This window comes from Xyrauchen texanus, chromosome 11 (assembly GCF_025860055.1).
Source record: "Xyrauchen texanus isolate HMW12.3.18 chromosome 11, RBS_HiC_50CHRs, whole genome shotgun sequence".
Lineage (NCBI taxonomy): Eukaryota > Metazoa > Chordata > Actinopteri > Cypriniformes > Catostomidae > Xyrauchen > Xyrauchen texanus.
Window position 1 is genome coordinate 44,263,209 of NC_068286.1, and position 65,131 is coordinate 44,328,339.

Below are 65,131 nucleotides of genomic sequence, written 5' to 3' on the forward strand. Positions count from 1 at the left end.
TGTGTGTGTGTTTTCCAGGAGAAAGGAGACAGAGGAGAGGTCAATGAAAGGGGATGTGCTGAGATATGAAGTTTTCATCAGTATTGTGTTAGCATCAGATGCTTCTCAGGCTGAATAAATAACATTATGGTGGGGGTACAGCAGAAGACAAGGTGAGAGAGAGAGAAGGTGGTGAATGAAAAGAAAACACATCAAAGTGTGCATTTACCAGACAATACAGACAACAAAGATGGTACAAACCGGTTTGTGTGTGAATAAAGCAACAATGAAAAAAATGAAAATCATCATGGAATTGAAAATAAGCAATAGAAATAGATTCTGCTGTTCACTATTGTCCGTTTTGTTACAATGAATGGAGACCGAAGCTTTCAAATCTAAAAAAAGGACACAAAAGCACCCTAAAAGTGTCATAAAATTAATTGTGGTCTTTACAACTTGTATGCTATATTCCACGTGCTCTTTAGCCTCTTGATAGCATTGTGTGAGAAACAAGCCAAATGTACTATGTTATGTTGTTTGGACGACATGAGAGTGAGTAAATGATAACAGAGTTTTTATATTTTAAATGAAAATTAATACCTTTGAAGTGCAACCAGTGCAATTAGCGAATTACAAAGAAACAGAACAGCTGTAGGAAGAGATAATATATACAACATAAAATATACACTTGTAAAATACATTTGTACAAAAACGTAATCTAGAAAATGATATCCATTAAGGCAAATCATTTCTGAAGGGAGCTGTGCTTTTAGTCTCATACTAGCACACGGAAATCACTACGCTGTGATTTTCCTTAAGTAAAGAGTGCATGTGTGTGTCAGGAACTGGTGTCTCTTTGGGTCTGTGTCTCTGGCCGTGCAAGATATGTTTCCTTTCCAGAGTGGAAGTGCATTATGACCAGCTTTAGGGAGGGAGAGCATCTATGTATGAGTGTAGACATTTCTGAAAGCAATTTGAGATCCTTACCCAATCCTTACCCAAGCATGAACTTTAAACATTAAAAGATAAACTCAGAATTTCTTGGACACAGGCACATATACAGTACATACTCTTGCATACATTGTGTGATATATTTTATGCAACAAACACTCCAAAGGTTAAATCAAGATTGAATTTATACATGTAGTTCACCCAAAAATGACAATTCTCTCATCATTTGCTCACCCTCATGCCATCCCAGATGTGGATGACTTTCTTTCTTCTGTAGAACACAAATTAAGATTTTTAGAAGAATATCTCAGTTCTGTAGGTCCTTATAATGCAAGTGAATGGTGGCCAGAAATCTGAAGTTCCAAATATCACATAAAGACAGCATAAAAATAATCTGTACAACTCCAGTAGTTTAATCAATGTCTTCTGAAGTGATCCAATCAGGGTTTTATTTATTTTTTGGTGAGAACAGACCAACTCCTTTTCCAATATAAATCTTGACAGTAGTCTCCTTGATCGTGATTTCAAGCTTGATTGCACTTCTTATAGCGCCATCTAGTGCTCTGTGCATGCGTCAACCACTAGGAAGTGTAATCAAGCTTAAAATCATGATCGTGCCAAGAGAATGCAATGGCAAGATGTACAGTAAAAAAGAAGTCACATGTTGGTCTGTTCTCACTCAAAACCAATTGGATTGCTTCAGAAGACATTGATTAAAATACTGGAGTTGTATGGATTAACCTTATGCTGACTTTATCTCCTTTTTGGAGCTTCAAAGTTCTGGTGACCATTCACTTGCATTGTATGGACCTACAGAGCTAAGATATTCTTGAAAAACAAAAGAAGAGTGTGAAAGTGAAATAAAAAAATAAAAATAAAAAAAAGAACTTAAATATTGATCTGTTTCTCACCCACACCTATTACATCTTTCTAAAGTCATGGATTTAACCACTGGAGACTTATGGATTACATTTATGCTTCCTTTAAGTGCTTTTTGGAGATTTGAAGTTCTGGTCACCATTCACTTGCATTGTAAGGACCTTCAGAGCTGAGATATTTTACTAAAAAAAATCTTCATTTGCATTCGGCAGAAGAAAGTAAGTCACCCATCTGGGATGGAATGAGCGTGAGTAAATGATGAGAGAATTTTCATTTTTGAGTGAACTATTCCTTTAAATTTATTTTTGCATAAATTGGTCCTGATCTTTCTTGGTCATAAATTTGACCTGAAATTTAACTAAGTCTCAACAATAGACAAACACATTCTGGTTAAACAAATAATAAAAAATATATAAATGTTCAAGTCTTTATTGAACACACCATGTAAACATGTGGAAAAAGAATGTGAAATCTTGGATTTGATAAAAACTGCTTGACATACCTTGTTCTGCAACTGTTTGCATATTTTTACAATACATCATATTTCAGTTCGCATTTCATAAAGTATGTGTGCGTGCAATTCTCGGATTCATGTGCAGCCCCCTTGGAACTTTCTCTGCCTCCATGACCTCTCTATGAAGGTCCAGATGCTCCAAATAAGATAAGGGCAATGCGGACCAAACCACTTTGAGGACAGAAAGATTGGACAGCTTAGGTGGCAACGCCAACAGGAAATGGCCCCCATTGAAACAGGAAGAGGACGTGAAGAGTGTTTGTCAAAGGATACGGAGAGGACTGTTACATCAACTGAAGGAGCTTCTGTGTGTTTGGATTTGTGAGTGTGTGTGTTTCATTATATTGTTTCATAATTGTGAAGGCCAGATTTCTTAAGATGTCTTCACAAATGCAGTTGAAACTCTTGTGAGGACAGCCTAAATAAAGAAACTAAATAATGTGTTATTTCACATCATAAAATGCAAATGTATAGTGGGTTGGGTTAGTATATGCTAACAAACTTGTGTACTGTTTGTATGGGTGCTATCTTCAGCTGCCTTTCAAACATAAAATTACAGTTCATGTCTGTTGAAAAGACCAGACATGAACTGGTCTTATACCAGCATGTATTTCCATACTGATCCAGGCTGGCTTTAGCTCTAGTTTTGATCTAGCTGATTAGCTGGTAAAGCTGGTCGATCAGCACAATCTTTCAGGTAAAGCTTGTTGTCCAAGGTAGTGTTGCATGCTAATCTAATTGACCTTCACTTTCAGAACAAAGCACACGGAAAGGTCTACAGTGTGCATTCGAAGTATGAAAATTCACGAGTTAACATTAATGAGAATGAAATTAACGTCAGGATTTATTAACTAGTGTAAACATTAACTACAGCTACTTTTCTTTGGAACAGACATAAGTGCTCCTTGTAGGTTTCAAAGGGTTTAGCTAGACATGTGGCCTACTACACTGTTTTATCCACATTCTGCAGTTCTCCCCTTTACTTTTGGGTTTGGGAAATGGGTATAACTTCACTCCACCCCACCCTGCAAATGTTTCAGAAGTCTTATATCTGAATACGCAAGTTTCCATTTCCAACATTTCTGCATATTAAAAAATCCCTAGAGCTTATATGAGGTACCCTAGCATAGTAACTGTAGTCAAGCTGTGATTGGTCAATCGACATTTTGGGATGTTTAGCAAATGGTCAATTAAGCAGTATGTTGGGGGAAACCAACAGGGGGGTATTCCAGAAAGCAGGTTTAGTGACCCTATGTAAGTTTACTCAAAGCAAACGGATAACCTCAACTTTCAGTTCCAAAAATGTAGGTAACATTCAGGGTGTTGCCATAGGTAACATTATGTTAGTAGCCATAGCAACTTACTCTCCAGAGCAGGTTATGTAAATGGTCTGCACTTATATAGAGCCTTTTTAACTCTTTTAACTTTTAATTCAAAGCGCTTTACACTCTGACTCATTCACCCATTATACACCAATGGTGGCAGAGCTGCCATGCAAGGCGCTAGCCTGCCATTGGGAGCAACTTGGGGTTCAGTGTCTTGCCCAAGGACACTTCGACATGTGGAGTTATGTGGGCTAGGATTCGAACCACCAATTCTGCGATTAGTGGCCGAACCACTCTACCAACTAAGCCACAGCCGCCCCAATGTTCCATGGTTAGTTTGTTTCAGGTAAATGTCAGTAAGTTTCAGAGGTTGTTGGCACATCCATGCTTTTTTGAAAGCGACACAGTGGCCATGGATTCTCAGATTACACACAATATTATACTTCTAAAGCATTGTAATAATACACAGAAATCTTTACCTCACAAAAATTATTTTCCATGGCTTTTCCAGTCTCGCTCACCACAGATCTGCATTCAAATGTTAACACATTGAGTACATTGAGCTTTTTTATGGGAATTTTTTTAATTCTGTAATAACTTCAATGTCAAACTCATTGGAAAAGATCTATACACACAATAATCTCAATGAAAATATGTATCTCTCTGATGCTCAGCATCCAGTACTTCATTAGGAGCAATGGTCCTTCTCTAATTATATTTTAAACCTGCCTTTCAATATGGAACTTTTACAGCTACCTTTACAACTGGGAAGTGTTACCTTTCCTTAATTTTGAGATCATGAACATCTATAATGTATAATCAGACACATGATTTTCAATTTAAACAATTCAGTAAGTTGCTGGAGACAGATAGACCCTACACTGTGCATGAGAATGGCCAACCATGGCCTTTTAGCAGACAAGACTGCAAGCTAATTTTAATGCCACACCGAATAAGAAAAGGACATTTAACTATGTGGGCCTCCCATCATTTTCAACTTCTGTTAAAGCAGATCTCCATATCATAATGCACAAATGCGCTCATTGGATTTATAAATGTATATATGGTGGTATCTTTACCTGCTGAGAACAAACGAAGAGCTAATAAAATGTGTAAAGTAGTCAAAACAAAGCCAGAAATTCCTCCGCTGCACACACACAAATGAAGATATGCTGCAAGGATGGCTGACGTGTGGCTCTGACACCAGTAACGAACTGTAATGGGCAACATAGCTCCTATAATGAGAAGAACAAGATATGCTTGAGGTCAGTATTAGGCAAATTACTTCCTGTTTTTGGTTCGTTTAGATGTCTTTGGTCCATGTTGCGTTCATGTATCAATCGAACCATACCAGAGTTTGTTTGGAAGCAGACCGAGACCCACTTTTCAGGCGGTCTCGGTCTGCTTGTTTGGTGCACACCAAGGTTTGGATGGCAGCGTTCACACTTGTTCAAATGAACCGCACTAACAGCAATTGCACCAGAGTTCGTTTTAATCGAACCAAACCTGCCAAGTGTGAACACACCCTTAAACTAATGAAAGGTCTGTTAAAGTAATATTCCAGGTTCAATACAAGTTAAGCTGAATTGACAGCATTTGTGTCACAATATTGATTACCACAAAAATACATTTTTACTCATCCATCCTTTTCTTTAAAAGCAAAAATGTAGGCACTTACCCATGGAAGTGAATGGGGCCAATTGTTGAATGATAAAATACTCACTGTTTGACAATTTAAACAACTTTACAGCTCAAATCAGACATGAGTTTTAACAGAAGAATTCATGCAAATGCTTTTATAACATTATCAGATTCACATTTCTGCCTTTTAACCCTCCAAACATTGACCCCATTCATTTCCATTGTAAGTGCTTCGTTGTAACTCGATTTGTGCTTTTTTAAACAAAAGGACGAACGAGTCAAAATACATTTTTGTGGTAATCAACATTATGTCACAAATGCTGTCGACTGAGCTTAACTTGTATTGAACCCAGAATATTCCTTTAATAACCAAATGACACTTTCAAAAGGCCTCGTTATTGAATATTATGTGATACTGGGTTGGCAAAAGAGTTTGTGTGGTTATTCTGAATAACTATTGCGTTTAATAACATCATGGATGATAAAAGACCCAGATGACTCTCATCCAAGTGTTTTCTTTCATTTTGAATAATCATTTTAATAATGTTTCATTTGAAGCTTAAAACCAGCTAAACAAAAAGCCCCAGAGATTTTCTATGGTCAAAATCCAGGCTTATTTACCTGTACTAATGTTGTCCCCAATCGTCGCCATATACTGAAGTGTAATTCGCAATAAAGTCAAGCAAGTCCTGCATACCTTGTTATAGCTCAGTCTAAGTGTGTAAAGAGGTGATATGTAAATTACATATTTTGCTGGATGTTATAGTTCTTTCCCCTTTCCTTTCTTATTCTTTCTCTTCACCCTTCACTCCTGTTCCTCAACTTTCTCTTTTCTCATGAGAGATATTCATCGATCTTTACTAGAGATTGGAGTGGAATAGACGGCTTGACAGAGAACAAGAAGAAAAGGTGGTAGCTTGTCCATCAGCTATGGGCGTGAAGAGCTGGATCGATGAAAAGGAAGAAAACCTGCTGTGCATGTCTTTCCTCGCATATCTTTGCATGCCAGAATATTTTTGTATATTCCTGTGGAATTGCTTGCATACGATCCCTTCTTTGGCACATAGAGAAATGTAATTAATTGTATCTATTTATATATATATATATATATATATATATATATATATATATATATATATATGTTAATAATTTAGTTGATAGTAAGTTTTCTGGGACTTTGTGCTTGCATTCATGCGATAGAGTGTGAAAACAAGAGGAAAAACGTGTTTGTGTGCCTGGGGTAGTGACCGTTTACACATTGTTTCTGATTGGCTGTGGTAGTAGCGGTTCAAGCTTGTTTGGGGGGGGTGCCGCCCTGGGCGACCACGCATGTCGCCCATGCCTAAATCTGCCACTGGGCTGTGGCAGGGTCTGTGGAGGTGACTGCTCATCTCTTTGATTAGCTGATCCCCTGCAACAGCTGTTCCAATACATAAAACTCAAATTCCAACAGTCCGCATGAAAATGCCTTCAGAACATGTTTTTGTCAGAGACCATCGCAGCCAATGGGGAAATGCAGGGTGGGCGTGCACACACACACGTACAGACACGCGCGCACACACACACACACACACAACACACACATACACGGAGAGTTATTGTACTGTATTCGGGATGTGACTTTTGTTACAAAAGACAATGAACAAGAGGTTACATTGTGTTTATGTTTATATAAACAGAGAGCTGCAGAATCACAACAAAGTAGAGAAAATGAAAGAAAAAACAAAAGTGAAAAAGGTAATGAATATGAAAGAGATTGAGTGAGAGAAAATATGAACTACAATGATTAATCTTACAGAAACAATAACCAGTAATCAAGCGACCTCTCACATGCTCTTTCTCTCTCACTCTCTCTTTCTCTCTCTCACTCTCTCTTTCTCTCTTGCTCTCTCTTCTCTCACTTACTGTAATTTTATTCCCTGCTGGATTTCCCTACAGTAGCCCAGCATGTATCATGATTAATAGATATAGTTTAGAGATGTTTCATGGGTTATTGCTGTTTTGCTTGAATCAGTCATATCCAAACACACACACACACACACACACACACACACACACACACACACACACACACACACACACACACACCACGTCTGTTTAACTATATGAGTGAGGACATCTCATTGACTTCCATTGATTTCATATCAGGCTAATTATATTTTCACTTAACCTAATCCTCACACAAACCTTAACACATCAGTAGATTTAAAGCTATGATTTGGCTGATTTACAAGCCATTTTTACTTGTGATGTCCAGGCTCACAAGACACAAGTGGTGTAGAGTTTTCACAACATAAGTACATTTGTTATTGACAAAAGACTAGTGAGGTCCAGGTTGGGCCTCACAGTCCCAATTAGAGGGCAACAGTTTCATTCTGGAAGTAAAAATCCAATTAATTTTCTCCCTCCAGGGGGAATTGATTTTTATTGATAACTTGATGAACCTTTAAAGACAGACACCCAATTAGCTCGGTGTTGTAAGTTGATGTAATATGCTTCTGTTGAAGTCATCAGTCAGTAATTTTATTTTTATTCTTCTGGTGAAGAGCTACACTATCTGTGAATCCTGAAAGGAAACAATTAAACAATCAGAGAATCGTGGTGAACAAAGCATGCCAGCAGAAATGTGCAGCGACTGCCATCCCATAACGCACTGTAAATGATGCAATGAAATCAGTGTCCTTTCACTGACTACATCTGAATATTTTACAATACAATTAAAATATATTGTTTTTATTCTACATTAATCTTTAAGCACTGTTCATCATTAAATCACGTTCCAGTTGTTCTCAGAACAACAATTAATGTTACAACTCTAAATTAAATGATATAAAAGCAACAAGGTTGTGCATTTTCGGTGGGTTTTGGGGTATTGAGACCATATTACCATTGACCATTATATTTTCTTCAATCTTCATAAATGATATACAGTTTGAAAGCTTAAAGTCCCAAGAATAAAACTGTGCTGTCCATTTAAAAAAAATAAAAACTAGATGAAATTACAAGTATTAACACTAGATGGCTGTAGAGAGCTACTTATTCATCAAGATATAAGAGAAGATGATATTCTAAATTTCTGCATTTAGATATATATTTAATATATTTAAACATTATCAAAGGCTACTTTTGAATAACAAGTAATAAACTAATTTATCTCTGATTGTAACAAGATGAGTGTGTGTGTGTGTGTGTGTGTGTGTGTGTGTGTGTGTGTGTGTGTGTGTGTGTGTGTGTGTGTGTGTTCAGCAATGTAGATGTGTTATGGTCTCACCAATTCATTTTAGTATGTGTGTGTCCTGCATTGTGGCTGATTTATAAATTTTTTGACAAATAAAAAAAAAAATTCTGTTTTATAGACTGACCAGTTAAGTTTTTTGTGTGTGAGTGTGTGTGTGTTGTGTGTGTGTGTGTGTGTGTGTGTGTGATGTTTTGTAGTCTGACCCCTTCATGTCTTCTTTGTGTCTGTTTTTTAGTGTTTCCCCATTCATTTCCTATGGCGGTCACTTTTGACCAAGAACATTCTAAGTGTAACTTTTGTTTTCTACCACTTAGACTGATCGAATTAAGTCCAATTTCTTTGTGTGTGTTCAGAAAGTCACCAAGTCTGGAGAAACTGATTGGATTTTTAAAATGAGGGTTAAATCAAGTTTCATATTTTTCATCATTAAAGACATTAAGTACAGTCTTGTAACTTTTTCTTGTACCTTTTTTTTCCTATTTTCAAATACTTTTTGAAAAAGAATATTGCTTCAAATTAAAATTTGTAATGTTGTGTTTCACCTTAGAGCTGGTTGGTTTGATACATGTCTTAGAACTCCTTAATTAAGGATTATATGAAATACCTATGGAAAAATTTTATGGGAATAAAAAACAAAACGGCTGTAAAAGTGGGCGTGATAAGGTGTTTTAAATGTTTGTTTGTTTTTAGCAAGTAACTATGCCATTTCTGGGGTGTTCTTACTGGTCAAAAAGTTAAAAAAAAAAAAGCCCACCCCCAAATATCTTTAATATATTGGTTCCTTTATCTTCTATAGCATCAACTTCCTCCTTTACAGTAATGTAAGTCTATGGGAGTTTTGCACATTTTATCACCCGCCTGGCAAAAATGGCAAATCCGATGTCTCAGGAAAGTACACAAACAGCACAAGATGAGTTATACACTTCATGGTAAAAAATAAAAAAGCTAAGTATGAGAAATATAACTGAAGCGTGCTAGTAGCAAACACTATTCATAAGAGTGACAGAGAGCCAGTAAGTCAGAAATGAAACTAGAGCTGAGCAAGATAATCACATCCCTTGATTACCATTACAATGCACATATCCACTGACCTTTCCAGCATCTCCCCTTTCTTTCTCTCTCTTTCTTTCTCTCTCACTCAATTGCACATGCATACTTATTCATGCACCACAGGCACATTTATACCCACATGTACATAATAAAATACATCAGTTCATAAAGACAGATACTCACTCACAAACATGAACATAAATCTAAAATCTTTTCTTTCAATTTGCACAAACTGGGAGCACACACACACAGATTAGGCTGGTGTTCACAGCCCAGTGATAGAAGGATATTTGGGAAAAGGAGAGAAGGTTAGGCAATCCAGAAGAACAAAAGAGCTAGTAAAAATATAGAAAGGGGGACGAGAACTGAAAGGAGAAGATTTGAAACAGCTCTCAAGTCAAAGAAATGCTGCTTCACACACACACACACACACACACACACACACACACACACACACACACACACACACACACACACACACACACACACACACACACACACACACACACACACACACACACACACACACACACACACACACATGTTGTGTTTCCATGTTTTATGGGGACTTTCCATAGACATAATGGTTTTTATACTGTACAAACTTTATATTCTATCCCCTAAACCTAACACTACCCCTAAACCTAACCCTCACAGAAAACTTTCTGCATTTTTACATTTTCAAAAAACATAATTTAGTATGATTTATAAGCTGTTTTTCTCATGGGGACCGACAAAATGTCCCCACAAGGTCAAAAATTTCGGGTTTTACTATCCTTATGGGGACATTTGGTCCCCACAAAGTGATAAATACACGCTCACACACACACACACACACACACACACACACACACACACACACACACACACACACACACACACACACACACACACACACATGTTTTAATTGTCTCTCACATACAATAACAGTAACATTAAAGTCTCAATGATGTTTGAGTGAATGCTACAAGAGTACAGTTAGGTGCAACGGGGCAAAAATTGAATTGAGCTTTTCTCTGGTCACAAAATTTACATTGACGAATATGAATATTGATGGAGCAACACAATTTGAGTGAAAAGAAATAATAATGGAAGGTTGTTTCGATTAAAATTCAACAACAAAAAAAAAAGGTAGTGAGGGAGCCACATTTAAAAGGCCCCTAGGGGGTTTAAAGTGATATCGTATAGATACCGGGGCAATAGGACCCAATTTGTCAACCGGTTCATGCACGTATTAAATTCAAGGCCCTTATGCTGGCATACAAAACAGTCACTGGGTCTGCTCCAGCATACCTAAAATCATTTATGCAGAACTACACTCCCGCCAGAAGCCTGCGGTCGGCTAAGGAACGTCGCCTGAACGACCCTCCCAACTCCATCCGTGAAGCTGACTCGCTCTCTATCTTCAAAAAACGTCTAAAAACACATCATTTCCAAGAGCACTTAACCAGACACCACTAAAAAATACAAATAAATAATGGGGGGCTTATACTTGTTTGTTTTGATTATTGTAGGGGAATATTCCCCCCTACACCCTGGGCACCACCATATTTTTTCTTCCTCTTTCCTTGTCCATTTATCCATTTGCCAACATTAAACAGAAGATGTTTAAACGGCGCCCTCTGTTGATGTTCACAAGCCCTCTTTATTATAAAGATGTTCATTCATTCATTCATTCATTCATTCATTCTGGCTTACTTCTCTTGGCTTTGTGAGTGAATAAAAGCAAACCTAATTAGAAGGAGCATTTGTTACCATGTTTCTATGTCATGGTAGGAGCTGTAACACAGTGTAACATCTGTCCACATCTGATCACCCTTCCTGATTCTCTCAGTGATAAAATGTATATATGCATTGTAAGTAGACAAAGCAATAATTCCAACAAAGAAAGTTTCATTTCATTGACAATCAGAAAGAGAAAGCAACCAGCATGCCTACAACATACTAAGTGCAAAAGTAATTTCTCGCTTGTGAAAACTTTGTTGTTGTTTAATGCATGTAATTAGAGTTTGGTGTCAGCTCTCATGGGAGACCAGAGCGCATGTGTATTTTTAGCTCTAATTAAACAAATATCAATGCTACTGTCACCCCTCTCGGACTGAAGTAATGAGAGATGCGTACCTTAGAGAAATAGTATTGCTGTTTTAGGCATTCTCAGATCCCACTGTGCAAACAGGAGGACTGCCATATAGTTCCTGTCTCATCTCTTATCAATAGTATTGATCAGGTTTATGCTAATAGGTAAGGAATGAATAATGGGGGAGACCGCTTGAATCTGCCATGCCAGCAACTACGCAGAATAGAACTGAACAATACACAACTTTACATAACTGCAGAACTGTGCTTAAAGCAGTGAAGAACTAAGTTTAAAACTTTACCATTACAGAGGAATGAAAAGGAAAAATGGTGACATCTGTTAGTTGTAGAAATACCCAGCTATGAAACATTAAATTTTAATAAACAAATGAAGTATTCAAATTGCTTGCAAATGTTTTTTTTGCAAGCAAACAAACCCCCCTAATTACATGTTAAATTAGCTTAATGTCTGTAAAGGGATTAATGGAGAGGAGGCGGCGAGAACCGGCTTGAAAATATAAATGATATTTAATTAAAAACTTAAACCAAAAGACACACGACGGACAGCTGCCCGTAAATGCTCTCGCTCTCTCTCTCTCGCACTACCGTCCGCAGTCGGTCTTTATCCCTCTTGGTGGCTTGATTAGCCTGATAAGGGGCGGGGTGTGTAGGAACATGACCTGGCCACGCCCTCCACCCTGTCACATTGTCTTTTTAAATAAACTGGACTTAAAGTTAATTCAAAGGCCCAACAGTGTCATCTTGGTGGTGCTGGGGCTTGAACCCCTGACCTTCTGGTCAGTAACCCTGAGCCTCAACCACTGAGCCACCACATCCCTATTGCAGGGCAGTTATTCTAACTTCTTTGATAACTGAAGGCAACTAATTGAGCTGAAGAATTAAAGGTCAAATTAACAACTTCATCTCCAAAGAGCCATATTGCCAACATTTATCAAAAAGAGGGTTCTTTTCTGAAACTATTAAAGGAATTGTTCACCCAAAAATGAAAATTCTCTCATCATTTACTCACCCTTAAGCCATCCCAGATGTGTATGACTTTCTCACTTCTGCTGAACACAATTGAAGATTTTTCTGAAGTAATTCTCATCTCTGTCCATACAATGTAAATGAATGGGTACCAAAATTTTGAAGCGCCAAAATCCACATATGGGAAAAATAAAAGTACTCCAGATGATTCTAGTTGTTAAATCCATATATTCGGATGCAATTTGATTGTGTCAGATCAATATTTACGTCTTTTTTTAAATATATACTATATAAATTCTCCTCCTTGCTCAGTCAATTTCCACTTCACTCTCACTTTCTGACTCTTCTTCTTCTGTTTTTGGTGATTCACTCATGCTTCATCTATATCGCCCTCTAATGGACAGGGAGGAGATTTTATGAAAAAAATAAATTACTTAAATATTGATGTTTCTCATCCATACCTATCATATCATGTCTGAACTAGAGGTCTGCAACCCAAGTCCAGCCCAACAGGACCCGAGAACTTGACAGGTTTCGGGCCGGGTGCAGGTCAGTTTATCAAGTTGGACTTCGGGTCAGGTTCGGGTTTGTAATTAATGATAAAATAAACAGGCCTAATGAACTTGTTTCACGCACACGCTCTCACTCACAAGACATGCGCGAACAGACGAGTTAGGGGAGCGTTCATACCAAACGTGTCTGTTCTGTATTCCTATGTAAACACTTGCTGGATGAATGTCTTTGACTGTTGCGCCATTAAAAAGATTTGCATGTCGAGACACCTGCGCTCAGTTTCATTCTTTGAAATGTGTCTAGATTGTTTTTAGTGCAGGTGTCACAAAGATTCAAAGTTCTGAACAAGTTCAGGCTGTAAAGAGGGGACTATTGCATTGTTTCATATTATTCCAGATTGTGCAGCACCAAGCAAAATTTCAGCGCATAAACGGTAAATCAATGCTTTTATGCCGTCCTGCTCTAGTGTACTGAGGGGCTGCCATCCCTTGATAAAACTGTACGTTTACTGTGTCCATACTGTTACAAATGATGCCTATATGCTTACATAAATTATATCCTACTGCAACAGTACTTGCTAGGAGAAGAAATTAGTGAGCAATTTCTGGTTGGGGCTTATAATCTGACGGTATCAGTCAGGCCAGGTAGCATCGGGCCACGTGTTCTCAGGTACGGGTCGGGTTTATTTTAAAGCCAACGCAGACCTCTAGTCTGAACACATAGATTTAACCACTTGAGTTGTATGGATTACTTTTATACTCCTTTTATGTGGACTTTGGCGTTTCAAATTTTTGGTGCCAATTCACTTGCATTGTAAGGACCTACAGAGCTGAAATATTCTTCTAAGAATCTTCATTTGTGGTCTGCTGAAGAAGTAAAGTCATGCATATCTGGAATGGCATACGGGTAAATCATGACAGAATTTTCATTTTTTGGGTAACTATCCCTTTAACTTCTACTGCAATAACCTTGCACTTCCATTCATTGTAATATTAATGACTAAAAACATTACAGTAATTTTTGTAGTGATTAAGATAACTTGCAAATAAGCATTATGGACAAAACTGAAAAAGAAAAATTGTCGCTTTGTATCATAGAAAAACATACAGAAAACTGATCGACAACAGAAAGGAAAGTTTATTACGTTTTTGAATTGCGTCATTCATTTAACCATCAACACATTCATAATACAAGACTTACTGTTGAAGTTTCAAAAGAGAAATATATTAGCTGGCTTGAAATGCCATTTTATGACATTAAGCTTTGGGTTTAATTTTGAATTGCCTGAAATATTCCACACATTTTAGGCTAACAGTTGGAGTGGGATTATAGACTTAATTATAGTGTTGAATGATTTAGCATTTGTGTTTAACAAGTGGAATTTCATACAGAAAAAAGACAAAAAGGACAACATATTACAGAATGTTAAATGAAGACTGCAATTTGTACAGTTGTGCATTTGGGAACAGATTTGGTACAAAACCTTCCGATTTCCATCTACATAAAAAAAACATATATTTGTGCCATTAAAATGTGTTATTTTAGCGTCTGAAATGTAACTCTCTGCTTTACAAACATAGATAACACAAGTTTATAGCCATTATATTTCCATAATTATTTAATTTCCAATAAGATAGGAGTTCAGTTGATAACCTCTTCCATTTTCTTTCTGAAAAATGATCTTGATATGAGATTCAAAGTTGTAATAATTCAAGCATTAATAAATGTAACAGGTTTATCAAAACACTCCCGTTCATAACATCAAACATGATATTAATTAAACCAACTGGACAGTGTTTGAACAGAAAGAGACTTGTGATTAGGCGTAAATGAGTGTTGTCTACGTTGGCTTCAGTCATTGTCAGTCACAATCAGAATAAATAGTATAATAATCATTGCTGACACGTACATTCATCACAACACAGTGCTCTCTGATTAGTACGTGTGATTGGTGACCATTGCTACAAAAGAATCTCACAATGTCAATGTACAAACACAACATTACAAAAGAGAAATAGATCAGTCAAACAGCTTCCACAATAAAACGGTCTGTGTTATGCACGTTTATTCCTTTTGTGCGTGTGTGTGTGTGTGTGTTTGTGTGCATGTTTTTGCCTTTGCATGCCTGTAGGAAAGCCAGGCAGATGATACACAATGCCTTAAAATAACAATAATCAGGTTGGTTGAAATTGCAAAACATCCTGCAGAAGGATCAACGTTATAGATGCATTTTTTCCAAGACTACAAAGCATTTTATTAAGTGATATTACATGTATTCATCCATATTTACAAGGGCAACCATTGTTCAGTATATGTAGATACTTTAACAAACAATATCCTTTGGAACACAATATAACCCAGCTCTACCAATGGTTGTGTTTGTCAACATGTGCGAATTGCTTAATGTGCATTATGGCTGTTCTATAAACATGTTATAGAGTCCAGATGCAGTGCCTCTAATGTAAAACCAGAAATATTTTACACCCAGATTTCTTGTGATGTCCACTGCCTCTGCTCAGTTAGAAGTTCAGGGTCTCTGACATCATCTTCCACCAGTCCATGAGCTCCTCTTTCTCTTCCTCCTTCCTTTCTTCCAGCGACTCCAGCTCAAAGTCCAGCTGAGAGAGGGAAGGCATGAGAGAAGGACATGAGATGTTACACACAAAACATTATTTTAGGATTTACACATTTAAATTTTATAACACAATTACATCAAATTGAACTGAGTAATGTTTAACTAAATAACTAAATGAATAAAAAGTTTTATTCATTTAATTTAGTTAAATGTAACAATAATTTCATTAAAATGTATTATCCATCCATCCATCCATCCATCATCAACCGCTTATCCTGTGTACAGGGTCGCGGGGGGCTGGAGCCTATCCCAGCTAACATTGGGCGAAAGGCAGGGGACACCCTGGACAGGTCGCCAGTCCATCGCAGGGCTAAAATGTATTAATTTAGTAAAATATATTATAATAAAATATAATTTAAAAAAATATATATATATTTTTTTATTATTATATTTTATTATAATATATTTTTATATTATATATATATATATATATATATATATATATATATATATATATATATATATTTTTTATTATTATATTTTATTATAATATATTTTGTATATTTTATATATATATATATAATTTTTTAATTATTATTATATTTTATTATAATATATTTTGTATATTTTATATATATATATATATTTTGTATATTTTATATATATATATATATATATATATATATTTTTTTATTATTATTATTATTATATTTCATTATAATATATTTTGTATATATATAAAATCACTTACTAACCTTTTCTGTGTAAAGTTATAGCCAGTTTTACAACTTTGTTGCCATGATGATGTAATGTCAACAAACCCAGACAATTTAAACAACTATACAGCTCATATAATACACAAGTTTTAACAGAAGAATTAATATGAGTGCTTATATAAAACGATAAGCATCAAATTTCTGCCTTTAAACCCTCCAAAAATTGGCCCCATTCAATTCCATTGTAAGTCCCTCACTGTAACCTCGATGTTTGCTTTTTTAAAGAAAAGGAGGGGCGAGTTAATTTTTGTCATCATCAACATTATGCTACAAATGCTGTTGATTGAGCTTAACTTGTATTGAACCTGGAACGTTCTTTTAATACGCTGTATTTTCACAAGTGGTCTCAGACTTTTGGCCCCCATTGTACTCTATCCGGCAAATGTATTTACCCGTGTAGTAGGGCTGTGGGGAACAGCCACTTTCTTCACCACAGTGAGATATCCAGGAGCAGATGCTGATACTTTGTAGTTACCAGGAGCCAACAAGCGCCAATAATCGCCATCATTAGCTGAAGAAAAAGAGAAAGAGATTTACATATGAAATGTATGCTTTTTTTCCCACCACAAGATGCAATAAATGGCCACTAGAGGACAGTCCTACACACTAAGCGTTCACTAGAATGATGAGTTGAGTAGCTCAGTGGTTATTAACCTTTTTGACTCTATCACCATTGGCTCAAACAATGGCATGAACAAGGTCACAGAAATAACACACCTCACCTTTCAATTTATTTTGGCTACTAATCCAGATGTGCACATGTGCTTGTGTGTGTACCTGTTGTGATGTCGTGGTCAATTCCTTCAACAGAGATAGAGGCATTTGAGATGCCGTTGCCTTGGTGATCACGAACAAATCCTGCCACTCCTCTGTGAACCTGTGAAGGTCAGAAGGGATCAAAAGGGATGAATACACCCCCCCTTCTAATCCTCGCTTTGTGAGTTTGAGCTTCAGTGAGATCAAAACAACTGTGTCTCTATGAACATTTTGAAACAAAAACTAGTCATGTGAAAGCACTGGAATCGACTGTACCTGCTCTATGTAGTTGACAAGTGAGTTGCGGTTCTGGTCCCAGTATTGCTTGAGTGTGTCCTCGGAAGGAAACTTATCACAGCTTAGTTCCAGAGTGATCTCAAAACAATTGCTGCTCAAATAATTAAAGTCCTGCATACCTGAAAGCGGAATAGAGAGAGGGAGTGTATAGATTTAACACAGATTCTTATAATATTCTTATGTTGGCTGTCCTTCGTGTGGTAGGCTGAATACACAAAACATTCAGCATAAAAAGTGACTCGCCTCAATCCGGGTGGCGGAGGACGACTCTCTGTTGCCTACGCATCTGAGTCCGTCAATACGTGCATCTTATCACGTGGCTTGTTGAGCGCGTTACCACGGAGACGTAGTGCGTGTGCAGGCCCACGTAATTCTCCGTGGCATCCACGCACAACTCACCAAGTGTCCCATCAAGAGCGAGAACCACACATTATAGCAACCACAAGGAGGTTACCCCATGTGACTCTACCCTCTCTAGCAACCGGGCCAATTTGGTTGCTTAGGAGACCTGGCTGGAGTCACTCAGCACACCCTGGATTCAAACTCGCGACTCCAGGAGTGGTAGTCAGCGTTAATACTCGCTGAGCTATCCAGATCCCTCTATAGTGCATAATCTTAAATATTTCTTCTTAATTTGCATAACAACGTATCATTGTTTACAATTTTTCAAAGTCCTTAAACTAAATCCCAGATTTTGAATGTGGTCTCTAGACTTTTGGACTCCACTATACATGTTTATACCAAACTCATACAGGTACCAGATGATCAAGTTACTGAAGATGTGAACTGTACCTCCAGGTACACTGTACCAGGCTCCTCCATTAGTGATGCCCTCTTTGAAGCTGGAGTCGTCATCGTTCTTGCGGCAAGGTGGTCGGTTTGGGTTGGACATCACTGGGTTATAGCTGGAGTAGGCCTTAGCCAGACTCTTAAACACCAGATCATCTGGACTAGCACTGTATTCATGTGTAGAGCCTTGTAAACAGACAGAAAGAAGAAAGCTTTTAACTAGATGCTGGTTCTATCATTAACAACTCAGTCTTTAGTACTTTAGTACTCATGGAAAACAACACAACTGAATGATTGTGTGCCTTTTGCTGGTTTTAATTTTGTGATGATCACATGGAGCATGGGGTTTCACTATAGTTCTCCATCCATCCATCTTCAACTGCTTATCTGAAGTCGGGTTGTGGGGGCAGCAGCTCCAGCAAGGAGCTCCAAACTTCCCTATCCCAAGCCACATTAACCAGCTCTGACTGGGGGACCCCGAGGCGTTCCCAGGCCAGTGTGGAGATGTAATCTCTCCACCTAGACCTGGGTCTTCCCCGAGGCCTCCTCCCAGATGGATGTGCCTGAAAGACCTCCCTAGGGAGGTGCACAGGCACCACCTCAACTGGCTCCTTTCCATGCAAAGGAGCAGCGGCTCTACTCCGAGCTCCTCACCCTATCTCTAAGGGAGAAGCCCGCCACCCTTCTGAGGAAACCCATTTCGGCCACTTGTACTCGTGACCTAGTTCTTTCGGTCATGACCAAGCCTTCATGACCTTAGGTGAGGATAGGAATGAAAATTGACCGATCGATCGAGAGCTTTGCCTTCCGGCTCAGCTCTCTTTTCGTGACAACTGTGCGATAGAGCGAGTGCAATGCCGCCATTACCTAAACAAAGTATGTAGAATAACAGTATGTTAGCTTTATCAAGCCAGCATAATAAGCTTAATTTAAGAATCAATGATGTCAATGGGAGCTTCTTACAATATAGGATTCTGTGTGTTTATATTCATGCATGTAGTTTCTCACCACTGCGTGTCTCGTCATATGGGTAGTTGGCCACCACATCTCCTCCATGCAGATTGGCTGACAGGACAAATGGAATGTCCATAATCCAGTGAATGACAGCCTTAGTTTCTGGTGCGAGCTGTAACACACACAGGCCAAATTATACCTGCACAAATTCATTTTTACCAGCTCAAAGCAATTACACTGATGTGATGCCCCAAGATGTGTAACGCTGCTAATATGAAACTGCAATATTTGTAAACTCTCTCTCACCTTTGTGTTTTCATCTACTGCTTTCTTCATGTTTTTCAGGAGGTGGTTGTTGGCTCCTCCCTCTCTTTCATTCATATAGACGATGCGATCAAGGTCTGGAAAATTCCGGTTCAGATCAATGCCTTGAGCATTACTGCGGCCCACAAACCAGTCCTTCATCTCACCAGGCTGCGCACACACATTATAAAAATCAACCCATTTGCTGAATTATTATAATCTTTACAAAAAGCATTGAAAATTAAGCTACATTTTTCAAGGAGAAATTCACCCAAAAATGAAAATTCTGTTATTATTTACTGACCCAGTTGTTTCAAACCTGCATGCTGTTGTTTGCTGGGTTGTTTTTTATTCTCATGGACTATTTTAGAATTTTTGAAGAATCTTAAAATAAATAGTTCACCCTAGGGGCCTGGGTAGCTCAGTGGTAAAGACGCTGACTACCACCCCTGGAGTCGCTTGTTCGAATTCAGTGCATGCTGAGTGACTCCAGCCAGGTCTCCTAAGCAACCAAATTGGCCCGGTTGCTAGGGAGGGTAGAGTCACATGGGGTAACCTCCTCGTGGTCGCTATAATGTGTGGTTTTCGCTCTCGGTGGGGCACGTGCTGAGTTGTGCATGGATGAATAGCGTGAAACCTCCACACAGGCTACGTCTCCACGGTAATGCGCTCAACAAGCCCATGATAAGATGCACAGATTGACGGTCTCAGACACGGAGGCGGAGTCACTATGCCACCATGAGGACTTAGAGCGCATTGGGAATTGGGCATTCCAAATTGGGGAGAAAAGGGGAAAAAAAAAAAGAAGAAGAAGAAATAGTTCACCCAAAAATGAAAATGCACTTGTCATTTACTTAGATTTTAAAAGACTCTCAGCTCTGTAGGTCCATACAATGCAATTGAGTGGTGATCAAAACTTTGAAGCTTAAAAAAGCACATAAAGGCAGCATAAAAGTAATCCATAACACTTTCGAATTTTGAGTGAGAAATTGAGATCTGACCAAAATATAACTCCTTTTTCACTGCACATCTTGCCATCGCAGTCTCTAGGCATGATCATGATTTCAAACTTGATAACACTTCCTAGTGCTTGACCAATGTGCAGAGCACTGGGAAGTGTAATAGAGCTTGAAATCATGGTTGCCAAGGAGACTGCTGATATCAATATTTATAGTGAAAAAGTGTTACATTTTGGACTGTTCTTTCCCAAAACCAATTTGATAGCTTCAGAAGATATGGATTTATCCACTGGAGTCACATGGATTACTTTTACGCTGACTTTATGTGCTTTTTGTAGCTTCAAAGTTTTAGTCACCATTCACTTGCATTGTGTGGACCTACAGAGCTAAGATAGTCTTCTAAAAATTATATTTTTTATTTAAATAATCAAGGCAATCCACTTATCCACAGTATTTAGATTAACAGATTGAAATGCTGCATATTGTGAATTGATAATATTGTAGTTGTTACATTCTATTACTGAATATATACATAACACCATTAAAATGCAGCCGTGTAAGTTATGTTTCTGACATTGTCATTGTTGAGTTTGGCACTAGGAAGGAGTAGTTCAGTTGTTTTTACGTCTTCGTAGATCAGACGGTTTCTGTGTTATGATACAACTCTATGCTTTATAAGTCTGAACATCAAAGTCAGGACTAAATGCCTGTCCATGAATCTCTCACTGACATAAAAATCTCTGAAACAGAGAAAATAAAACTGAAATTCCTCACTATTTAAGACAAACACACAGAACAAAATGTTAACCTAAAAACATGCTTCATGTGGAAAAATACAAATAAACTGAAAAAAAAATATATATAATTTAACATTACTGAATCAACCTGACGTTAAACCAACAAAAAAAATAATAATTAAGGGTTAGATTGGGAAGAAACAGCTCCTTAAGGGTGCTGGTGAAAGATAAACAGACTGAGAAGTAAAGGCAAAATTTAAGACAGAGACAGAAATGTAGGTTACTTGTCATTTTGCAGAAGCTTCATGATGCTGCAGGAAATATCAGAGGCCTGTACAAAAAGTTTGTCTAAAGAAGGAAACCTGAAAATCACCGTTACCTTCACCACAGCTGTGACCTCTATCCTTACTGTGATTTCAAAATACTGTACCCACAAAAGATGTAACCTCTGTGCTCAAAGCTCACAAACTTGCGTGGGTACAGACAGCATAAGGATGTGGTGAACCACAGTAAAGTATTACAACATCAGCACATCTGCATTCAGATAAACAAGTGTTATGTTCTCATGTTATCTTGAGAGGATATTAACAATTCAAACATTCATCTATCCTCCACACCAAGAAGATGCATTCAGACACAGTCCAAGATGTCTCTAAAACTTTTAGCTTCTCTTTTGTTGATCCTGATTTAAAGGGGTCATGACATGAGAAACCAAATTTGCCTTGATCTTTTGGTATATAAGAGGTCTTTGTATCATTAAAACGTCCTGCAAGTTTAATATTTTAAGACGTCCTCCCCATTCTAAACGAATCATTTATTTAATCAAGCTCAAAATACAGCTCGTTCTGGATTCATGGTTAGAAGTGACGTGACGGTTAGAAGTGACGTAACAGCGTTTGCATATGACCGCCTCCAGCACAAGATAACTACGCTTTAAGCGCAAGACAACTACGCTCATTTCGTATCGCCGTGCGCCTCACAAGTGTTCAGTCGATGGACAGCGAGCTCTGACAGAGACTACTTGTGCACAGGAAAATTACGATGCCACACAGATGTGCTGTTCCTGGCTGTGGTCAAACAAAACCTCTGAATAAGCTGCCGAAAGATCCAGACGTCAGTGAAAAATGGATGCAGTTTATTTTTTGCGGACGTCCCAGTCACGGCAGTGTTAACTTAAGCGTTTGTTCTGTACATTTTAAGGATGACTGTTTTGAGAACAAATCTCAATATGATGCTGGCTTTGCCAGAAAACTGTTGCTCAAAGATAAGTCCGTGCCGACTATTCTGGGAACAACGACGACGCAAACTGTAAGTAATCTATTTTAAACTTTAAACTACTTTTTAAAGCGCAATTTCATTCATTATGAATAATCACAGTGTTTTAAATTAGTTTACTTGCATATTGTTCTGGCTGGGGCGTCAATAATTGATACATAGGCACTGACGTTAGCCAATCATAACAGTGGGCGTTAACACTGAAGTCTTAAATGGAAAACGCCCCCAAAACAGACTGTTTGAATCAGAGGATGAGAAACAGGGTGGGAAAAGGTCATAAATCACTAGATTTTAAAAGTTTTTCTTAAAAAAAAAATATATTAATACTATAATTGCACCTAAGGGAACATAATAATACAATAAAAAAAAACATGTCATGACCCCTTTAAGGGATCTCTCTCTCCAGCTCTGGGATTCTCATAAAGGACAGCGTGAATACAAATGTGTTACCTGTGAAGCTGCTTTCTCGAAGCCATCAGGATTCATGGAGGGCATGATGTGAATGCGTGTGGAGTGGATCAGGTTGATGATGGTGTCGTTGCCCTCCTGGTACTCGTTACACAGATACTCAGCCAGATAGATGAGCAGCTCTCTGCCCACGGCCTCATTGCCATGCATGTTCCCAATGTACTTAAACTCTGGCTCACCTGTCACACACACACACAAAACAGTCAACAGGGTGGTTCTCCAAATCTGAGGTGGACAATTATAATAGGATTATAATAGCAATATAATATGTGTGGGTGAAAGAAAGTCCTTTTTTTATTTTAAATCTCCACTTTCACTTTTACATCTAAAAGTGACAGTTAAAGTGGAGATTTAGAGTAAAAAGGACATCAATATTGCTCTTTTTCTCACCCACACCTATTATATCGCTTCTGAAGATATGGATTTAAACACTGGCGTCATATGGATTACTTTTATGTTTCCTTTAAGTGATTTTTGGAGCTACAAAAGGTCTGATCACCATTCACTTGCATTGTATGAACCTACAGTGCTGAGATTTCAAAATATCTTCATTTGTGCTCTGCTGAAGATAGAAAGTCATACACATCTGGGATGGCATGCGGAGGGTGAGTAAATGATGAGAGAATTTTAATTTTTAGGTGAACCATCCCTTTATATAAAACAAAATTACAAAAACACCATGAAACCACAGTAAAAGTAATCAATATGACTCACTGAAACTCATGGGTCCTCATTGTGTCCAAATTTCTTGACGTCAAATGGCACGTTTTGTCACGAGATGCCATGAGAACCAATGACATTTGATGTTATCGACATAGCTGCCATATTTGATCGAAGCACTATATTAAGGATTTGATAGTGAACAAATGTAATGTATCATTCAATGCAAGTGATCATATACCTGAAGACTTGGAGTATAGTGCGTGATTCGTAACGATTCATTTTACTGTGTTTTATGGTGTTTTCTGTTCTTTTTCAATCTTGATAGACCAGAGTCACAGTTTGCTTGCATTAAAGCAAATAAACCCTGTGAAGCCTTTTTAAAAATTAACATTTTGTGTTCCACGGAAGAAAGTACGTCAGTTTGGAGCAACATTAGGGTGAGAAAATAATGACTGAATAATTTCCATTTTTGGATGAACTATTCCTTTCACTACATTTCCTAAGTACCATGTCCATGCTGTTGATTTTAATTGAAAGCACAGTGCTGGAATTGTTAGTTTTATTTGGTTACTTTAATAGCCTAGGTCTCCCCTTGTTAATGGAGTGTCCTGGTTGAATCTGGTCAATAGGTTGTGGATTTATTAAGAATTACTCCTCTGAGAACACCTTGCCAGATGTCAAGTTCAACACACAGAGAAAGACAGAGTGATGGGGGCTTTAATCTACATAACATCCATAAAAACTGGCTTGACTGGACAGATGGAGTAGTAATCAGAATAGGTATACAGTACATGACTTTTCAAATGTTTTCAGATAAGCATGTCCGTAAATGTTTGCAATGATAAAAGTAGCCAGTCCGCATTCACACCATTCCCTGACCCACTTTCGCCCTCCCTAACAATTTCATGCTCAAAATACAGGCATTAGGCAAACATAAGCACACACAAACACACTTCATTCTTTATGTAACAAAAGCACAAATCATCAGAGGTCAGGAAAGGACATTTGCCGTTTTCTTTGTGAGCTTCTAAGAATAAGTTTGATAGTTAAAATACACAATACAGACTGTTTGCTCAGAGCTTACTAATACACAATGTGTTAACAAATATTGCCTGTCACTTTGCTCTAAGGAGAGTTTAAGCACTGTATGTGAGAAATGGGAATTTTAATAGATGAGTGAATCTGAAAAGCATGTTTACATTGGGGAGAGCTGTTTATAAAGCCAGTAAATAAACCAGCTTAGCAGGAAAACAAAGGCATACAGAATTGCTTGCATGCACCCATGGACATTTATTTGCAATGAACATCGCACACACACACACACACACACACACACACACACACACACACACACACAGATTGGAAGCAGATGGAAGCACTGTTTTATTCAGCATGGGTCCTCACAGGCTCTGGCCTTTTCATAGCTTTTTAATTGCCTCCCCTGAACATCTGAATATTCTACATCTCGCAATTAAAGAGCAGCATGCTCTTAAATAAGAATGTATGCCTCTGTCACATTTACAACCAGCCTTTGAAGCTCCAATTACTTCAAAATGCAATTATAGACAAACTCTTTTGCAGATGTTAAAGTCAAAGCAAAGTATTCCCAAGCTGGTCTGCAGGAAATGTGCGTCTGAATGAATGTGTGTATGTGTGTGTGTGTGTGGATATAAAGGTGAGAAAGAGAGAAAGTAAAAGTAAAGGTGTTTCCTATTTTTATTAGTTTTTAACACATTTACCAAAGTTAAGTCATGATATTTTGCTTAACATTAATTCAATGCCACAAACTTGCAATCAAGACAAGTTACAGCTTTCTAAACAACTTCTTAAATGCAGTAAATGTCTCATAATAATGTCTAATGCAAGTCACCGAAAGGGACAAAAATGCCCCAGACATCAAAAGTGTGAAACAGTGAATTCCTCCATTTTTAGAAGTTATCCAACCTTTAAGAAACGTAATAATAGTCTATCTACAGTTGATATGAGTGTCTCTACTGACACCCAAGTGACCTGTAGTTGTCAGATATCTGAAAAGCATTTTCAGAGGCAAATATTCCCCCTTAAAGCAAAGCATTTTTAAACTCCTAGTCACATACCTAAAGATTAAAATGTTCAGTAGGTAACACTTTACAACAAGGAACCTAATAAGGTATTATGGGGCTTTTCCACTGCACTGTTCAACTCGACTCTGCTCGTTTTTTGGGGGTTTCCACTGTGGATAGTACCTGGTACCTGATACTTTTTTTAGTACCACCTCAGTCGAGGTTCCAAGCGAGCCGAGCCAATACTAAATGTGACGTCAAAATCCTGCAGATCACTGATTGGTCAGGGAGAATCGATTGGTGCATCAGGTGTGCGAGCGGTTTTTAAAAGATGTACAACAAGCGTGAAATCCCACACATATTTTGAAGAAAAACTCCCCGATTAACATATAAAAAGCCTGATCTCATGAACGTTATGTGGCCGTGGAAACATTTTTTCAAAGTTATGTGCTTCTTGACAACTTTGGCTACAGTTTCCCAATGACATGTCCACAGGGGGGCGCCAAAAGCGAGTGAAATTGTGAAATTTTGAGATGAATATTAAATGGAGGTTTTAATGAGTAAAACACGCCTCCCTTACCTAAAACTTTAACCTGAACCTAACCAATAATGATCTAAAATCAAATGAGAGGTGAACAAATCAAACATCCTTACCCTAAACCAACAACTAAACCTGACCGAAAGTGTGCTAAAACAAAATGTGAAATGAAAAGCACGTTTTATAGAGCAACCACTGCATTTCGTAACACTTCTAAGAAAGAATCATTTCATTAAATTACTTCAAATATAGTGCAAGAAATGGAAAAGGCAAGCATTAGAAAATAGCTGGGAAAGAACGCACTTATCTTAGTTTGTTAGTATTATGCAGATGACCTACAGGGCATTTCCTGTTACACTAGTTACAATGTAAACATGTCAACTTTTTTGTATTAAATGATTCCTTTACTGGAAAATGGTGTTCATATACAGTAATTGTGGTCAATGAAAGATACTAAAATGAAAATGTGTCAATGATGAAGTTAATACACTGAATATACCCTTACAGTTCGTGTCATTGGTGTAATCCAATTCAATGACGTTAAATTATATTTTGGGCTTGACCAGTTAATTTAGATGTTACCAAATGAAGCACATTTTTTTTAAGCTTAACATTTTTTCATTGTCAAGTGCATGCAGGTTATTCATGTTTATTATTTCCACATCTTCCCTAGGACATAACTGACCTTATGTAAGCAAACCTCTCTCACTGTGTGTGGGCTGTGGAGGAAATGGTCTCTTACAGTGAGCGAAAGTACATTAATAATACAACCTCTGTGTGTGTGTGTGTGTGTGATGCCACAAGCTCTGTGCTAATGAACACAAAAGCACTAAGCCAATCCGCCCCACTTAACAAACTGAGCCTGAGATAAATAAGATGCACTTTTTAATTGCATACTCATTAATAAGATATTTTGTGCATGAATTTAGTTAAATTGATTTGCTTATACAAAAAATATGCATATATACTGTACATGCTTATACATAAAATATAACAACTTTTCTCTGCAGCGCTAGTGAAATATGCTTTTGTTTCCACTGGGAAAGTGTCCTGAATCAATTACCTTGAATTAATGCTCTCATTTGGTCAACAAAGCTATGGACCCCTCTGCGTTTATGACATTACTGGGAGTGTTTCTGAATGTCTTTAATAGGTTAGAGCACATTTTCTGTGACTGATTTAATGGATTGATGGGTTTAGTAGTAAGGTGTAGAAAGAAGGATGTAAGAAAGAAGAGAACATTTCATGTATAAAAACCTGCTTCAGTGGCCTTATCATCCAGAAATGAAAATCAAATCAAAACTATGTCTATTCCTGATAATTAAACCATCATTTTTAGATTTGAGGTTGGAGTTTTGATGCTTGAGATTAGAGAGGGGAAGAGAGTTTTTCATGTTATGTAATATGACAATGTGAGTTTTTGATTAGAGATTATAATAAAATCTCTTTTCCATCATTTTTCTTCCACTCTATCTCTCTTGATAAGATGAGACAGCATTTGCCGCGCTCTGATCTCTCAGTGTGACAGAAAGAGAAAGAGAATGTGAAAGGGCAACTGTAAAAAATGCACTTTTATGTGGGAATGTGATCTGTTTTTCATCAGAAAGCCCTCGAGAGTAAAAGCTGCACAAACCAGGAGAACTCATTTGGTGAATTGTATTGAAAGAAAAAGAAAAATCATAAACCTCACTAAAATGAATGTTGTTAGCTCCTACTAAAGAGCCTGGCGGCTCATTTATAAAGAGGTTTGAATTGTCATATTGTGAACAAACAATCATTTACTAAATGTCACTACTAAAAATGTATAGAACTTTCACTTAAAAAATCAATAAATAAGATTTACGCATTTTAGTTTCATAACTAAATTCCATCCAATTTAATAATCTTTAATAAAATAAAATATAAAGCCTTTTATTTTTAACAATGTGATAAAAATGACACAATTCAATTTGTTAGAATGCTGTTATGAAATTGAAATGCGTAAAGCTTAAAAATAGGCAAAAATATTCTTTTTTTTTTAAGCGCACATGCATACAAAATAACTGAAGATCGTATCCTTTTATGATGACATATATTCAGATTTCTGCCACACTGGCATTGCTACCTCAAGAAGCAATTTTGCACGTAACTTTCGTGAGATCGGGCTGCAATTTCTACTTGATCTGACCCTTAAAATGAGTTTAGTTGAAATAAATTAATATAGTTAGGTTGATTTAGTAATATTAAATAATTATATGACTTGAATCAAACCAGTTATATATGACACATTACAATAAATATATTTATAAGTTAAAATTTTTTCAGTGTAATGTATACCTATTATTTAGAGGTAGACCGATAGTGGATTTTGCCGATATCAATAATTAAAATGGTGGGAGAGGATGATAACAATTAATCGGCTTAAGATTTGGTCCATAACACAGGACTTTTAAGTATAAACAAGCCTGAAATACACAGGGGACTTTTATTTTGAAATGAAGAAATTATGAAAAAACTATCGGCAACTACCAGCACAAATTTTTGCCGATAACAATAGTTCCAAACAGCTACTATCGGGACCGATTAATCGGTAAAACCGATATATCGGTCTACCTCTACTCCTATTATCCTGTTTTTATTGTATTATATGTTGAAATTTCTTTATACTGTACGGTGTTATTATCATTTTTCCAAAGAGGAACAATAAAGTCTACCTACCTACCTAACTTTAGCCAGAACTTATTTATCTTGTGTATTCAGCAAGCTAATGGGTAAATGTGTTGACTATCTGATATGGTTGCTCTCACATTCTCACTCAGTAGAGCAACAGATGGCCTGTTTCTGAGAATATCCCAGCCCCCGTGGCAGACGGCATGTCACGCTAATTCTTCCACTCATCCTCTTCCTCATCTGACTGAGCAAAGGGAAGTGCATGGCTTACGGTGCTAAGCTGATCTGTCTCCAGGGCAACATCTATTTCTGCCGTAACACTCGACATTAGCTGCACCCATTACAGAGCCGCCTGACGACGGGGCTCTCTCTCTCCCATTCTCTCTCTCTCCCTCGCATCTGTACGCTGCTGCTGAGGTGCCGCTGGTTGCCCGTAGCTACAGGGTGTGGGTGGTGCTGGAAACTCATCTGGTAGCAATAAAAGATTAAATGCAATGAGTCATATCTACGCAAACATGCACAAAGCCAACCGTACTATTTTAGGAACAGGGGCACTACCTTTAGGACGAAGTTTACTCCTTTCACACTACTCTCTCTAATACACACAAAAACACATAAGATCATGTGTACAGCATTTAAGTGTCAAATGGAGATACATCTGCGCTTAGTGGAGGGTGAAATACCAATTGCAATGTTGCCAGATCTCACAAGAGAAACAAGCAACCTGGTCTGCAAAAACAAGACCCCAAAAAAAGCCACCTGCCTAAAATAAAACCGAAAAAAGCTAATTATTTCCGGTGTGGTGGATTTATCAGCATATAATTCATAACAAGCAAACAGTTCATTAAAAGTTAAGTATAATTTTTATTACAGATCTGTATTATTTAATCATATCTGACAATAATTCAGTGAAGACTTGAGAAACAACTGAGAAATACAGTTTTATCTCTAATAATGTTTTCTTGTATCTGGATTAGCCATGTATGTAGATGTGGTATTTATACATAGTTGTTAAAAAGGTCTTTAGGGGCCTTTGTAGCTCAGTGAGTATTGACGCTAACTACCACCCCTGGAGTTGCGAGTTCGAATCCAGGGTGTGCTGAGTGACTCCAGCCAGGTCTCCTAGGCAACCAAATTTGCCCGGTTGCTAGGGAGGGTAGAGCCACATGGGGTAACCTCCTCGTGGTCATGATTAGTGGTTCTAGCTCTCAATGCGGCACTTGGTAAGTTGTGTATGGATCGTGGAGAATAGCATGAGTCTCCACATGCTGTGAGTCTATAAAATGAGCCACGCGATAAGATGCGCGGATTGACGGTCTCAGAAGCGGAGGCAACTTAGACTTGTCCTCCCCAGAGTGAGGTGAGTAACCACAAGGACCTAGTAAGTAGTGGGAATTGGGCATGCCAAATTGGGGAGAAAAGGGGAGAAATAATTCACAGAATGCAACATCCACAATGGGCAATTATGCAAAGAAATAAGTGATGTAGCAGTTTCCTTCAGGATCAAAGCACATGTATATTTTTTTTCAGGCAACATGAAGTAGCATTTATAACCTGTTATAACCTGTTACCAGCATTTAAAAATAATGATTTCACTCTGGAAATCTGGTTTTCATTTTAGTTCTGCTACAAATTTCATTCTCGTTTTCAGTTTTCGTTTTTGTTCCTTTAACTGTTTTTAGTCCCTACGAGACACAATGTAAAAGCTACTGAAACGAAGGATTCAGACGGAGATCTAACCATTTAAGTGTTATTTGGAGTACAAATGAATTTCAGGGTCAACTTCTGCAGTTGTTGGCTGTCATAACAGCATAACAAGTAGTTATAACTACTTACATAAACATCTGGACTTGTGTATACGAAACATCTCCTTATGGTTCAACACCTGTTAAGGGGAATCAGGCTTTTTGGAACTCAGAATTAAGTGACCCAATAGATCCAGAAAATAAGTCATTGGCTGTGTCTCATTTCAAAGGATGCATCCACCGGAGCTCTGATCATTATACTCTATCAAGAAAAGCAATGACTCAAAAAGGCTAGTAGTCACTTCTATTCAGTCAATTCCCATGCCATTTAATGCGTGTGTCAGAAGTGCGCGGTTTTTTCATAAGTTCGGTTGATGTGTAGGGAAGAGCGGGGCACAAACTAACACTTTTTGGTTTTCTTAAGTTTGTGTAAATGTACTTAGGGTTCAATATATTTAAATTTTTTCCCATTCATTTCACACGTGTCTATTACACTTATTACACTTATTATACATAGTCTTGTTTCATGAATACAGCCTATACTTTTTTCGCAATCTACTTCGACCTCGACGGGGCACGTTGTAACAGGTGAGGGGCACATTGTAACAAAACCATATAACAACTTCAAATTCCCTTCTAACAACTGTATATGATCTAATTAAAAAGCCTAGAATATAAACGGCATTTTAATGACAATAAAAGCCATTTATTAACTTTGTCATATAATACAGCAATAATAGTGACACTTGATAATAAATACACAACAAAGCCACAGCATTGACCAAAATAATGCATGGATTGATGACAAAACACACACACACTCCCACACACACACGCACACACGCACACACACACACACACATTAAGGGGAATTATGTAAATTGCATATATTTTTTGTAATTGGGGCACATTGTAATGCGGCGCAACTGGGATTTAAACCTGGCTGGTCACTTCTGCTGGCTATCTGAGAATTCAAAGGCTATGTAAGATGCTAGCTAAAAGCTTGGAGATTAAAATGATACCAAGTTTGCCTCATTTTAAATAAACAGTAAAAACAGAGATGAAAATTTACTTTCATGAGATTTTTGACTTTTGCTACTTTAAAATGAACTTTTGCCGACATCCAAAGTTTTTTTTTATTTTCTGCTATTTTTATGTCTACACAGTGTTGATATGGCAACAAGTAAACAAATTAAATTTCGTCTTACCAGCATGTGTGGAAACGTTTAAACCACTTGTGTTGAAACTAGCCCCAGGTTAGTTTGTGCCCCCCTCTCCCCTCGAGGCCCTCCGGTTCCAGCGCCCCTGTCCTCTTTGAATAATTGCATTATCCTTTACATTAACAATGTCTAGCTATTACTCTGTAAAACTTGTGTACAGTAATAACATTATAAAGTTAATACCGTAACGTAAAGTTTTCTTTTAACTGAGCAGGCCTAGTATCAGGCGTGATGCGCAATTACAGATACTGCAACGCTCGCGAAATGGCGTCCACGCGCACAGTGTGAGCTGTGATCACATCTCGAGACACATTGAAACGCACCTGCGCGTCACAGTGACCCGGGAGAAGCATCCATGCAATGATTAATGATACAAATCCAAAATTAATGAATTAATTAAAACGCAATGTGGAAATTCCAAAGCGTGTCTAAAGCAATCACCGAACATTTTAATAGTAGTTTAGAGGCGATTTTACATGGTCACAGTTTTGACATTTGTGAAATGTACATTTTACATTTAAAAAAACGGAATGTCTCAAAATAATCATTTAGTGGATGCATCCCTTCACCGTGAAATCAGATGTTATGAGATGTGCTCATTTTAAGACCCAATTGCATCGACTGGAGGAGAACAGAAGATGAAAGTCTAAAAGTGATATACCTACCTAAATCCAATATAAAACACACAATTGTGACAGATTATTTCAGTGGAAGGGTCGCTGTCATATGAAAGCACTCTTTAGCCTATTGATCATTGCCTTTAATTTATGGCCTTATCAAATTCCATTCTGGTAAACTTGACACTTAATTGAAAATGCGTGACGCGTTTATTATATGGCTTTATAGAGCTTAATTGGTTTTTGATGATATTGTCTTCCTTTATAATAATATGTCATGGTTGATCTTCTCTTACCAGGCTCATGGACCCCGGGGTTGTCGCTCATCTCCAGCACCAGCAGCTCTCGGCCCTCAGAACTCTTTCCAACCGTGTAGATGCGGGTGATGGAGGGGCACTGCAGCCACACGGACACCAGCGCTTTCCGCATCTCCTCATGTCGGTGGTACTCAAACGAGAGGCCTCCTTCCCCCGCAGCATCCCCGCCCGAGGCCAGGACCAGCATCACCAAAGCCCCGCAAAACACCGTCACCGCCGCCGCACGCAGCTTCATCGCTTTGGTCTCGCTAAACACTTAACACTGCTCTCTCTCTCTTCGTGTATCCGTCCCCTTTGGCACTGCTGTATTTCCTTTCAGTCTTCTCCCCTCTCGTTTTCTGCGTCGTGCCTCGTATGCAACCGCAGAACTAATTCGTGAGCGCAAGTCCCGACTACCTGTTTAAACACGGGAGCGCGCGTGTGATAGGGGACGTGGAGCGTGAAGCTGCTGAGCGCAATATTACACACACACACACACACACTCAAAAGGTGAACGCGCACGGTGCTGCCCCTGCAGTGGCGTGGCTTACAATATGACGCAAGAAAAAGACAAATAATATTTTAATCGAGAAATACGAGAAGGCTGTGAACCCACCCATTAGGCAAATGCATTGGGTAACAGTAAAAAACAAAAAAGACTTTATTTCTATCTCAGCTCTGTTGGTCCATACAATGCAAGTGAAAGGTGACCAGAATTTTGAAACTTCGAAAAGCACAGAGGCTGCATAAAAGTAATCCATAAGACTCCAGTGGTTAAATCCATGTCTTCAGAAGCGATATGATAGGTGTGGGTGAGAAACATATAAATATTTACATCCTTTTTTACTATAAATCTCCATCTTTGACCAGCCCTGACCAATAGGTGGCGATATGGATGAAGAATGTGAATCGCCAAACACTGAAAGAAGAAGAATGTATAGTGAAAGTGAAAGTCCACACTTATAGTAAAAAAAACACTTAGTTATTGATCTGTTTCTCACCTACAACTATCATATCACTTCTGAAGACATGGATTTAACCACTGGAATCATATGGATAAATTTCATGCTGCCTTTAAATGCTTTTTGGAGTTTCAAAGTTCTGGCAACCATTCAATTTTAATGTATGGACCTACAGAGCTGACATAATCTTCTAAAAATCTTAATTTGTGTTCTGCTGAAGAAAGAAAGTCATACACATCTGGGATGGTATGATGGTGAGTAAATGATGAGAGAATTTGTATATTTGGTTGAACTATTCAAGTAACACTTTACAATAAGGTTCCATTTCTTAAATGAGTTAACATAAGTTGACATGAACTAACAACGATCAATACTTTTAAAGTATGTATTCATCTCGTGTAATGTTAATTTAAACATACATTGACAGTCAAAAGTTTGGAATAATTTGCAGATTTTGATGTTTTGGAAGGAAATTGGTACTTTAATTCACCAAAGTGGCATTCATTCAACTGATCACAATGTATAGTCAGGACATTACTGATGTAAAACACAGCACCATCACTATTTGAAAAAAGTCATTTTTGATCAAATCTAGACAGCAGCATCACTCCAACACCTTATCCTTGAGTAATCATGCTACATTGCTAATTTGTTACTAGAAAATCACTTGCCATTATATCAAACACAGTTGAAAGCTGTTTGGTTCATTAAATGAAGCTTAACATTGTGTTTGTGATAATGCATTATTATTATTATGTTCTTGATTTCAGGTAATTTTTCAAATGTGTTACCCCTGACCTGAGGCAACTCAGCCACTAGATCACTTCATTCCCTGTACAGCAGACTTTTAAATAATTTTACAGTATATTCTGGGACTGTTTGCCCACCCCATATGCCACTTGGCATATGCTACTGTAATATGTAAAGCACATCTTGTTCTGGGGCTACAAACCCCATGTGAAACATTTCTACTGTGATAGTATCATACTGTCTAACAAACTGCACAAGTGCATTTAATTCACTTGAAATACAGCAAAAGGCCTGTTAGAGGATGCATCCCCATGCATGCACATGGTTGTGCAACACTTGGCTTGAATGATGATGTAGAATGTGAAAACGTGATGGAAAGACACATGTTGAATGTTTGATTGAGCTCTCGCTACCACAGAGCCACGTTTTTGGTCATACTTTAATCCATCAACTTTCCTTAAAAATAACAAGCTAACATTTTGAATTAGTGTTCTCCACTAGGAACCAGAAAACACAGTTTATTTTCTTTCATCCCATGGGTAGCGGGTGCTTTGGGTGGTTACAAATGATTGCTTTAAACTCTTTACAGGAACGTTACTCGATTAATCTCAGTAAAATCAGCAAAGGTAACAAATAACTTTTTTTTTAAGACAGTGCATCTTTGTTCAGGTCATAGTAAAGTGCTTTTGAGGAATGAAGTCTTAATTACTTAAAAGAGGTGAATGTTTACAGTAAACGTTAAGAGCACAGACCACATGCTGCAAGTGTTGCTTTAATTCACAACAGTCCTCTGGATCTCTGACCAATGGGCTAATGATGTATATGGTGTTTGCTTTTAAAAGGCACAATGATTGAAGAAGCTGGCATTGATTGATCTGATTCCATTCAGTCCAATTTAAATACTTAACCCTACAGTAAGTGTATGTTTGGGTTTACATGTGGGAAGAGCTAATGCAAAAGCATCAGAACAACCAGAGTCAACACAGGAGTCCATGAGAGATAGATCATGATGAAGCATCAGTGCATGTTATTGAGCGTATCTCTGTCAATTAATCGCTCTTCACTGTTTTTTGACTGTAATGTTTGTAAAACTGGGAATCAGTGTTGAAGAGTCTGTCCCACCATGTGAATGTAGATCCATAGTTGCCCACAAAATTCATGTGGTGGAAGTCGTGGAAACGAGCTCCAGCGTAGAACGGAATCAAATGTAGCGGGTTCAGAGGAATGTCATAACCACTAAACAGAGGGAAAATAGTCATGTGTCAAAGAATGAAACAATAAACTGTAGATATACACCGATCAGACACAACATTAAAACCACCTGCCTAATATTGTGTAGGTCCCCCCTAGTGCCGCCAAAACAGCGCCAAACCCGCATCTCAGAACAGCATTCAGAGATGATATCTCACCACAATTGTACAGAGTGGTTATCTGAGTTACCGTTGACTTTGTCAGTTCTAACCAGTCTGGCCAATGCGTTTCCATCCACAGAACTGCCGCTCACTGGATGTTTTTATGTTTTTGGCACCATTCGGAGTAAATTCTAGAGACTGTTGCGTGTGAAGATCCCAGGAGATCAGCAGTTACTGAAATACTCAAACCAGCCCATCTGGCACCACAAATGCTCCAAATCATTGCGCTAAAATTTTTTTTCCCATTCTGATGGTTGATGTGAACATTAACTGAAGCTCCTGACCCGTATCTGCATGATTTGATGCACTGCACTTCATGCCACACAATTGGCTGATTAGATAATCACATGATGATTGTTGGTGCCAGATGGGCTGGAAAGACGTCGGAGAAGCATGCCTGTTTTCAGCGCAAATTCTAAACTAATTTCCTGCATTTGCAGTTTGGCGATTCCACCAGCAGGTGGTACTATAATTCCTGTCCAAAGTCTGAAAATAGAGCGGAGCATCAAATTAAGTCCCTGACAATCACTGTTGTAGCCGTTTTATAAAACAACATTTTATGAGATTTGTGTAAAACCTAATCGAGGTCATGGTTTATATTTCAATTATTATTATTATATTATATTTATATATATATATATATATATATATATATATATATATATATATATATATATATATATATTTATTTAATTTTTTTTCTCTCCCTATTCTCCCCAATTTGGAATGCCCAATTCCCAATGTGCTCCTTGTGGTGGCGTAGTGATATGCCTCAATCCGGGTGCCTCCGCATCTGAGACAGTCAATCCGCGCATCTTATCATGTGGCTTGTTGAGCGCGTTATCGGAGACCTAGCGTGTGTGGAGGCTCACGCTATACTCCGCAGCATCCACGCACAACCCACCATACACCCCACAGAGAGCGAGAACCACATATAGTGACCACGAGGAGGTTAAACCAATGTGACTACCCACCCTAGCAACCAGGCCACTTGGTTGCTTAGGAAGCCTGACTGGATTCACTAAGCATGACCTGGATTCCAACTTGTGGGTGGAGTAGTCAAGAGTCTTTACTTGCTGAGCTACCCAGTCCCGCAGTTATTATTATTATTGTTTATTATTACAATTTGTATTTTTTTTTTACCATTTTTTTACCGTTTTTTAGTAATTTTTAAGTCACTGCAAAAGAGGCCGGTGAAAGAAGTTGGAGGGTAAAATGTTTGGATTTTTCGACTACTGAACATTAATTCATTTAATTCATTGCATACAGCCCATTTACAGTACATTACCAACTTTGTATAAATGTGCCATCTTTGTTTATATCGCTGGTGCTTGACAAGGAATTATTAATGTGAATTATGCATAAGAAGGTTAGTTAATGGCCGTTCGGTCTGAGTCTGAGACTAATATTAGACTGACTTAACATGGTGTGCCAACATTAATGCACCAGACCAGGGCACGGTCACATATTTATTGAAAAAGTCAAGAGTGTGTGTACTGGGTTTACCTGTGAACATCAATGGTTTCAAGCAAGCGGAAAGTGACCCAGGCCCAGAGCAAAATAACATGATTACAGAAGACCATGATGCCAATGAAGAATCCTGCCCCTAAAATCAGAGTCTCAGCAGGGTGGGCATATTCTGCCTGCATGCCAAATGGAGCCTAACATACACACGGAGAGAAAGAGAATGATGACAGATTGTAGTGGTGTGCTTGTGTAAAACTGACAACAAAAGTGTGGATTTTGTGGCCTGTGGGCACAAATAAAGAAAGACTGTTTGCCAAAGTGGCGAGAAAAAAAAAAATGTAATATGTCACACACACATGACATTTGAACCCTATATTCATTCTTTCTTCCATGAGACACAAAAGCAGATGTTAGGAAGAATGACCAAGCTGATTTTTGTTATTTGTAGGCTAACGCCAAGCTCCTAAAAGGACAAAAAAGCACCATAAAAGTATAATACAAATAGTCTGTGAACTATTCCTTTAAAAGCCCTTTAATAAAGGCTTGCTTAAAGTTTCCATTCATTTGCATGTTCTGAGTGTCTGTAAGCGTGAAAGTAACTTACAGTGAAGTCGTGATGAACTTTATGAATGTATTTGTAGATTCTGCGGTGATGTAGGGCTCGGTGGAGGAAGTAATGCCATGTGTCCTCAATCACTGCACAGCCAAAACATTGAGCCAATAGATAAGGCCTGAGATGGTGAAAGAGATTATAAATATGAAAACAAGGGTCATGAGGACTCGTAAAAATGACCACTTGCAGGCATTAAACTCTTAATGTTGCAAGCTGATATATTCTTTGAACTTGTTATTTGTTAGCCAATAAGCTTGCTCGAATGTGATATATTAAGCCAATAGGCTGACATGGTGCAAGCCAATACACTTGCAAACTCTCTCTTTGCTTAACATTTAAGTTTGCTCAGTCTGCAAGTAAGCTGGGTTCACTGCAGCGCGCTGTGAACGTTTTCTCTGAAACCCTCCACCTCCCCAGCTCCACTTGTCTAGGTTTTCTACACAGGGATTGTATTCATGTTTAATTGTGCAGCAGCATGTCACACATGTTTTATGCAGCATGTCTTGTGTTTTTCTAATTGTGCAGGAGCAGCATGTCCACATGCTTAACTCAGTATGACTGTGTTTTTCTAGCAATAGCAAGTCTCCGTACTTGCTTTGTAACAGTAGTCGCATAGCAGATCAAGTCTGCCAAGACCTGCTAGGTCCGACTGCATAAACATAGCATATAACTTAAGATATTGGGTAACAATTAGTCTGAATAGCTAAAGAGGTCATAGAAAGCCTGTTGCATAAAACAATCTCCCAGTTGTCTTTAGTAAGACAGCCTAATTTGCATTGCATTGTGGGAAATGTAAGACACCGAACAGCTAAAAAAATGTCAGACAGTGGGCACTCAACACAATTTTCCTTTGCTAAAAATATTTAGAAGAATGCAATGCTTCAAAATCCATTGTAATGAACAAATTTAGTGATTTTAACCCAAAAAATAAAAAACTTTTTTGTTACCATCTTAGAAGCCATGAGCTGTGTCCCAAATGACACACTATACTCTATGCAGCTAGGCTTGAGGAGCTGATGGAAGTGATGTGTTGCCACTAGCTTTATCGCGTTAGCCAACCTCATTCCAGCACTTGTATCTTAAACAACGTACATATTCACACAGCTCGGGGTGATGGTAAAGCCTTCAACTCACATTTGTAAGTTGCTGAATCCACTGAAGTTTTGCTAGCTGCTACATTCTTCACAATTTACATCTGTTTTGTCAGACCAGCAGCGCAGCCAAGTAATTGAGTCCAACATTCCACACTACGTTTTGATGGTTGAAAAAGTGCATCCTCCGGGTACTTCAAGCACACTTCTTTTTGCTGCATTTTCAGTGTAAACATAGTCTAGAATAGTGCAGAAGTGTGCGATTCCTCCACTGGCTCAGTTGACAGTTATTTTCATTGGCAACATTGAATGTAAACAAAGGTTAGCCTTGGGGTCTGCTGTCTTACATTTTGGCCTTAAAGTTGCTGTGCGTGGTTTTTTCATGGATAAGTATGCAAAACATGTTCCTACTCCCTTAAAGATATTAATGAAATAAGTGTCCTGAGATATTTCACCAGTCTCTGTGACAGCTGTAGACTTGACAAAAATGTGACGCTTTTCACCTGTCAATCATTTTGCTCGTTCTCATAGTGTTGTATTTGAAGCGGATCATTGAGGCTGTGATTCATAATGTTTGTCTGGTGGGGGCGCTATTGTGCCACTTTTGAATTTGACAGCCACAGGAACAAACAATGCTGCTCTTTTGCTCCATTTTGGTCTAAAATTATCTTTGGAGGGCAGGTTTTTGAATGAGGGGGTGTGGCTAATTCAACGGCTCAGTCACGTGAAAGCTTCAGAACGCTAAAATTGCTTACAGCACCTTTAAATTAGAATGATCTATGTTTTTATGCAACTGACTGAAAAAGTTAAGACCAAAATGTTGTTAAGACCAGTCTTAACAGTTTTATGCAACCGGCCCCCAAATCCTATCAGTATGTCAAACCCACATTAACATGCTACATCAATGAGATATACTGAGAGTTGTAATGACTGAAACAATTCAAAGATTTAGTCATCTTTTGATTACTAAACCCACGGGGTTTGTGACTAATTCATAGGCCCATTATGATAACTAACATGATAACTATTTTTAAAATACTTTTTAAATGTGAGGAGTGTTCTCACCAGCGAGGCATGGAGTCCCAGTCATAAGGGATGTTGAAGAACTCAGTAAAGTGATATGTTCCACAGATGAGTGGTAGCTGGATACAGAAGTGATTAAACAACAGCATCTTAAAGCACTTCCACTGTTTCTCCCATGTCTCTGGTTTATCCTAGAAGCACAAATATAAAAATATATAAGGGAAAGGGCACAGACACCATCATTACAGGTATCAAGAGGCATTTTAGTATATATATATCATCACTGGATACCACATACCGGTTGGATCTTATACTTTTGTATGAAAGGGAGGAACTGAAAAATAAATCCAGGCAGACAGAACAGGAAATAAACGAGTTCATGGACGATGAGGGAGCCCCAGGTAGCGATCTGGAATTTGCTGTAGTTCTGCAGCATGTGATTCCACGCATGCTTCAAAGGTTCCTGCAGTGGATTTTCTGGCAGAACTGAATCGACAAATTCCGCGGCCAGATACGCCGAGGACAGAATGTTGGCTGTGCCGTTCACTTCCATGGCAGCGAGTCAATTGGACTCACCAAGTGAATAACTGTATAAAAAAATTACATGAATAAAGATCGATGCTACTTTGTTAACTGTCTCAGAGCAGGTGAACAGAAGTGTGGCTTGTCTGAACGACCGGTAGGAAAATAAGGAAATGTGTTAAAGGAATAATTCAACCTAAAATGAAAATTCTCTTTACATTCACACACCCTGATGCCATCCCAGATGTGTATGATTTGCTTTCTTCTGCAGAACACAAATGAAGGTTTTAGAAAAATATTTCAGCTCTATAGGTTCATTCAATGCAAGTGAATGGTGACCAGAATTTTGAAGCTCCAAAAGTTGCATAAAGGCAGTATTGAGGTAATCCATACAACTCCAGTGGTTTAATCCTTGTTTTCAGAAATGATCTAATACATTTTGGATGAGAACAGACTAACATTTAACTCCTTTTCATTTTACTATAAATCTTGAAATCAGCAGTCTTCTTGGCAATCATGATTTCAAGTTTGATTACACTTCCAAGCACTCTGCACATGCGTCAAGTACTAAGAAATTATTGAAATCATGATTGTGCCAAGAGTTTACATTTACATTTATGCATTTGGCAGATGCTTTTATCCAAAGCGAATTACAGTGCATTTATTACAGGGACAATCCCCCTGGAGCAACCTGGAGTTAAGTGCCTTGCTCAAGGACACAATGGTGGTGGCTGTGAGGATTGAACCAGCAACCTTCTGATTAACAATTATGTGCTTTAGCCCACTACACCACCACCAGTCTACAATGGCAAGTTGGTCTGTTCTCCCCAAAACAGACTGGGTCACTTCTAAATACATGGATTAAACCACTGGAGTCTTATGGATCACTTTTATGCTGCCTTTATGTGCTTTTTGGAGCTTCAAAGTTTTGTTCACCATTCACTTGCACTGAATGGACCAACAGAGCTGAGATATTCTTCTAAAAATCTTAGTTTGTGTTCTGCAGAAGAATGAAGGTCATTCACATCTGGGATGGCATGAGGGTGAGTAAATGATGAGAGAATTGTCATTCTTGGGTGAACTATCCCTTTAGGGTAATTAGGGCTACATTATAAAATACACTTGGACGTGGCACCTTACTGATCAACATCATGAAAGTTGTATAATATACTATACAGAAATATGTTATGTGTTACAGCTAGATATTTTCCTTCATTTAATATATTACAAGTGTGTGAGTTCTCTGACTTCACACCCATAAATTATGACATTTCCAATTAAATTAATGCACATCATTATCTTTTTTAAAATGCAGTGAATGGAAGCCATGCCCAGCAGCCAAAAAATGATCAATATAACTGTAATTTAGCAATAAATTACAATATAATTTGCGATTGCAACTACACGAGCACTGTAAGCTTCACAAAGTAACAATAGACAGTATTCCTGCAGAAATTGTACAGAATATTTAATGATTTTATGTAAAGAAATAAAACAACTATTAAAGGTTAAAAATAGAAATGTAGATAAATGTCTGGTGAGGTGGAAAAAATAATTAAAACTGTTGAATGATAACATGTACAGTACATTTCACGTAAGCATATGACATTGCATGAATATTTATGATATTATTTTGCTATACAGATGTACACAGCATAAACAAGCTCAAATATAATGGAGACATTTTGTTTTTCATATTACTGCATATTTACATGACCTGGTCAGTCTATTTAATTACAATTCCCCCAAATTAATCTACCTCTGCATTGGTAAGGTACAAATATTGTGTGTGTGTGTGTGTGTGTGTATGTATATATAATATTTACTAAAATCTAAAATAATAATCTCTTCAAACAATAATATTTATCTGGCGATTGTAATTCTGCAGAATTTTATTCATAGTTGATACAGCGCAAATATTTCTTCTAATATTGACATTATTTCAGATTTACCTTCAAACACTTTTTAAAGACATTAAAACAAGTATTATAATACAAGTGCCTACATTTCTGGAAACATGTTGTTGACTCACCTATGGTATGTGAAGGTCTCTCTCTCTCTCTACCTGCACTGCCAGTATGGATGCTTTTAATGTGACAGAACTTCACATTGGACCATTGGCTGAGACAAGAGCAGAGTGACGTTTGTGGGCAGAGGCTGAGGACTGATTGGCTGAGGGAATGAACTGACGATAGTGAGACCTTGAGTTTCTGCAACAGCCAATCAGAAACGCAATTGTCTTTCATAACCTGCACGGACTGGGCTGGTTTGGACTATTCGTTACATAGATAAAATATGGCACATACAGGTCAGAGCATGTGAGCGAAGCGGAGAGGTGTGACACTCCGCCCAATAGCCCGCTCCACTCCACGCGTGTGACACTCCGCTCAATAACCCGCTCCACTCCACGCGTGTGACCCTCAAGTACCGCTCACCGGTAAAAAAAAAAAAGACGTTTGTTCGCTCAAATCACGCTCCGACATTACATTTCTTAGTAATATACTTGATTCCAAGCACATATATGGGGTAGCTATAGTGACCCAAGCAACTGCCCCTCTGGGTGAAATATAGGCCGACATTTATTAAATTATCAAATGATTTGTAATGTAGGCCTACACATCTGAAATTATGTGATTAGCTTATATAGGCTACAAAAACACAACAATACAAAATCTCACTGTTTATTTTGGACTGGTTTACAACTGTTAGGCCTATAAAATCGGGTCTACCAGACCTTCCTTTTCATTTGTAATCAGTCAAATATTTCTCTGTTAGCACATATGTCATCAACATCTTCAAATAACACCGTAATTATATATTTTTTTCAGTTCTAAATTACCTTTATTTACTTTAAACAAGTCATCAAACATGCCTCAACAAGTGATGACACAAATATGCGTTGGCACGGAAACTCGCGCTTTTCAGTTTAAACTGGACACGTGTGACACAAATGACCCAGAAAACCACAATCTTTTCAACTTTAAGTTTGTATGAGTCGTTTACAGCAATAATGAAAACATGGAGTGTTACCAGGAACAATATTGCAGGTAAAAGTGAAATTCATAATTGTTTTTCTGTTGCGTTGTCTCCACGGAATGATTATAGATTGGATACATTAATATGTTTCTGATTTAATGCTATCAGACTTTCAATCTGTAAATTAAAATGAGCAATTTATCATCTTAATTTTGTGTTCAGTTTTAAATGGTTTATTAAGTTACCCAGAAAACAGCAGTGATTGTTTTTCTCTTTTTCCGATTTGTTGCTTTATTAATATTGCCTACAATTGTATATGTATGAATATGCAATCTAAAGGACTGTGGATATTTATATAATAATTATTATATTAGTAGATACCATGTGCCCCTTTTGTTTTTCCATGATATTTTTAAAGCATTATAAAGTGAATCTGGACTTGTTTTCATGTGTTGTGCATGCACTCTTTATATGTACAACAAGGTTTAACCGTGGATTTACATTTATGCATTTGGCAGACGCTTTTATCCAAAGCGACTTACAGTGCATTTATTACAAGGACAATCCCCCAGAGCAACATGGAGTTAAGTGCCTTGCTCAAGGACAAAATGGTGGTGGCTGTGGGGATCGAACCAGCAACCTTCTGATTACCAGATATGTGCTTTAGCCCACTACCACTCTCATATATATATATATATATATATATATATATATATATATATATATATATATATATATATATCATCATTTTCACACACAGGAAGTACTATGTAGGCTGAATAACTTGCATATTTCAGTGTGCTGTACTTGAGCTGCTTGTGAACACACTCTCCCACTTACACAAAGAAAATCACTCTAACGTTAGTGTATTGACAATAAGCATGTTTATTAATAATGATAAAAAAAGTTGACACGGTTAAAAGGACACAACATTCATCTTGACTGACAATTAATAATACACTGTCATATATAATGCATATATATTTATTAAGAGGCCTGGTGACCGCAGTTAGAGATTTGAATAGATAGTTCACCCATAAATGAAAATTCTCTCCTTGCTCATCCTCATGCCATTCTAGATGCGTATGACTTTCTCTCTTCTGCTGTACACAAATGAAGATTTTTAGAAGAATATCTCAGCTCTGTAGGTCCATACAATGCAAGTGAATGGTGACCAGAACTTTAAAGCGCCAAAAAGGGCATAAATGCAGCATAAAAGTAATCCATATGAATCCAGTGGTTTAATCCATGCCCTCTGAGGAGATATGATAGGTGTGGGTGAGAATCAAATCAATATTTTAGTCCTTTTTTACTATAAATTATCCTCCTTTTCCAGTAGGTTGGCAATAAGCACACAGAATGTGAGATGCCAAAAACAAAAGAAGAAAAATGTTAATGTGAAAGTGTAGATTTTTAGACAAAAAGGACTTAAATATTGATCTGTTTCTCACTCACACCTGTCATTTAGCTTCTGAAGACATGGATTAAACATATTCATTTGTATGAATCACTTTTAAGCTGCCTTTATGAGCTTTTTGGAGCTTCAAAGTTCTGGACACTATTCACTTGCATTGTATGGACCTACAGAGCTGATATATTCTTCTAAAAATCTTCACTTGTGTTCTGCAGAAGGAAAAAAGTCACACATCTGGGATGGCACGAGGGTGAGTAAATGATGAGAGCATTTTCATTTTAGGGTGAACTGTCCCTTTAAATCCTCAACAGTAAAGGAGAAGAAAAAGAACACAAAAAAAGAGAGAAAGTAAATATTTAAGAAAGAAAGAGTACCATTATACTTTATTTCTTCAGTGTTCAATACCGCTAGTAAGAGAGCACATCACTTGGTTACTGAATACAGCAGTAGTTTAAGAATGGCACATACTCGTCAGTATTTAGAACCATGCAAAGCGGTTTAATACCCAAGCAACCAGCACCAGTCCATAGTATTGTGCATGCCGAAGCGTTCATGTTAACGGGCATTTTACATGTCAAAGATCACGTTTCTTGAACAACCGGACCACAAGAAAAAATCCAGAGTATATTAAATGAAAAAAAAAAAAAAACCAACATCAACGGACAGTTCAAACTTTAAGACTTCAAATGTAGTTTGGCAAGCAAATTGCACACTGTAAAAGTGAATTTGTCTTCAATAGACCCTTCTAAGTTTCAGTTCAAATCGCAACACAAAATTCACATCTTCGTTATCGTCCACATTCATAAAGAAGATGGTTTTAAGATGGTCTAGTGACATCATAACAAGCTTCCAAAAGGCAACAAAGTGCTGGAAAACTAGCCACATTTTCGCTCAAACTTGATCTGAATGAGCAAAAATCAAGGTTCCTTCCGATCACACGATCAAGCAGCAAAATCGCTGGGCATGCCCTCGGCTCAAACTCACGTTGCAGATGCACTGGCCAAATTTTGCACCAGTCTTTACTCGGAGGTTAACAACATTGATCCTGCTTCGTTAGTGCTCCTCAAAGTGCAATAATCTTCATCGTTGGCTACTCTCAAACAACAGGAACCGAAAGAAAAGAGAGATAAAGAGTGTGTTAGTATATATGCTAGAGACAAAAAGAGAGGTAGTGTGTGAATGCTTGTATTGACGTATCTGAATGAGTGTTAACGTGTGAGAGACGGAGGGACAGAGAGAGAGAGGCAGAGAGAAAGAGAGAGAATGAGAGCAGTATTCTCCTGGTCATGTCCATGGTGAAGCAGTTCCAGGATGAAGCCTCAGCCGTATTCAGAGCTTCAGTGCGAGCGAATCCTCCGCTGTACGTCAGCTTTAGCTCAAAGTGTTCAACAACTCCTCAGCTGCTCAGAGAGGTTTATCAATGATAGTGACACCTACATACACACACACACACACAGCGTTTGTCAGTAGTCATTCTAAACAGTTATTGCTCAAATATAATCATAATGATAATCAAAACACGAAAAACTCAGCATACAATCTTTTTATGAAAAAAAAAAAAAAGAAAGTGCAGTGACTTCTGAACACCAGGTAATATTAATACAAGTAGAACTACACAAAACAACCACCAGATGGAGCTCTGTCCCACTGCTTTCTTTTTGGCCCTGGCCTGTCCTGCTTTAAAGGGATAGTTCACCTCAAAATGAAAATTCTCTCACATTTACTCACCTTCATGCCATCCCAGACATGTATGACTTTCTCTCTTTAGCAGAACACAAATGAAGCTTGTGTAGGTCCATACAATGCAAGTCAACTTGGTCCAAAACTTGAATCTCAAAAAGCACAAAGGCAACATAAAAGTAATCCATACAACTCCAGTGTTTTAATCCATGTCTCCTGAAGAGATATGATAGGTGTGGGTGAGAAATAGATCAATATTTAAGTCCTTTTATTTTTCACTATAAATGTCCACTTTCAAACAACCCTCCCAAGCGCTTTTCTCTACAAAGAGTCCCTCTTTTGTTTTTTGCGATTCACATTTTTGCGTGCATATCGCCACCTACTGGGCAGGGAAAAAAGCACTTTAATATTGATCTGTTTCTCACCCACACCTATCATATTGCTTTTGAAGACATGGATTTAAAGGAATATTCCGGGTTCAATAAAAGGTAAGCTTAAATCGACAGCATGTTTGCATACTATTTATAACCACAAAAATGCATTTTGATTTGCCCCTCCTTTTCTTTAAAATAGGCAAAAATCAAAGTTACAGAGAGGCACTTACAATGGAAGTGAATAGGGGCCAATTTCTAAAAGTATAGCCACAAGACTTAAAATATATGTGTGTAAACATGATTTTAGTGAGATAAAATCACTTCCTAACCTTTTATGAGTAAAGTTAGTCGATTTTATAACGTTACCATGATGATGTAATGTCAATAAACCCTAAAATGACTGTAAAAATGATAATTTAACAACGTTACAGCTCAAATAATACATGAGTTTTAACTGAAGAATTACTTAAAGTGCTTTTATAACATTATAAGCATCACATTTAAACACTCAAAAACTCTGGCCCCATTTACTTCTATTGTAGGTGCCTCACTGTAACCTCTATTTTTGTTTTTTTTTAAAGGAGGGATGAGTCGAAATAATTTTCCATGGTTATCAACATCACGCCACATATTTTGTCGACTGAGCTTAACTTGTATTGAACTCTGAATATTCCTTTAACCACTTGAGTCTTACTACTTACTATGCTGCATTTATGTGCTTTTTGGAGCTTCAAAGTTTTGTTCACCATTCACTTGCATTGAATGGACCAACAGAGCTGAAATATTCTTTTAAAAATCTTCATTTGTGTTCTGCAGAAGAAAGTCATACATATCTGGGATGGCATATGAGTAAGTAAATGATGAGAGAATTGTCATTCTTGGGCAAACTATTCCTTTAATGCATACTGTGAATTATAAAACTAATAGTTCTGGTCCTGGATGCTGAATGGTCAATGCAACATTCCAGTCGAGCAAAAATAATCATTGGAATAAATTTGCTTTATACTTCTTTATAACTAGTATTTTAAATAGTACAATATGCAATACTAGTCACATTCAAACATTCGTATGCTACACTATCACATGACCTGACTATTTTGCATGTTTAATCAGTGAGTGGCATCCAGATCATATTGGACAAAAAAAATGCTGCTAATTTGCATTTGTAGTCCAAGTTTTTAGGGGGAAAAAAAATCAAGATTTGGCAGTCAAATCACAAGTCAAAAAAGAGATGTTAAAAACTGTGGTTCATATTACTTCCAGTTGTATTAATTGAAAACGTAAGGTAAAGCGCATTACATTGCCGGGTGCATTGAGAAAATGTGCATACTGGAAAAAACTAGTATGAATAGTTCTAGCAGGTCAAACATAGCCTCTTTTTCTGACCTGCATAGCTGCGTCCTGTGCTCATACAGGTGGGCAGTAGGGTCCATTTATCAGTGTTTGGGTTGTAGAACTCCACTGAAGCCAGGTTACAGGAGCCATCATCACCACCAATCACATAAAGCAGGTTATTCACAGCACACACACCTGAATAAACATACACATGTTACTGCTGGAACATTTTACAGTAGCTGGAAATTTAAATTTTTTAATAATAGCTGGTGGAAGGAAGATCTCCCGCTGCAAAGTCCAACTCACCTGCGTTCCTGCGGCACATATTCATGTCAGCCACCTGTTTCCATGTGTTAGTGGCTGGATCAAAAACTTCACAGCTCTTTCTAACCAGTGGGCCATCGTGCCCACCCACAGCATACAGCAGACCTTTTAACACACCCACACCTGTGCAACACACACACACATGTGGTTGAGACAAATACACTGTGATGTCAGATACATACATGGTAGGGATGGAAATCACAAGGAATTTAACGATTTTGGTTCCAATTGATCCTTCGCTAAGCGTTTCTGACCAATCCTATCTTAGCAACTGTTGTCATCTGCCATTTCTCTTGTTTTTCTAAAACAAAGTGGAATTTTAATCAAAAACTATTTAAAAACATTCTTGCTGGGTCACTTGTAATAGTGAAATAACCAGAGAGGATATATGCAGAGATTTTGAAATCTTTAAATAAATATTGATAAGAGCATGCTATGGAATAAACTGTGTCAGCCTTCATTCCTAAATGAACATATAACCACACCTACATTTCCTCCAAGGTAATTTAAAGTTAAAAGTGTAACATTAATTCATTTATATATTGATTCAGGTCTTGGTAAAGGTGATGGTAAATAAGGAGTTCACAGCATCAAAATGAGTGTGTTATGAGACGTTATAAGCAGTTTTCACTTACACTAACGTTATGAGGTTTGTAATCACTATCAAGTGATGCTTTTCTCATTTTATGTGACTGTGATGACCATTTGCCTCAATTTTGATTCATAGTCTCCACAGTTTTTAATCAAATTACTATTCGTTATCCATTCTGTTTATGTGAATATTTTGCCAAAAAACACGTTATTAACGGGAATACCCCATTCATTCCTATGGGGAGTTATGCAGAGCTTGTTAGAGCGAGAAACCGTAACCAAGTTGGGCGGAGCTTAGCGAAGGCCAATTCTGGTTCTGTTAAAGGTGCTGCAAGCGATTATAGTGATCTGAAGCTTTCATGTGACTGAGCCGTTGAATTAGCCACACCCTTTCATTCCAAAACCCCACCCTCTAAAATAATTTTGAGACCAAAACGGAGCAAAAGAGAAGCATTGTTTGTTCCTGTGGCTGTCAATTCAACAGAGGCACAATAGCGCCCCCACCTGACAAACATTATGAATCACAGCCTCAATGATCCACTTCAAATACAACACTATGAGAACAAGCAAAATGATTGACAGGTGAAAAGCATCACATTTTTGTTTGCTGTTTACAAAGTCTACAGCTGTCACAGAGACCTGTGAGATATCTCAGGACACTTATTTCATTAATATCTTTAAGGTAGTAGGTATGATTACATTTACTGCCCTCAGCAGCCTGCTGTCAAATAATGGGATCATTTCAGAATTCAATAGAACAGATATAACAAATAAATCTGATAACTATTTAAACAAAATTATCAAATCAAAATGTTCAACCTATTCAATCATTTATTCATTTATAATTTTATTATTATTATTTATAAAAGAATCCCTCCCTTTGCTGCTACAACAATTTCCATTTTTCTGGGAGGGTTTTCCACGAGATGTCCCCAAACTGTTGCCACAAAGTTGGAAACACATAATTCTCTAGAATGTGTATGCTGTACCATTAAGACATTTCCTTAATTAGAAGCGGGTGTTGTCCACATACTTTTGTCTATATCGTGCATGTAAAGTTGTGTGTGTGTGTGTGTGTATTACCTGCACCACTACGGCGGGTTCCCATCTCTGCTGTGTAAGACCATTCATTAGTGTTGGGGTGATAGGCCTCAACAGTACTCAAACATTGACGTGTTGCTCCATCATAACCTCCGACAGCATAAAGCAAACCTAAAAAACAAAAACAATTATTAGAAATCAGTGCGAGCGTGTGTTTAAGTGTTTCATCCTCTTCAAACTTTTTAATATTTAGGCCATTTTTAAGAGAGAAAATATTGCACATTTGAAGTCAGAAATGTACATACACCTTAGCCAAATACATTTAAACTCAGTTTTCCACAATTCCTGACATTTAATCATAGAAAACATTCCCTGTCTTAGTTCAGTTAGGTTCACTACTTTATTTTAAGAATGTGAAATGTCAGAATAATAGAAGAGAGAATTATTTATTTCAGCTTTTATTTCTTTCATCACATTCCCAGTGGATCAGACGTTCACATACACTTTGTTAGTATTTTGTAGCATTGCCAGACAGAACTGGTGTAACTGAGTCAGGTTTGTAGGCCTCCTTGCTCGCACATGCTTTTTCAGTTCTGCCCACAAATTTTCTTTCGGATTGGTCAGGGCTTTGTGATGACCACTCCAATACCTTCAGACATTTTGCCACAACGTTGGAGGTATGCTTGGGGTAATTGTCCATTTGGAAGACCCATTTGTGACGAGCTTTAACTTCTTAGTTGATGTCTTGAGATGTTGCTTCAATATATCCACATAATTTTCCTTCCTCGTGATGCCATCTATTTTGTGAAGTGCACCAGTCCCTCCTGCAGTAAAGCACCCCTACAATATGCTGCTGCCACCCACATGCTTCTGTTGGAATGGTGTTCTTTGGCTTGCAAGCCTCACCCTTTTTCCTCCAAACATAATGATGGACATTATTGCCAAACAGATCAATATTTGTTTCATCAGACCAGAGGATATTTCTCCAAAGAGTGAAATCTTTGTCTCTATGTACGCTTGTAAACTCTAGTCTGGCTATTTTATGGCAGTTTTGGAGCAGTGGCTTCTTCCTTGCTGAGCAACCTTTCAAATGATGTCGATATAAGACCCATTTTACTGTGGATATAGATACTTATCTACCTGTTTCCTCCAGCATCTTCACAAGGTTCTTTGCTGTTGTTCTGAGATTTATTTGCACTTTTCTCACCAAACTACGTTCATCTCTAGGAGACAGAATATGTCTCCTTCCTGAGCGGAATGATGGCTGCGTTGTCCAATGGTGTTTATACTCGTGTACTATTGTTTGTACAGATAAACGTGGTACCTTCAGGTGTTTGGAAACTGCTCAAGGATGAACCAGACTTGTGGTTTTTATTTCTGAGGTCTTGGCTGATTTCTTTTTATTTTCGCATGATGTCTAGTAAAGAGTCACTGAGTTTGAATGTAAGCCTTAAAGTTCATCCACAGGTACACCTTCAATTCAGTACACCTCCTATCAGAAGCTAATTGGCTAAAGGCTTGACATCATTTTCTGGAATTTTCCAAGCTGCTTAAAGGCACAGTTAACTTAGTGTGTGTAAACTTCTGACCCACTGGAATTGTGATATAGTCAATTAAAAGTGAAACAATCTGTAAATAATTGTCGGAAAGACTACTCGTGTCATGCACAAAGTAGATGTCCTAAACAACTTGCCAAAACTATAGTTTGCTAATATTCAATTTGTGGAGAGGTTAAAAAATGTGTTTTAATGACTTCAACCTAAGTGTATGTAAACTTCTGACTTCAACTGTATTATTAAATAGCAAATGCCAAACAACAGCATATTAGCCATGATAATAACAAAGACATCTTTTGGCTGTAGCTGTACATATACCAACTGAGATTGGCTGCCTGGCAGTCACTAACCTCCAACAACACCGACTCCCACACTGCTACGTCGTGTATTCATAGGATTGACATGGAACCACTCATTGGCCTTAGCGTTGTATGCTTCTACGGTAGCTAAACCTGCAAACCATCATCATCATCATCATTACAATGGTCACAGATGGTAGAAATGCATGTCCAAAACCAACCCCTACAATGAAACTGCATGTGCAGAACTCTGCAGATTTGCAACCTCACAACAGTTCTACACATCCTCCACCCCTTGGATGTTTGTTTATTAAATATTATGGCTAATTTGGGTATCATAAAGAGTTTAGTAATCTCAGCTCCATTTAACACATTTTACTATGTTAAAATTCCACAGATTTCCCCCCAATTAAGCGCAGAACATGTGAAAAAACGTCTTGTCCTGTTCATAACATGTTCATAGCATTTCTCTATGTAAAGATTAAACATAAAGAGTGCTGTGACATTTCCTCTTTGTGTTATAAGTACATTGTGCATGTGTTACCAGTGCTGCCATCGAAGCCCCCTACAGCATACAGCAGTCCATTGAGCACAGCAGCCCCTAGTGTTGATCTCCGGTCCTGCATGCTGCTGACACAGCACCACTCATCTTTAACCGGGTCGTACGCGTCCACCGTCCTCACACGCAATGAGCCGTTAAAACCCCCCACAGCATACACAACACCCGCCATGTACACAACACCTACACACACACACACACACAGAGCAAATGATACAAAGCACAAATGTTTGAAGTCATACAATCATGAAGTAAACATTTAGAAAATTAGACAAACTCAAAAGTAAATCGTAAAGCCACGGAAATGCAGATACACACACACTCGGGTCTTATAAACAGAGGTTTAATATACATACACAGTAGTCAAGCAAGTCATTTTTAACTACCACCATCAACACAGACAATTACTGGATAAGGTTTACTTATAATAATTTTACCTAAAACGATTTCTACCCGATTAAATATTTTAGACCTGAGCATAAATACAGAAATGTATTATTTAATGATATGTGTCTGCACACCTGCTCGACATCGTCTGGAGGGCAATTCTGCCACTTGGAACCATCTCTTCTCTTCTAAATCAAAGCACTCAACACTGCGGATGGCTTTAGGGGCCTGTCCTCCAACCACCACCATCACCTTTAACACACACATGTGAGAAAAGAGTCGGAATCACAATTTTAAACAGCAGGGTCACCAGTTATTCATGAATGCATCATGAGAGCATTTCAACAGACCGATTTCTTTAATAACAAACTGATTTCATAAGGAATCAAAGTTGATTTTGAACACTGATCTCCGCCAAAAGGCACAAAATATGATTTCCTTGTTGTCTAGTTGAATGGAAGTATATTAGTGACAAATGTCTTTAAAAAAGCACGCTGAATTGCAATAATCGAAAAATAAACAGCTTGCATTTTATAACTGTCAAAACAATATATAGAGTTCTTAAGACACTTTTTGTATTGTCCAATCAATGCTTGATTCACCTGCCACAATAATGCACTTTATTTCAAATGCTTCAATCTGTATTATTTTTATTATAGGCACTACATATTATATTTATAAATATTTGAATTATTAATTATTTATAAGGATTTTCTTATGCGATTAATTATTTGGCATGTAATCAATTCCATTAAAAAATTTAAATCAAATGACAGCCCTAGTTTTAATACAAAGGCAAAATGTTTGCACTTCAAAAGTGACGATAAACACAAAATAGACATGGCCTAGCAGTTGGCATACATGTTCTGACATGCTGAGCCATGGTCCTCATATGTGCGACACAAGTTTGAATCTGGTTTGTGTCTTTTTGCAGATCATGTTTCCCTCTCTCTTCTTCCAATGACTTCCTGCCCTTTCTATACTGCTTGTGTCAATTAAAATGGCAAAACAAAAATAAAAAAATGACTATTACACACTCCATGCAAACCTTTGGGTAGCTGATGGGGGTTCTCACTCTAGTGCGGTTGGTCTTCATCATGGAGCGTTGCTCGGCAGGCAGCAGGTGGTACTTCATGGCTTCTATCAGGTAGTCTTTGCAGGCGCTGCTGTTCTTCACTAGAGTTTCCTCCTCCACCCTCTACATATACATTGACTTATATTACATTTGTGATTAGAGAACAACAATGCTAAATCTCATGCATATGTACACATACCTGTACGAGGTACTCTCTGGACAGCAGAGGCAATCGAACGTGTTCCATCAGATGAGCCATGTGTTCCTGACGCACATCTTTATCATGTGTGACCCAAGCGATGACTGCCTCAAACACCTACAAACACATACATACATAGCTCCTGTTTACACTTGGTATATTAACTTCCATTTTGTGTGGCGTGATCACAAGTGGTCAGCCCTGACTCTTTACTAAGCCCTGCCATAAAAGCACTTCTGACCAATCCTGTCGCCATTATTCTGACACGCGTTTGCTATTTTCCAATAAGAACCTATGGGAGTAATGTTTGTTTGAGTAATTTTAAGCAGGTGTAAAGGGATTAAAGAAAGGCTGAGGTGAGAACCAGCTTGACAATATAAATAAAATAAAAAGACAAACACACAAATGTGTCGGACAGCTGTCCGTAAATCTCTCTCTCCCACTGCAGTTTCCAGACGGCCTTTATCCCTCTCTGAGGCTTGATTAGCCTGATTAGGGGCCAGGTGTGTAGCATCATGACCCAGCCCCGCCCTCCGCATTCCTCACTCATTCTCTCAGGCCGGGGAGCCCCCGGCATGATGTACATGTCCTCTAATATGATTGGATGAGTGGCGTTCAAAGAGTGCTGACATACAGTCCAACAGCACTGGGACATTTCATGTAACTACTCTGTTTCTCTATGTTTTTGGCTTTCCAAATAGTGGTGCGGACTTTGACGAATCGTTTATTTTGGTTTTGTTCAGTGACCATTTCTGGAGATTACATCTTTACACCAGTAGGTGGCGACAAATACGCATCTTTTATGTTACGAGTGAGTCATTGAGACACTGACTCAACTGATTTGTTAAACAACCCAGAGCAGTTCACATATGAAACAATGGAAGTGTGATTGGATCACTTGTGATGGATTACAAGGCCATACACACTCAGTCTAACCAATATTATCACAAAAATATGATATCTTTAGATGCTGGTGTTGCCATGGCAAAAAAACAGCATGGTGCCCACGCCTTGTCTCTTCCAACTCCGGTTGCCATGACAACCAACAAGCTCTCACCAGCAGCTACAGCTATTCCCATAGTGCTATAGAGCGCAACAGTGCCACTTATTCAGCCGTCTGGGTTCCGGAAGTATTTTTCCCCATTAATTTCTTCCATAGACTTCTCATAAAATCCTTCATAAAAGAGTTGTGAGCCATGAAACAAACCTGTAGTACTATCTGCCATAGTAACATAGTAACAGAGTGGTGGTGGTGTAGTGGGCTAAAGCACATAACTGTTAATCAGAAGGTTGCTGGTTTGATCCCCACAGCCACCACCATTGTGTCCTTGAGCAAGGCACTTAAATCCAGGTTGCTCCGGGGGGATTGTCCCTGTAATAATTGCACTGTAAGTCGCTTTGAATAAAAGTGTCTGCCAAATGCATAAATGTAAATGTAGTAACAGATCACTAACAGCATACCAATGGATTGTCACAAGTTTCTCAACACATGGAAACATGGTTACCTTTTCCTCTGATGGAATGGTGAGTTTGTCACTGGCTATGAGGCTGCAAACTTGCTCTATGCCCAGATTGAGGAACTCCTCACTCTGCACGACCTCAGAGAAGTGTTGCTCTGTAAGCGTCAATGAGTGGGAGAGAGAAAGAGAGAGAGAGAGAGAGTATATGAGATGGAGACTGTCAAAAGACTATCAACTATTATGCAAATAACTTTTCCTCTTTTTGTCTTTTAGAGTCAACATGAAATCAAAACTGAGACTCAACTTTTTTTACAGCACATCCCTGGTCTTGTTGTGAATGATTCATCATCAGTGCATGTTATTCCAAAGACTCATTTTCCATCAAAACCCAATTCTGACTAAATGTGTTACTGCATTTAGCCATTGCAGGGATAGAAGAGGCAAATAGCTCTTTAGTAGTTGTGTCAGTCGATTTAAAATATAGCATCTTGATTAATCGCAAGAGTTTTAGTAATACAATTTTATTTAGGAAAGAAAACACAACAATATGTAACAACGTTTTATTAACACATCCCAAACAGAGTCTTCCACAGTATAAAGACAGACATGCACTAAAATAGCACCAGTTCAAGTCACATTAATCGTTTCCCAAAGTCTAAGAGGGAGGTTGACTAACTGAGAGAACAAGTCCCCATAGGTTGCATATTCAACGCAATGGGCATTAAATATCTTTAAGGAATAGTTCACCTCAAAATCTAAATGCTCTCATCGTTTACTCACCCTCATGTCATCCCAGATGTTATAGGAGTTCCTTTATTCTCCTAAAAACAAAGATTTTAAGAAAAATAATTTTGAAGCTCCAAAAAGCACATAAAGCTTGCATAAAAGTATTCCATAAGACTCCAGTGGTTAAAATCCACATCTTCAGAAGCCATATGATAGGTTTGTGTGAGTAACAGATCAATATTTTAGTGCTTTTTTACTATTAATCTCCACTTTCACTTCTTCTTGTGGTTTTGGCCATTCGCATTCTTCATGCATATCAACACATACTGGGCAGGGAGAGAATTTATTGTAAAAAAGCAATTAAATATTGAGCTGTTTCTCACCGACACCCATCTTATCACTTCAGAAGATATGGATTAAACTACTGGAGTCGTATGGATTACTTTTATGATGCATTTAAGTGCTTTTTGGAGCGTCAACATTTTAGCACCCATTCACTTACATTGTATGGACCTACAGCACAGAGCTGAAATATTCTTCTAAAAATCATAATTTGTGTTGGGTGAACTATCCCTTTAAGAAGGAAGCGCAACACAACGTTCAGGTCTGGCTCTATTTTGGTATGTTACACCCACTTTTCACAATCCAATCAATGGCTAATGGATAAAATCAAGTCTCTCCCTACATTTTTCTCATTGAATACCCTGTGTCATTCAGAAGTATGCCACGTTATGGAAGTAATATTGGTTGTGAACTGCGATTCACCTTGACTTTAAACATGATCACACACCTGCAAAAGTATTGGCGAGATTGAGCAGCTCTGTGCAGGCGTGCAGGTCGGCAAAGGCGCGGATACCAAGGCTGTTGGTTGGGTGAAGTTGAGTTATGAGAAACTCACAGCAGGCCTTTTTGACTTCTTGCAGCTGCAGCAGACTGGCAGCGGGCAAGAGTACCTAAACAAACACAGATCTCACACACTGTCTCAAGAGAGCTTAATTTATTTACTCAAAGTTTGCCTTTAAAATACAGCCTCATTTTAACACTCTCCGTCTAGTCAACTGCACAGACACAGACACATAAAAGCTATTCACACCCACCCACACTGTACAAACACACTTCCTGGATCAAAATTTTTTTGTCCTAATCAGAGTCATAACAAGCATTACATAAAGACACCAACATAAAACATGACATTTCCATTTAATTTATGATTAATGCATAATGATTTAAATAAAACGAACTAACATAACTAGAAACATTTACATTCTACATGAGGCATAAAAAAAAACAACAACACAATTTAAAAATTCCCTGATATTTCCAGGTTTTCCACAACTTTGGAAACCCAAAAGTGGCTGTTTTTAAGGTCATATTTAAACGCCCCCTGTTGCTCCCTGTCTCCAACAAACAAACGTAGCTTGATGTCCCAGCCACACATGCACACGGATACCTGCACGTTCTCTTCCGTGACATGGATCTCAGCAGTGTATACATAGTCGATCAACATTCCCAGAGTCCAGCCGTCAATCTCTTTGATTCGAACCTTCTTCTGACGGCTTTCTGTCATCTCACCTACAAACACAAACCAAATATATCACGTGGCACTAAACACAGTACCCAGTCAGACAGAGTGTGTAAGTGTGTGTGTGTGTGTATTCTCACCTGTAAACATAGCGTGGAAGTAAGGACTCCCGGCAGCTAAGACGACTCGATGAGCAGCTATCTCCACATTCTCCGCTATGATGGTGACATCACACAACACACTCTGACTGCAGAGAGAGAAAAGACTTCAAGGGATAGTTCACCCAAAAATGAAATTTCTCTCATTGTTTACTCACCCTCATGCATCCTAGATGTGTATTGACTTTCATTCTTCTACTGAACACAAATTAAGATTTTTAAAAGAATATCTCAGCTCTTTTGGTCCTCACAATGCAAGTAAATGGTGACCATAACTCAGAAGGTCCAAAAGGCAGCATAAAAGTAATCCATAAAACCAAATCCTCATCTTCAGAATAATTTTTTTACTATAAATCTCTACTTTTGACCAGCCCTGACCAGTAGGTGGCGATATAAATGAAGAGTGCAACCAAAAAACAAAAGAAGAATAATGTTGAAGTGAATTTGAATGTGGAGATTTATAGTAAACAAGTGTGTTTCTAACACAGACCAACAATATCGCTTCAGAAGACATGGGTTGAACCACTGGAGTTTTATGGATTACTTTTATGCTGCCTTTATGTGCTGTTTGGGAATTCAAAGTCCTGGTCACCATTCACTTGCATTGTATGGACCTACAGAGCTGATATATTCTTCTAAAAATCACAATTTGTGTTCTGCAGAAGAGAGAAAGTCATACACATCTGGGATGGCATGAGGGTGAGTAAATGATGAGAGAATTTTCATATTTGGGTGAACTATCCCTTTAAGCACTTCAAGGACCTTTTGTGAATCCTGGGCATTGCATGACCTCTAAATGTCTCTCTCTCTCTCTCTCTCTCTCTCTCTCTCTCTCTCTCACACACACACACACAGTCTGTATTTTATTGACTTTCTATTGGCATATTGTTTTTTTTATACATAACCAAACACTGACAGAAACCTTTAAGCATTTTTTTTTTCATACAATTTCATAAAAAAAAGGTTTGGTACATTTTAAAGCCATTTGAATTACAGGGACAGTTGGGATGGCCTCATAATGTAGATTATGTCAGGTTTTCCTACATTGTGAGGCCATTTTCATCCCCATAATGTTGATTATACCAGCACATACACACCCACGCTCACACAGGTATACCTGCGAAGCTCGTTCATGATTCTGAAGGCTTTCCTCATGTGACGTGGATTGACATTGACTGCACTCTGTTTTTCACACACATCATCCTTCAGCTCCACAGCTTTATGATGGCAAAGCTTAGTGCATCTGAAAAACACACAAATACACTCATAAACACTCCCTGAGCATATCATTATCACCTACCACAGAGCACTTTTACAGAACTCATTATAGTGTGTTTGCATATAAGAAAAATATGTATAATACGTGTCTTATCTGTAGAGTGTGGAATTAAGGGTGTTGCTGGAGTGGTGTGAACACAGGCAGAGAATCACATGTCATGTGATCTTATGACTGCACTGATTTACTCTATATTGACATTGTCACAGTTGTGTGAACAAATGCGGGTCACACACACTCACACTCACACACTGCACTCACAGTGGATGTATCTCCATAGCGTTGGTTCGTTTCACATCAGTCGGCGTCTCTCCATCTCTGATCGGGTTCTGGCGTTTAAATCCTCGCTGGGTCCCGTCCGCCGAACCGAACCGAACCGGGCTAGACTGAGTCCCGGTGTGCGGGTCCAGCTCCGCTGATGAAGATCGGGCTCGAAAACTGTGTCAGTGTGACTGATGTGTTCAGACAGTGAGCGACAGACAGGTCCAATGTGTGGATGAACAGAGCACACATCCAGAGACTGACTCTTGTTATTTTTCTCACATACAAAAACAAGAGTGAAGGAAAGAATGACACTCTCCTTCGGCGAAACACCGCCAAGCCGAGCAGATCCACAGCGTCTCCTACTGGTGGAAGGCTTCACGACAAGCATTCGAATGAGAGACTTGAAGTAGGCCTACTGTAGATTAGAAATCATAATTTTCCAAATAAAATAAAAATGTTATTCTGGTACTACGTAAACATGGTGTTATTATTTAAAATATATACATTAATTTATATTAATATAAATTATAAAAATTTATATATTGCTTAAGTCAAACGCTAACTTATATTTTATATATTTGTATAGAACGCAACAGTGCCCCGCCCACTTATTCAACGTCTGGTTTCCGGAAGTATTTTTCCCATTAATTTCTTCCATAGACTTTTCAAAAAACCTTCCAAATACAAAATAAAATAAATAAAAAAGAAGTATTTGAAAATCCGACAAAAAGTCAAAGGAGCAAGCAGGGGCGTCATGTATTTCTCTTTAAGTCGTACATGCAAGATCGGTATACATTTTAAATAGGTGTAATGGGGTGCTTGGTTGACACTTAAAAGCACTCTAAGGTAATATTGTTCTTTTTAACATAAATCTATTACCATTATGCATCCTATTTTATACATATACAGTGCATAATCGCATTCCTGCGGGATTTAATCTCAGGGTACGCACAACAACCTGACCATGTAAGACATTTTTCCCTAGTTTCTTGAGTACATACAGTATATATCTATTGACTAAAGCATTTCTAAAAGAGGCTGCTCATACCAGAGTGATATACAGTGTATTAACCTTTCCATTAAGGAGCAATATTTTACCCCTGGTGTTGTTTTTCACTGACATTTTTTTTTTTACATTTTAAGAGGGCATTGTTGTGGCATCATCTGGCACAACAGTTCTAATTCATGTTTCACGTTTGTGGTTTTAAAGAGCAAATGTTATGGTTTTTCAAATATTACCTTTCATGTAGTGTGTTATATAGCTGTTTGTGAATGTAAAAAGTTTGCAAAGTTTCAAAAATCAAAGTTTTGAGGGATTCTGAACACCTGAAACGAGTCGTTAGTCATTCCAGACTTACTGCCTGTACTAACCTACGTAATTTGGGAACAAAAAACCCGCCTATGGTCTTCATTGGCTGCTCGCGAACAGCTATGACCCGCCCTCAAACACTACACTAAGCGGTAGACCAATCACAACAGACTGGGACATCTGACCAATCAGAGCAGAGTAGGCTGTCTGAAAGGAGGAGTTTATAATGAATGCTTTAGAACGGATCATTGAGTGAGAATGAAAAAAAGGTAAAGCTGCAATTTAAATTATAGTGTTTTTAACCTTGGATGATTTACATTTATTGTAGGCTATGAGACTTTTAAAACAAAATTAGGCTAGTTTAAAACCGTAATAGGTGCTCTTTAATAAACTATCATTTTCACATACAACATTGCATCATGAGTTATTAGGATTTATAATAAATATTTTAATTAATATAATTTCAACAACACGGTGTGGTCATCATTGTCAGAGACGCATAGATACAATAATGGAGAGAAGTGGATACAGTGACACCAGGGATGGAGAGGTGTGGCTGTGAGTGGGGTGGCCAATGGTCACGAACATGTGACTCAATTGGTCTGACAAAAAAACTAAATTTATCATTTTAATAAAGATTTCCACCACATACACATTCTAGTTTTACATGCAATAATCATTCAATTACATTTTCGAAGGTTAAAATATTTTTTTGTAAGTTCAAATAATACATTTTAATTCGTTATGGCTCAAATATCTGAGGGGCCACGTACCCCCTTACTTTGAATAAGCATGATGCCTCTGGGTACATGTCTGTGTACTTACATTTTATATTTATATTTATATTTATGCATTTGGCAGACGCTTTTATCCAAAGCGACTTACAGAGCCCTTATTACAGGGACAATCCCCCTGGAGCAACCTGGTGTTAAGTGCCTTGCTCAAGGACACAATGGTGGTGGCTGTGGGGATCGAACCAGTGTCCTTCTGAGGGCTTCAACAGAAGCATATACCAAGGGTTAATGAGTTAATGGTAGGTCTGTCTTTAAAGGTTTAAAAGTTATTGTTAAAAATATACAGTATTAGTCTATGGAAAAAAATGTATGGGAGTTTTACTTTCAGAACCTGACAGTTGCGCTGTATTGCGGCACTGTGGCTAATTGTTGGCCTTGTATTGAGAAAGTGGTTGGGGAGGATGGCGGTGTAGTGTGTCATTGACAGATAGTCAGGGCCATTAATTTTCTGGCTGCAGATGAGATGGTGGCTTGAAGAGCCTCTGGAGTGTGAGCCATCAGAGCACAGTCATCAGCATATGGAAGCTTGAGTATTTTCTCAGATCTGAGCTGATCTAGTGGTAGCCTGCAGTCTTCTGATGTTGAAGATATTGCCACCAAGATGGAAATTAATGGTGACTCCAGCATTCCTTTCAATCTCCCTACGCAGCAATGTATTCACACAGGCAAGCAAGATATTAAATAGGAGAAGGCCCAGCATACAACCCTGCCTTCCTCCAGTCTTCACACTGAAGGGCTTTTACCTCTGCCCCCCAACCACAACACAGGCCTTCATTCGAGTATGGAACTGATGGAGGAATGTGAGGAATTTGGGTGGACAACAACATTTTTGGAAGACATCCCACAGCAGTTCCCTATTTATGGTGTCAAATGCATTTGACAGGTCTACAAATGCAATTAACAAGTCTTGACGTTGTTTCTTGCATTTATCCTGAAGCTGCCTGTTTACAAAGATAATATTAGGACAGGAGTACCTCGGTCTTTACGAAATCTACACTGTGACTCCAGCATGATGCAGACTGACACTGACTGAACCAGCCTTTTGAGCAAAACCTTAGCCAAGACTTTTCTAGCAATGGACAAAAGTGCTATTGCGATGGATTTATTTCCCTTATTCTTATAAATGGTAACTATATTAGCATCCTTCCGATATTTTGGAATGCTCCAAACCTCTGTGATATGTTGGTGTAATGCTGTTCTGTCAAAGTATCCACCCTCTTTTAGGATCTCTAGGATGCTGGAATGTTGTCAGTACCAGGTTATTTATTGTTATTAAGGGTTTGAATAGCAACTCTGATTTCAGTTGGTTGTTCATTAAGCTGATGGATAGTGGTTCTTCCCAGATGTCTCCCAATGATTGATTTAGCACATGCTTGAAGTGTTCCCTTCTATGCTTCACTACTGAAAACGTGCAATCTGCTGACTAGACAGGTGCTACTGAAAAAACTCTAGGGCCATAAAGGGTTTTTATTGCATCATAGAAATGATGCAAATCATGCTTGTCTGCAAACGTCTGGATGTCATGCGCTTTTGCATTCCACCATTAATTTTACTGCGTTTGGAGAGTAGTTTGGACTTCCTTGATGTCTGCCTGCCTAAATATCATATAATAAATTAGATCCCAATGATTGGACCTAGGGTGCATCCAAGATGTCTTGTAATTTATACTTTTTTGTTGAAAGATGGAATTAGTAAATATTAGGCCATGATCTGCACAAAGGGTAAGGGAGTCTGATGCCATTGCTGTTGGCTTGTCCAATAAGACAAAGTTCTATCACTCCATTCCAAGTTAGCTTGTTCTTCCCCACTCTTGCGTTAAAGTCAGCTAACAAGATGATTTTGTTCTGGTTTGATATTTGGCTTAGTACTTGGTCCAGCGACTTGTACAAATGGTCCTTGTCCTTACAGTCAGATGGCAATGTTGGTGCGTAGGCACTTATCAGGGTGACATAATGGGATTTAGCAAGGGGGATGCAGAGTTTCATTAGATGTTCATTAATGCCAACTGGTGATTCTGTAAGCAGAGGCATGAAGCTATTTCTCACTGCGAAGCCAACGCCATACTGATGTTTTCTAATCTCAGAATATCCTCTCCAAAAAAGATGTATCCTCATTGATTGAGCCTTCTACAAACAGTATCCATTTTGTCATGCTTTAGCTCACTGGCTATAGGTGCTGTCCTGCATTTTGCCTTATCTGATCCATGATTAACATCAAGGAGTGTCCAGATGCTCCGTTGCTGTTGAATATCTGGTTTAAATGAAAACACCTCAAAGCTTGCCTCACTGGCCTCCAGTTGTCTTACCAGAGTTATCCACATGCAGGGCCGCCGATAAGGGGGGACAACTTGACCTTTTGTCCCAGGCCCAGGCTTGAGGGGAGGCCTGGCCGACTGGAGGGGGATGCATACGTCCATCTAAGAAAGGCTTTTCCATACTGTATAGACAACTAACTGGAGGGGGGCCCTCTGAATTCATTTTGTACCGGGCCCAAGAATTTCTAACTGCAGCCCTGTCCACAAGGCAGTTGTGTGTTGGTTGGTGGACAGCGGGAGTTTGCCTGCACATCCCACCTCTGTGGACCACCACGAGCTCTGAAATCCCCTGATTTGCTTGGGGGCACAAGCCACCCAGTTACCATGTGTGGCCACGAGAAGGCTCGGTAGGAGTCTTGGTGGTGGAGAGGCTGTGTACTGGCAAGGAAAGACTTATACACATGCACAGCTTCCCTTTTCACCACAATGGCTAACCAGCGGCAGAGCGCTGTAGGCAAGAGAGCTGCAGCAGGTGTGAAATGAGCATGCAATTTACCACTTGCCGCTGCACTACTGCACTAGATTCATCACAACACCCTGTGAGTAACCTCATACACATAAAGAGTGGATGGTGTGTGACAAGACAAGGGAAAAAGTCAATATGATATGCTGCCAGAGACCCACTGCAATCTATAGGTGGGGAAAATGTAATGATTGTGATGGTACAACAGTCTAAAGCATTTTAAATAAAAAAAGTTACAAATTTAGGATTGATAATGAGGGTGCAGAAATTCCTATATAGTTCATAGGGGAATAGAACTGTAGGAGAAATCATCTTTAAACCCAAGCTGACTCAGTCTATTAGATATATCACCTGATTAATGTTTTTGGGTGGTGGAGATGGCG

At 38.2% G+C, this 65,131-nt stretch overlaps 3 protein-coding genes across 3 annotated transcripts; all 3 read right to left on the reverse strand.

The window, feature by feature from the left end:
- Positions 1-14,276: 14,276 nt before the first annotated feature.
- LOC127651522 (carboxypeptidase E-like) lies at positions 14,277-33,315 on the reverse strand. The gene is made up of 9 exons (XM_052137397.1): positions 32,813-33,315; positions 23,025-23,221; positions 19,607-19,774; positions 19,355-19,472; positions 18,350-18,532; positions 17,537-17,676; positions 17,282-17,381; positions 16,897-17,015; positions 14,277-15,771 (listed from the first exon to the last, which is right to left on the reverse strand). Exons 1-9 carry the CDS (start codon positions 33,066-33,068, stop codon positions 15,673-15,675), a joined length of 1,380 nt encoding a protein of 459 aa, XP_051993357.1. The 5' UTR covers positions 33,069-33,315; the 3' UTR covers positions 14,277-15,672.
- Positions 33,316-34,248: 933 nt separating this feature from the next.
- Positions 34,249-42,732, reverse strand: LOC127651527 (methylsterol monooxygenase 1-like). The gene is made up of 6 exons (XM_052137403.1): positions 42,685-42,732; positions 40,429-40,717; positions 40,173-40,321; positions 38,008-38,134; positions 37,443-37,597; positions 34,249-35,760 (listed from the first exon to the last, which is right to left on the reverse strand). The coding sequence occupies exons 2-6, from the start codon at positions 40,681-40,683 to the stop codon at positions 35,574-35,576; spliced, it is 873 nt and encodes a 290-aa protein (XP_051993363.1). The 5' UTR covers positions 40,684-40,717; positions 42,685-42,732; the 3' UTR covers positions 34,249-35,573.
- Positions 42,733-45,256: 2,524 nt separating this feature from the next.
- LOC127651520 (kelch-like protein 2) lies at positions 45,257-60,207 on the reverse strand. The gene is made up of 15 exons (XM_052137395.1): positions 59,866-60,207; positions 59,446-59,571; positions 58,311-58,417; positions 58,099-58,220; positions 57,439-57,601; positions 55,968-56,077; positions 54,463-54,579; positions 54,237-54,386; positions 53,323-53,440; positions 52,787-52,984; positions 52,294-52,395; positions 50,430-50,558; positions 48,738-48,878; positions 48,483-48,626; positions 45,257-46,475 (listed from the first exon to the last, which is right to left on the reverse strand). Exons 1-15 carry the CDS (start codon positions 59,880-59,882, stop codon positions 46,447-46,449), a joined length of 1,773 nt encoding a protein of 590 aa, XP_051993355.1. The 5' UTR covers positions 59,883-60,207; the 3' UTR covers positions 45,257-46,446.
- Positions 60,208-65,131: the final 4,924 nt, after the last annotated feature.

Coding starts and splice junctions, on each gene's coding strand:
- LOC127651522 (XM_052137397.1), bottom strand. CDS start 33,068: ATGAAGCTGCGTGCGGCGGCGGTGACGGTGTTTTGCGGGGCTTTGGTG. Junction 19,775..23,024: donor TCGAGAAAGCAGCTTCACAG/GTAACACATTTG, acceptor GTGTGTGCGCAG/CCTGGTGAGATGAAGGACTG. Junction 17,016..17,281: donor TGACCACGACATCACAACAG/GTACACACACAA, acceptor CTTTTTCTTCAG/CTAATGATGGCGATTATTGG.
- LOC127651527 (XM_052137403.1), bottom strand. CDS start 40,683: ATGGAAGTGAACGGCACAGCCAACATTCTGTCCTCGGCGTATCTGGCC. Junction 40,322..40,428: donor AAAAGTATAAGATCCAACCG/GTATGTGGTATC, acceptor TTGTGCTTCTAG/GATAAACCAGAGACATGGGA. Junction 37,598..38,007: donor AAGTTCATCACGACTTCACT/GTAAGTTACTTT, acceptor TGTGTATGTTAG/GCTCCATTTGGCATGCAGGC.
- LOC127651520 (XM_052137395.1), bottom strand. Junction 53,441..54,236: donor CCCCCATCAGCTACCCAAAG/GTTTGCATGGAG, acceptor TGTGTGTTAAAG/GTGATGGTGGTGGTTGGAGG. Junction 48,879..50,429: donor AACCCGCCGTAGTGGTGCAG/GTAATACACACA, acceptor TGTGTTGCACAG/GTGTGGGTGTGTTAAAAGGT.